General features: G+C 36.3%; 4 protein-coding genes and 3 long non-coding RNA genes across 10 annotated transcripts in view; 2 read left to right on the forward strand and 5 right to left on the reverse strand.

Moving 5' to 3' along the window:
* Positions 1–671, forward strand: part of LOC142547680 (glycolipid transfer protein 1-like) — a 2,076-nt gene extending 1,405 nt beyond the window's left edge. The window contains exon 5 of the mRNA XM_075656072.1: positions 1–671. This exon is cut by the window's left edge and continues 101 nt beyond it. The gene's annotated coding sequence lies outside the window, so the exon portion shown is untranslated.
* Positions 558–3,039, reverse strand: LOC142547679 (plastid-lipid-associated protein 6, chloroplastic). Its single transcript, XM_075656071.1, has 4 exons — positions 2,743–3,039; positions 1,707–1,949; positions 1,003–1,129; positions 558–913 (listed from the first exon to the last, which is right to left on the reverse strand). The coding sequence occupies exons 1-4, from the start codon at positions 2,977–2,979 to the stop codon at positions 699–701; spliced, it is 822 nt and encodes a 273-aa protein (XP_075512186.1). The 5' UTR covers positions 2,980–3,039; the 3' UTR covers positions 558–698.
* A 7,229-nt stretch (positions 3,040–10,268) lies between these two features.
* LOC142547682 (uncharacterized) lies at positions 10,269–14,079 on the reverse strand. 4 transcript variants are annotated; one of them, XR_012820718.1, is made up of 5 exons: positions 13,345–14,079; positions 11,576–11,664; positions 11,090–11,250; positions 10,916–10,976; positions 10,269–10,480 (listed from the first exon to the last, which is right to left on the reverse strand). It is a non-coding gene; the product is annotated as an uncharacterized LOC142547682 (long non-coding RNA). The 4 variants fall into 4 exon arrangements; XR_012820717.1 differs by having other exon boundaries at positions 10,916–10,979; XR_012820716.1 differs by having other exon boundaries at positions 10,916–11,250; positions 11,611–11,664.
* Positions 14,080–23,971: 9,892 nt separating this feature from the next.
* LOC142545020 (uncharacterized) lies at positions 23,972–25,752 on the reverse strand. Its single transcript, XR_012820197.1, has 3 exons — positions 25,564–25,752; positions 24,868–24,916; positions 23,972–24,158 (listed from the first exon to the last, which is right to left on the reverse strand). It is a non-coding gene; the product is annotated as an uncharacterized LOC142545020 (long non-coding RNA).
* A 9,129-nt stretch (positions 25,753–34,881) lies between these two features.
* On the reverse strand, positions 34,882–35,319 carry LOC142544472 (uncharacterized). The gene has a single exon (XM_075651518.1). It carries the CDS (start codon positions 35,317–35,319, stop codon positions 34,882–34,884), a length of 438 nt encoding a protein of 145 aa, XP_075507633.1.
* Positions 35,320–36,374: 1,055 nt separating this feature from the next.
* On the reverse strand, positions 36,375–38,804 carry LOC142545021 (uncharacterized). Its single transcript, XR_012820198.1, has 3 exons — positions 37,923–38,804; positions 37,103–37,210; positions 36,375–36,533 (listed from the first exon to the last, which is right to left on the reverse strand). It is a non-coding gene; the product is annotated as an uncharacterized LOC142545021 (long non-coding RNA).
* A 2,815-nt stretch (positions 38,805–41,619) lies between these two features.
* LOC142547681 (putative inactive disease susceptibility protein LOV1) lies at positions 41,620–45,445 on the forward strand. Its single transcript, XM_075656073.1, has 4 exons — positions 41,620–42,732; positions 42,813–42,956; positions 43,139–44,941; positions 45,133–45,445. The coding sequence occupies exons 1-4, from the start codon at positions 41,754–41,756 to the stop codon at positions 45,198–45,200; spliced, it is 2,994 nt and encodes a 997-aa protein (XP_075512188.1). The 5' UTR covers positions 41,620–41,753; the 3' UTR covers positions 45,201–45,445.
* Positions 45,446–62,757: the final 17,312 nt, after the last annotated feature.

Here is a 62,757-nt window from a genome sequence, read left to right on the forward strand (position 1 = left end):
TTTGTCTCTTCACCTTTTTACTGGTAATTTAAATGTTTACATGACTCTGGACACGATGTCAAATGATAAATCTAATCTTACATTTTGAATAGTTAGATACGTTTAAGGTCTACTTCTCCAACATATTGCCCATGCATACATGTGGAGCTTCATGTGCCTGTACAGCTCAAGTCTCAAGCGAAGTTACAGCAAAAAGAGCTTCATTATCAGCTCACCTTTTGAAATGAATCTTGTTTCACAATCACCCCCTTTTTAAACCATTTTATAATCAAGAAACACAGGGGAAATAAAGATAGTCGAGGCTTACCCCAATACCGAAAGTATCTGTAAGGGGTGAATCCCTGGGATTTTCATGCTTATTGCAAATCTGGAGTCTTCATGCCCTGCAAGAGACTTTCTTTACGCATTTCTACCTCCTGTAGCTGTTCAAACACACTTTGTTTCATTTTTCTAATGTGGGATAAGGTTTATGAATATATGATAATGTCAAAAAAAAATCCCTGTAGATGCTAATTTGTATACTACTTAAATAAAATTTTGATATCCAAAAGCAATGCTTTACAAGAAAATTAAATGGCTTTGGTATCATTTCTCAATATATTTTTGTCCCTCTATACAAATCTCGCACATGAAAGGAGATGAAAAGAAAGGGAATCAGTCAGAGACTACAATACACATGATTTCCATCCTTCCAAAACTTATGAGATAACAAAAACCCTGAGCTCTTCTCTATCTCCTCGAGTGATACGTGTATCAGAGTCGAGGTAGGTAACATCAAATTCACCGGTTCCAGTATTGGATCGAGGCCGTAATGCATCTGGCAAACGGGGAATATCCACTGGTGGTAGCTGTGATAAGTTTCCAGTTGCTTTCACGGTTGTTTTCTCGAAAGTTATCTTGATCCTATTAGTTCCTGTTCAATGAAAGAACAGTAGTTTTAATAAATACATGAGAAAAGTTAATGAAAGTAATTGAGCCAAAATAACAATGTGAAGTACTAACCTATGAGCACAAACTTGTGGGCTAAACTTGCAGTCAATTCGAAGGGTGGTAAAGGCCATGGAGCTCCCAATTCAAGCTCAACTATGTTGTCAAAATCTCTGCTTAAGATGTCGATTCTTTGGAACACCTTTTCAAGAAGAAAGAATGGTATTATGTAACCAGCATAACCGAAGGGCAAGTACTAGACATGATTTCCTTAATGCATATAGAGACTGAACCAGGATTTCAATTTTGCTTTTCGGGAAAACAATTTCATGTATAATTTTCAAATAAAATATAAAAATATAGGATGGGTGAAATTCACGTATCTAAAGAAGTTAAATATGAAACATGATACTCATTGCTGTCAAAGAAAGAACCTTTCTGTCTCTTGATATGAATGTTTCTACTCTAACCCCTCTTCATCTTGATCTTAATCTTAATCTTGTTTCTTTATTCAATTTTACTATTGAAAAATAAATGTCAGATACACAGTAAATAGAGAACACAACACAACACAACACAAAATCATGTGGTTCGACCGGAAAGGCCTACATTCATTCATGAAAAATATCCTGAGTGATAAAACTCTATTAATTTATTGTTCTTACAAGTAAATGATAATCTACTAGAATCAGACCATGTGTCTCAACTCCAATACCTTAAAATTAAATTCTTTCTGAAAAATAAGCTAAGCATAAATTGTATTGCACGAGCAAGTATACCTGACCAAGATTTATAGGAAGAAGCCTTCTGGTGGGTGGTCCAGGACGGCTACCTCCAAGAGTCCGAGATGAGAATGCACTGCTGTAAACTAATTTCCACCGTCCTTGAAGCTTATCAAGACCATCAATAGTTGACAGATCTACAGAACCTCCAGCACATTCAAGCGCCTTTGCAGAAGCTTCAGCTTTCCGCAAGTCATCTTCATTTGCTGCAAGGCCTCTATTTAAACCAGAAACAGTACTCTGCAATTAAGACCAAAATACAGTTTTTTTTTTTTTACTTCCAATCGAGAAAACAAATTATCCTTCACAAGATCCTACTTATCAAATATGTGATACAATATTTATTCATACAAAAACTTATTTTCTTGTTTGGCTGCTAGAGTACACTCGTTTCTTGTGTGTTGATATATCACAAATTTAATGATTTTTCAATTCTGTTCTTCTTTTAGTCAAATGTTCGTTTTGGTAACATAATGTTGAGTAGATGCTCAACAAGCAACCGTAGTCTCTAAGATTTGATGCTTGCAACATATATATTTCAATATATTTTATTTTGGCAAAACTTTAGCTCAGTACCCATGTGTGTTCATAGTCAAATATATGATACAATATTTGTTCATACAAAAACTTAAAATTGTAAGATGTCTCATATGGATTGAGTTATTACTTTTTTTATTTTTAAGCACTTTTTCCAAATAGCAACATGGATAGAAAAGAGTACACAATATTTTTCAACCAACAAAGCATTCTCAACAAATTAAGTTCAGTAAGAAACATTCATATTATATCCTTGTTTTTATTTACCCATAAAATCTTACTCTCGCCTTAAAATTACATAAACCTCTCATCCAACTAGATTTCTTGGATCCCACAACAAAATAAATCTAGCAAGAACAAACCAAAAACAAAATCAACCTAAAAAACAATTCAGTATTAGCCTCAGGATCAAACAACATCAGAACACAAGAAATAATAATAATATATTAATAAATAATAAATAACTAAAAAAGCCGAGCAAAGGCATAATATTTACCAACAAATTGAGCTTAAGTGACCCAATAAACTCATCTTTGGACTCAAGAAGTGAAGTATCACTAAAAGATGACAGACAAATGACGCCATTCTTGATATTACAGTTTCTTCTGCCATGAAACCTCTCAGTTCTTGAGAAATTTAAGGTTATAAAAGAAGAATCGGATGCATTACTAAATGGGTTATGTGGGGATTGAATGTGGGAGAATGGAAGTGATAAATGAAGCACAGAAGCCATGGGCAACGAAAAGGCCGATTCTTTCCCTCCCTGCTTCGATTGGTTGGTTATTATCAAATCAAGTATAATTATTGCTTTATTTAATTTGGATTTTTTGAATGAAAATGGTGAGGCCACCTACTGCCCACTTGGACCAGTGATGGCCAGAGGAGTGCCAACGATTGGATACCTGCTTAAATTTGTGTTCATGGTTGTACGTTTAAAAAATTAGAATTGCACAGTAATTATTATTATTATTTTTGATAAAACGCGATAAAAAAAGGTAATAACGAAACATACAAGTGGTTGCCGAGGGATCAAATTATTTACTCATTAATTAGTTAGTTCGTGTTGTTTTACCAATCATCCATAATTCCGTGTTCAACTTCAAGAATCAAGAAAATTATATTATCATATTACATATAATTTGTATATTTTGTCTACTTTCCAATTCAATATGTGGTTTTCGATTGTAATGGATTGTTGGTTTTGGGTGTGACAAAAACTTGTGTGAGACGGTCTCACGGATCATATATATTCTCTTAAACTTCTAATACATTATATAAAAAAAATAATGATTTTCTGTCTAATCTAGCTGATCAAGCTTTTTCAATACAATAATTTATAACAATTGAATATCTTTAAAAAAATATTATTGTAAGCGTACATGTCAAGTTTTATTAACAAGAACAGATATCGTCCGACAAAAGTTGGTATATTAAAAATATATCTCAAAAACAATTATTTAGTTAATTTTAACAAAAAGTTGAATAAATTACTAAAATAAAAGGATGATACAAACACAATATAAATAATTTAAATTAAAATAATAAATAAATAAATGTTAGAATCCCGGTTAATACACATACCCTTCAATCTTCTATGATGATTGAATTTCAATTATTTAGCAATATTTTTGAAGAAATTCATTATTTTATCTATAAACTATGTTGAGTGACACTGAATTAATTCAACAACAAGCAATAACCAAATGTCTATGTTATTTAATAATTGTAATCGCAGCAATGAACGGTGGAATTTTTCTAGATTTCGTTTTTCAGTCTATTGAATATCAACATGTACTGAATCTCATATTTTGTTAGAATTGGCTAGGTGTTTAGAAGAGGTGAATGAAGACCTAGTAAAATTTTGGCATGATTGGTTTGCGCTAACAAAACACAATCACTTTGAGATAAAAGTCAGCAAGGTAAAATATATGTGTTGAAAAGATTTGTGTTCAAAGTTGAACCAAATAAATACTAACACGAGAATCAGTAGAGTCAGCTATCTCAATGACAAAAATATTCACGATGTTCAATAGCTTTTCGATGATGAAAATACTGTTAGACAACAAATTCAAGATGAGTTTGATGGAGCAAATGGAGAAAAAATGCATCATCCTTTCGAGAATACACAATATGCAGAGAACAAGCAACAATCAATAAACACATTTCAGTCAGTGAGACAGAAAATGAACAAATAACTCAACGAGTTAGAAGAAGACCGACGTGGATGACAGATTATGAGGTAATTGGTATTAACCAAATTGAAGATCCATTTGTTCATTTTGCTCTATTGTCATATTGAGACCGAGTAGCTTTCGAAGATCCCGTCAAAGAAAAAAATAGCGAAAGACAGTGGATGCTGAAATCATATCCATTGAGAAAAATAAAAGTTGGGAACTGGCCGAGCTTCCAAAAGGTCAAAAACAATAAGTGTGAAGTGGATTTACAAGAGTAAAATTGTAAAATCCAAGATTTTCATTCAATCGTGATAATATTTAATGATACTGAGATTTTGTGCAATCTTGGAGATTTATCTCATTATAAGATATAAGATTTGCAAGATTATCTAAGTTGAGTGGATAATTTTATCGTTCACAATATTTTGAGCTCAATATTTAAGATATTATCGTGTATATATTTTCGAACTATTGAACAGATAAAGATCTAATATTTGAGATGATATTGAGATAACAAGATAAAGATCTAAGATTTGAGATGATATGGAGATAACAAGATAAAGTTCTAAGAATTGAGATGATATTTTTCTCCCCGCTGGATAAAGATCAAGTAAATGATAATGTGATCCCCTAGATTTCGAATTCAGGGGTATTTTTTTAGTGTATAATTTTGAAATAATCAATAGATGAGGATGAAGATTTCGAATATCACCCAAGATCATGGATAAAAGATTTATAGTTATCCTAGATTTAACTTTGATTCAAAATTCAAGTGCGAGGATGATATACGATCAGGATAGCAGCCAACCCCTACAAATAGGAGGGCCCAGTAACTCGAAATTCACACCTCTCAACTCATCAATTTTCGAGTTTCTCCCTCTCTAGTCTCCCTAGGATTTTTGAGAGCTTGCTCTCTTAGTGTGCCGAGTAGCGAAGCACTGCCGCAGTCCTGTAGCCGAAGAAGGAATTCAAAATTCCAGTGCAAGAAAACCCCTCTCTTTCACGTTTTCTTAAGAATTTAAGGTAAGTGGGCTTGTTTTAAATATTAAAATTCGTTATGCATGTATCTTCGTTTTTATGAAAATACGGTCGAGTACACATTCTTCTTCTACTCCGTTCTTGTGTTGGTTGTCATGTGATTTTGGGCACTGTGAGGATTCGACTATATATGGGTGGGAATCCCAACCATGATATGACCCTTACACGGTGGGGATGTAACCGATTTGGCCTCGCCCCCTTAGAGAAGTAAAAATTAGGGACTGATATCAGTAAACCATAGAAAGTTGAGGAATCTCAGTGTCTGGTAAATATTATGCATGGTATATGAATTTATTCAAGTCATGTGATTTCGAAATTTTAAGCATGTTGTTATTTTGTGCTCGAACGACCTCCACTTGCTGAGTATTTTCAAAATACTCACCCCTTACTCTCTCCTCCCCAGATAAATCTGAAGAACAGGTTGAGGAAGAGGAATCAGAACAATTCTGAGGATGGTGATTTTCGAGATTAGTAGTGAAAAGAAGTTCGAATTTTCGTAAATTGTTATTTGTAGACGTTTCCACATTTTTTTTAGTTGTAAAAACAATGTTTTAATTTAGGAATTTATGAAATAAACTGGTTTCGATTTATACTGTGCTACGAGACTGGTTGTTTTCGATTGTGTGATTGATGAACAATGCCGGTATCAACCATGAGTCTCGGGGCATGACATTTAAGTGGTTTCAGAGCCACCAGGTTCATAATCCGGGTGGGAAAAATCGAAAAAAAAATTCTGTGGAATTTTTCCTCGAGGCCGACGACGCTATCTCCTCCGAAACGGCCCAACGAGCGATTTTCATCACTTCGTCAGTGAGATAGGGGACGAAATCACCAAATTCCTTCATTTAGGCCTCCGAAACCGCGTTTTTGCCGTTTTAGGAAAGTTTCGTTAGCCCTATAACTTTTCGTAGGAAACTCCAAATTCGATTTCGTCAATTGTTCTGGAATCCTCTCAACATATGCTTCAAATCCATATGTCTATCTCAAAACTTCCCATTTTTGGAAAATTTTCGGAAAAAAAAATTTATATTTCCATATACTTGACTCTATATGATTCTGATACTTGTCATTTCTACCTTATATATGATATTCTGAGCATTTCCTTTTTATTTTGTTTTCAGGAAATGGCTCCATCAAATCCCCTGAAATTCCGCACTCGTGCCCAAGATGCCATCCATACGAAACAGCTTGCCCTCGATAATCAGCCGCGTCAGATAAAGCGACTTAGAGCCAGACTAGGCGAGATGAGACAAGAAATTAAGACCCTAGCCACAGAAAAAGATGAGATACGAGTCCATCTAAACAAGGCGATCTATCAGGGAAAGCTGATGAGAGGAGACAACATGGACCTAAGGGAGGTCATAGAGCAGAGCTTGTATCGAGAGGGAAGGCTGCTAGAAGATATAGAGCAGTACTATAAGGAATTGGAGGAAGAGAGGCAGCAAAATGTCAGGGGCAAGAAGAGACTGGAGAATTCATGTGAGGCTATGAACAGCCTTGCAAATGTGAGCCACCGTCTGACCCAGCAGGTTGAAACTCTGAAGAACCAGGTCAAGCAAAAGAAGACGGAGCATGAGTAGCACCAACAGCATGCCAGTGATCTGTTGGACGAGGCGGAGGCAGAGATACAAGGGCTGAAGGCGCAGGTGATGCAGCTCACGGAAGAGAACGCCCAGCTCACACAGGCGATAGAACTGCTGCAAGAGGAAGAGCCAGAAGAGGAACCAGAAGAGGAGGAGCCCGTAGAGATAGAGGCAAAGCCCATAGATGCCGTCGATGGTGGAGAGATAGTAGACTAGGGTGTCTCAGTGACCTTTCTTTTAGGAGTTTATTTTTTCATTGTTGCTATGTTATTTCATTTAGTACGATTTGTTTTGCATTCAGTTGTTCATTCAGAAATCAATAAAGTTATGTTTACTTATTCATTGATTCTACTTGTTTCCAGCATAACTTATTCATTCAATCATATCGTTATGTACAACAAATTCTTAGAGCCGTTTAATTGTAGGAAATGGCCGGCAGACCTCCGAGACAAAACCGCAACCCGCGTTACGCTAATACTGACCAGTGAAGGCAGAGAGGAGAATGGACCCTCGCCTGCCGTCAACCTCAGCCGAGCTGATCTCATGGCCATAGCCACCATAGTGGCGACAACACTGCAAAGGGTTGGGAAACTCGAACGCCAATCAGCTACCACCACCTCCACCACCAAATGGAATCAAGTTCCACTATGAATAACTTCGCAAGAACAGTGTCCAACCTTCAGTGGAGCTGCCGACCCTGAAGTTAGCCAGAGATGGCTGAAAAGTGTAGAGACTCAGCTGCGACTATTGTAAGTTCCCGAGGCACTGAAAGTGGACGTGACTATGCCTTTCCTGGAGGAAAAAGCAGGTAAGTGGTGGGAAGCAATCTCGCCAGCCATGACAGCTGCAGGACCAATCACATGGCATCATTTTCGAGAAGCCTTCCTGAGACAGTATTATCCAGCCGAGGTCAGACTGCAGAAACCTGAGTGAATTTGAAAATTTTACTCAAACTCTGGATATGTCAGTTGTGGAATACACCTCCCAGTTCAATGCCCTTAGATCTTATGCTCCGGCAATCATGGCGGACGAAGTTTTGAAATTGCACTGCTTCAAAAAGGGATTGAACAGCAGGATCCAATCAGCCCTAGCAGTCTACCAACCCGTCAATTTTTCAGACCTGATGGGCACGGCTATCTTAGCCAAAGCTGATATTCGTCGAAGAGAAGGGGATCATTGTTTGGTTATATGTTGACGATCTTATATTCACGGGTAATGATAGAGTCTAGTTTGACAATTTTAAAGAGTCCATGATGGTTGAATTTGATATGTCGGATCTTCGCAAGATGCTTTATTTTCTTGGTATTTGAGTAGTTCAATCTACTTATGGGATTTTTATTTCCCAAAAGAAATATGTTCAAAAAGTTTTGTGCAGATTTAAGACTGAAGAAATGCAATTCTTCAAGTACTTCCGTAGAATGTGGTTTGTAACTAAACAAATATTGTGAAGAAAAGAAAATTGACAACACAATTTACAAGCAAATTATTGGAAGCTTAATGTATTTGGCAGCAACAAGGACGGATATTATTTATGTATTCTTTTAGTATCATAAATAGATACATGAATAATCTTATAGAAATGCATCTTTTAGCTGTCAAGAGGATTTTATGATAATTGCAACGAACACGTGAACTTGGTCTCTACCATAAAAAGGGAGAATAATAAGATTTGATGACTTTTTGTGATAGTGATTATGTATGAGATCGAGATGATAGGAAAAAAATTTCAGAATATGCTTTTCTCTTAGATTCAACGGCTGTTTCATGGATTTTGAAGAAGCAATTAACTGTTACATTATCAACCATTGAAACTGAATTTGTTGCAGCAACTTCATGTGCATGTCAAGCTACTTAGTTGAAAAAATATTCTTGAAGAACTTAAATTCAAGAATCATGATCATATTGCAATTTATTGTGATAATAGTTCAACCATAAAACTATCAAAGAATCCAATCTTACATGGAAGAAGCAAGCATGTTGATGTGAAATATCATTTTTAAGATACCTCATAAATAATGAAACAATTGATCTCATCTATTACAGAAGTGAAAACCAAGTAGCTGACATGTTTACCAAGTCCCTCAAACTACCTGCATTTCAGAAAATAAGAGAGCTTGTAGGAATGAGTGCTTACCGCTTTACCAAAATCTATAGCTAGTAGTAATGGTGCAACTCAAATCTTTTAAACTGCACATCAGCTCAAGCACTACGGTTCGATCGCTCTACCAAGCAGGGACAATTATTGCACCCAACAATCTCCCTCCCAATAATTGCATTCTTTGCAATCAATGGGAATCGAACTCATGACCTTGGCTCTGATATCAATTGTAGGACCGAGTGCTTACCGTTTTACCAAAAGCTATAGCTAGTAGTAATGGTGCAACTCAAATCTTTTAAACCGCACAGCAGCTCAAGCACCACGATTTGATCGCTCTACCAAGCAGGGACAATTATTGCACCCAACAGAGCTATTTAGTATTAACACATTACATAACAAGTTTGAGGGGTGCTATTATTAAACCTATGTTGACCTCATCGGTTTAAGGGATTGATTATTGAATTGTTAAAGATTTGTCCAAGTCTTTAGTTATCTGTCTTGTCAAATGAAGTATGTTAGTAATGGTTTATTAGTAACAAAATATTTACAAGAAATAATTATATTTGCATATTTGTTATTTAATAGTTTTAATGGTCAAATATTGTTGTTATTTGTATGGTTCTTTCCATTGGTGTATTTGCTCATAAAAGGTTCATTTCTCAATAAACAAGATATATAACATAAAAAAAATTCTTCTCTTTGTTTGATTTATATTTTATTCTCTCACTTTCTTAATATTTTTTTCAATGCAAAGTCTGAACCACTAACCACAAATTTATATGTTCATTTAATTAGGAGTTTATAAAATAAAGTTTGAACCATTTTTGGTTATAAAATGTATATATTTATTTAGCTTGAAGTTTAAAAAATTAAGTTCGAACTATATTTTTATAAAACGTAGAAAAGATATTTTAGGTTTAAAAAATTATTAATAGTAGTCCACTTTTTCATGTGAAAGAATGCACAGTAAAAAAATATGTAAAAACTATTAATAGTATTCGACTTTTTTTTCAAAGAATGCATAGTTATGTATTAATTATGTCACGCCCCGGGACGGGGGTTGGTTGACACCGGCGTTGCTCTCAAATTTACATTCGAAAACAACTAGCCTCAGAGTACAGAATTCAGAAACCAGTCTTTTATTCATAATACGAAATAAATCAATTGTTTGTTACAACTCGAATACTGATGTTTTACAGCAGAAATGTAAAACCAGACATAACAGTGTCTTAACAGATATAGCGGAATTAACATAAATATAAAATGAGAACAATAATCTTCTTCATCAGCCCCAGAACTGGATCTGCGCTTCTCCTTCTAATATTTCTTCCTCGTTCTTATCTGAGATGAGTTTGGTGGGTGAGTGATATGATTGTTACTCAGTAAGCAGGGGCGGGAATAACTCCCAGTTTTCAAAAACCATTTTTACAGAAACAGTAATACAATAATGTACAGAAAATTCTTATTTTCAGAACAGTAATCAGAATTCAGAGACCACAGGTTTCAGAACAGAAATCACAATTAGTAAGCACTGAGAACGTTAGTGAATTTCATGGCTAAACTGATATCAGTCCCCTATATGTTCTCTCCTCTAAGGGATGAGACCAGAATCAGAATCAGAATTCAGAAATGTTCAGAATATATATTCCTACCATTAGTTCACTATGGAGTTTCAGTGCTTCAAAATCATATATCAGAAATCAAACATACAGAACTGAACTTTAAAACAGAATTATCAAACAGGATTTCAAGATATTTATATATAAGCCCACTTACTGTAATTTGCTGGAGAGTTTCGGTTGACGTCTGGAAATAGGCTTGCTCTCGCTACTGGTTTCTACTGCCCGAAAATAAGCACTCTCTTATCTCAAATATTTCAAGTGATAACTCAAGATTTGTGTAACACCAATTCAGAGGTTTGAGGGTGTTATATATAGGCAAAATTCTTACTGTTAGCCTCCCAATTAATGGTCATAATCTGCCATTAACAATCTTTATTCCGTGTTAAATGCTTCAGTTACAAGTCATGGGATGAATTAGTAACTGTCTGCTGGAATTTCGTGCTGCTGCTGCTGGATTTTATCTGTGGTTTGCTGCTGGATTCTAATCTGCTGGAAAAATACCAACTTCTGAAATATTAGCTTCTGCTGGAAATTTGCATTGCTGCTGGAATGCTGGAAATTCGGGTTCTCACAAATTAAATAAATAAATAAAATAAAATTTAAATTTTTAAAAAATGCGGAAATATTTTTATTTTAAACCTCACATTTTCGAAATAATATTTAAAATAATCGTAATTATCTTACCGTAAAAATATTGCAGTTTAAAATAACTCAACTCATCCAAAATCATACGTAAACATAAAGGTATGAAAATCTTAAAATCATCAACGTATGAAAATATTCATATGCTCTCAAAATTCGTAAATCATAATACGTAAAACATGCGGTCCTCGGGTCGTGTCATCGCACCAGATCTGCCTACTCAGAGTTCGGCACCTCTAGTCTCCTCATCATGAAGCTCACCTGTATCACACACGCCTAGTGAGTCTAAAGACTCAACACACCTGCACCGTTAATAACAAGTACATATACATAGCACACAGCAGTGAAAAATATCATACTCAACATATCTTTCATGAACTTAAAAGCATAATGTAAACATGTTGTGTAAAATCTTATCGTCTCAAAGCATGTAATCTCATGTCATCATATACGTAAACATGTCGTATCCTTTCAAAACATGATAATAATCATAGCATGTATCATCGTATCAGCATATACGTGTTAAAGCATGTCATTTCATGTCATCATATACGTAAACATTTTCTTTTTTAATTGAATTCAGTTCATTAGTTGTGACTTTCGTATCAGCTCTATCGTATCAGCTCTATCGATGGATCCATCTACATGTAACCGTGGTACCCGGCGGCGGGGGACATCAGCGACAGCATTACCCGTCCACTGAGCCCGGGCCTCAGCTCATCATATCTCATATCATCGTATACATATACATCATCAGTCACAACCAAATCCCATCCTTCAAAAATAGCATCATAATCATCACTTAATAAAAACATGCATATACGTAACTTTTCCTTTAAACCAAGCATGCAACATATTTATCATAATTGCTTAAAAATCGTAAACATGATGCATAAACATTTAAAATATCATGAATTTGTGCTCAGGGCGCTGCCAGGACCAAAATTTCACCCCGGGTGCAAAATGACCATTTTGCCCCTGAAAACCCAAAAATTATCGTTTCACCCCTGGACCTCTAAAATTGACCCGAAACTTACCAAACTCCTTAAAATATTCCAAAACATATTTGTAAGCGTTCGACGTAAACTCGAGCCCATATTACAACTTAACTGATTAGTTTTAAAACTTAGACCAAAGTCCCATTTTTAACCCGAATCGACTCGAAACTTTACCCAAATTTTCCCCAACTTTTACCACATCTTAAAAACGCTTAATGGGTCTTAAATAAATGTCATTAAGCTGCTAATCCACGGCTGGAATATTCAGAACATGACAACATCTCTCGGTCCTATCACATTACACCAACACATGTTCACTCATCTCCCAAAACTCTCCAACATCTCGACCCTCCCTTCAACCACCACCTGTCCTACCTTTAAATCTCATCCTCAAGACCAAAGGGACCTCCTAAACTAATCCAAAACAAGGTGAAATGTTGCTGTAAAAAAAAACATACGTAAAACCTGAGCAACTATCGCATCTTCTTCCTACCAAGCTATATCTCCAAGAACCGATCTTCTCCCACGTCCAAGTGCCTATGATCCACTCCTAACATTATACCAGACATTTCAAAGGCTGAGACACGGCTGAGTTCGAGTCCATGTACGGCCGAACCCTTCCTAACACCTATCGACCCCACTTCTTCACCACAACACACTAATTCTGATCGGCCCTCAAGCAATCCCACTTAGATCGGTCAAGCTTCGACTCCAGCTACTAATCCTCATCCCTCTCGACAACAACAGCTCCCTGATGACTCCATACAGCAGCCCCCTTACACGAAAATTCAGAAAAATCATGAGCAATAAGCGAGAATGCAAGGAAAACACATGTAACCGAAAATCTTTCATGGGCATGGTAAGATCGAAAGTTTTCAAACACAAATACAATCACCAGCATATAAAACGTGTAGGATGCAGAAAAAAACGATACAAAGCGTGCCTTGGTGATTTGAAGTGCAAGAACGAGACAAGGAAACCCGGATGAATTTCTCTTTGCAAAACAATTGACTACCGAAGCTTCTCCATGGTTGGCTGCTGTAAAATTGAGGAAGAAATGTCTGAATGATGGGGTGTCGGCTGGTTCTATTATTGGTGTAGGGTAGGATTAGTTTAAATGATGTTTAGTAATTTAATTAAATAGTAAACAAATACCTATTGGGCCCTAAATTGATAATTAAGAGTTTAAAAAGAATTTTAAGTTCAATAAGCTTAAAAGTAGGTCCCATTAAATCCAAACACACTCTCGAAAAATATATCGTGTTGGAAAGTTTTTGAAAATATTAGCCGAACCCTCAAAAAGTCCCCCGATTTGATTAAATTTGCTCACCGTTAAAAAAATTAAAATCTTGCGAGTAAAAATACCCAATAAATCTCAATTCTTGAAAAATACCTTTAAAACATCTTATATTAATTAATAAAAATTAATCGTGTAATAAAAACAATTTTCTTGAAAATTATCCGGTCTTCGTTCATCGTTCGAGCGCGAAATGAAATTTAAAAATCTATAATGCATGAACCTTTAAAATTTCATGAAATAAATCCTATTATGCAATAATAATGTATAAAAATAATTTGACACAATTTAATAAAATAAACATGCATTTTATGCTTTAAAATAATTTAATAAAATACCAAAGAACTTTAATAATTTGCATGCATGTGGTTCACGTGGACTTTTCGATTTTTGGGACGTTACAGAGGTATTCTTCTTCTGCAGTAGACGTAGCTATGGAAGTCTGCTTTTTACTAAACCAGGAGATCAGCCTATCATAAAGGAATTGACAAAAACCACTTGTGCTTTTCCTGTCTAGCTTGCAACCTGCATAATCAGCATCTGAATATCCAATAAGGTTAAAAGATGAATCATTGGGATACCATAAGCCGACATTTTGAGTTCACTTTAAGTACTTCAAATATGTTTAGCAGCAATGTAATGTGACTGCTTAGGGTTAGATTGAAATCTTGCACAAATGCAAACAACAAATATAATATCAGGTCTACTGGCAGTAAGATATAACAGAGAACCAATAAGACCACGATACTGAGTTACCTCTACTGGAGTTCCACTATCATCCTTATCAAGTTTAGTAAATGAGCTCATTGGAGTGGAAGCCGCAGAGCATGCTTCCATGCCAAACTTTTTCAGTAGCTCCTTGGTGTACTTAGCTTGATTTATGAAAATTTCAGTATCAAGTTGCTTGATCAGCAGTCCTAGGAAGAACGTTAATTCTCCCATCATGTTCATTTCAAACTGATCCTGCATTAACTTAGCAAACTTTGCACATAATTTGGGGTTAGTTGACCCAAAAATTATGTCATCAACATAAATATGTACTAACAAAATGTGCTTATTCTTAACTAGGGTAAATAGAGTCTAATCTACTGTGTCAATTGTAAAATCATGATTGACAAGGAATTGTGAGAGTGTGTCATACCATGCTCTAGGTGCCTGTTTTAAACCGTACAGGGCTTTGTGTAATTTAAATACATGATGAGGTGAGAAATGATCGATAAAACCTGGAGGTTGTTCAACGTAGACCTCTTCTTACAGTAGACCATTTAGGAATGCTACTTGTCTAAAACCTTGAGCTATCAATCTTGCTTGATTTCTGACCACAGTGCCTTCTTCATTTATTTTGTTTCTGAATACCCACCGAGTTCCAATAAAGGCTTGATGAGATGGTCTAGGTACAAGAAATCACACTTCATTTATCTTAAATTGATTCAGCTCTTCTTGCATAGCGTCTATCCAACTGGGATCCAGAAGAGATTCTTCAATTTTCTTTGGTTCATCCTGAGAGATAAAGGTAGCATTCATATATTCATTAATCATTTGCCTTCTAGTTCTTAACGGAGCTGCAGGATTACAAATAACCAGGGATGGAGGATGTGATTTCCTCCAAACAAAAAGGTTTAAAGAGATTTCTTCCTGGTTTGATATATTCGAAATAGGCTCAGCTGGAGCAGTAGCAGGGTCTGGAATGTTCACTTCTGGTTCTGATAAATCTTGTGTCTGAACAAATGATTCTACCAGAGGAATGTTTGGTTCTGGATTTTGAGCATCTTTAACTCTAGGTTCTGTATCATCTTCACTATCCAGTTCCAGATGAATCCTATCTAACCTGTTACTTGGATTTGATACGTTAGAGATTCCAGGAGCACTGCTATCCTCATCATAGATAACATGAATAGATTCTTCAACATTAAGAGTTCTATTGTTGAAAATTCTAAAAGCTTTGCTTACTGTTGAATAACCAAGAAATAGTCTAGCATCTGATTTTGAATCAAATGCAGACAAATAATTTTTACCGTTGTTCTGAACAAAGCATCTGCAACCAAATACATGAAAATAAGATACGTTAGGCTTACTCCCTTTTCATATTTCATATGGAGTCTGATTGTGCCTTTTGTTGATCATGGTTCTGTTTTGTGTGTAGCATGCTGTGTTGATTGCTTCTGCCCAGAAGCGTTGAGAGATGTCTGCATCTGTTAGCATTGTTCTAGAAGCTTCCTTAAGAGTTCTGTTTCTCCTCTCAGCCACTCCATTCTGTTGAGGTATTCTGGCAGATGAATATTCATGATGAATGCCCTGTTCATCTAAGTACAACTCAAGAATCTTGTTAGTAAACTTAGTACCCCGATCACTTCTGATTTTAATGACATAAACTGATTTTTCATTTTGAATCTTTTTCAGAAGCTTGATCAGGAGACTACTGGTTTGATCTTTTCCAGTAAGAAATATTACCCATGTAAATATAGAAAATTCATCAATAACAACAAATGAATACTTCATTCCCCCTAAGCTCATGATAGGGATTGGACCAAACAGATCCATATGCAATAATTCCAAACACCTTGAAGTTGATTTACTACCTTTATTCTTGAAGCTAGATCTCACCTGCTTTCCAAGTTGACATGCAGAACATACATGATTCTTAACAAAGTTAATATCGGGCAGTCCATCAACTAAGTTTTGCTTCTTGAGATTATTGATTGACTTGAAATTCAGGTGATTCAATCTCTTGTGCTAGAGCCAATGCTTATCAGCAAGAGAGGCAACTAAACATGTAGAAACAGTAGCATGATCTAAGTTCCATGAAACTTTGTAGGTGTTGCCTTCTCTCTTTCCAGTTAATACAGTAGACTTCGCAGAATCTTTAACTATGCATGTGTGCTTCTGAAAAGCTACAGAATAACCATTATCACACAGTTGATTGATGCTAATCAAATTATAATAGAGATTCTCAACCAGTAGTACATCATTGATAGTTAAGTTACCATGGATAATCTTACCCTTATCCACTGTTTTACTTTTGAGTTGTCCCCAAAAGTTATCTTTGGTCCAGTACAACTCATTACTTCTTATAGCAGATTTTTCTGTCCAGTCATATGTCTGGAGCATCCACTATCCAGATACCATGTGGAGCTGCTGATTTTGATTTTCTTCTGTTGTTCCTGCAAACACAGATTTTAGTATCTGGTACCCAAATCTATTTGGCTCCAAGTCTTATCAATCCTTTAGGAACCCACATTTATACAATTCTTGGTGATCTTGTACTTCGGGTATCCAAACAGGTGTGTGCAACAGAAGGTCTGTTATTTCTAACAGTATGCATATTGGAATGTTGTTCTTCCCTTCTGTTTGTGTTGTCTGGTCTGTATCTCTTCTGAACAGGTCTAGAATTATAGTACTGGTAGTTTTTAACCTTTATAGAGGGTTGTTTTCCTGAGTTGAATCCTCTACTGGATCCAGCACTCTAGTGAACTCTCCCCTTAGGTTCAACATAACCCAGACCGTAATGCTTTCTTCTGTTCAACTGATTTACATTCCTTTCAACTCGAACAGTTGGTACTTCAAGTTCATATACCACACTGGATTTGACAAAGTGAATGAATTTTCCTTTGCCTTTATCCAGTTCTGGCTTGGTACTAGTTTCAGAAGTGCTTTCATTGTTGCTGAATCCGAGACCACTTCTGTCACCGGATTGCTTCTGCAACTCTTGCATCTTCTCTAAAGAAACAGAAGACTTGTTCCATGCATTTACCAGAATAGATAGCTTCTGATTCTCAGATTTCATCGTCTGGTAATTTGCATTAACCCTATCATTCTCAGTTCTTAACTTACTTATCTCAACTTTTAAATTATTGCAGTTATTCTCTTGCAAACAAGTGAACTTACTGACTTGAATTTTTAAGTTTTGATTTTCAGTCTTAACTTCCTCGAATACTGAGAAAGTCTTGAGTACTATTCCACCATGTCATGCAGTGCTTTAATCAAATCAGTCCACGTAAATGCGTTAGAGTCAAAGTCAAGTACCTCTTCAGATGTCGAGGTTGGCTCAATATCCGCCATAAGACACTTGATCTCTTCTGCATCACTTTTGCTAGAATGACTTTTTGAGTCAGAGGACTCAGAACTAGAATCCGCGTATTTAGACTTGCTTTCCTCAGCAATCATCGCTTTGCGGTCTCTTTATGAATTTCTTGTCATTCTTTTTGTATTCCTTCTTCTTCTGGTCATCCTTCTTGGGCTTTGGACAATCAACAATAAAGTGACCGACATTTCCACAGTTAAAGCACGCCATATCACCAGGTGGTGAATCCTTCTTGAAGTTCTGATTAGGACTTTGGTAAGCTCGGTGATTCTTTTTCATAAATCTGGAATATTTCTTCACAAAGAGAGACATAGCATCATTGCTGATCTTTTCAGCAGTCTTTTCAGAAGTGCTCTCAATGATGGTAGCAGGTACTGTTTGTGGAATAACTACAACAGCAGCAGCAGCAGAAGTAGTAGCAGCAGCAGCCACTAGAGCCTTGATTGGTAGATTTGTTGAGGGCTTTTCTCCACTTCTTATTTCCAATTCGAACTCATAGGCCTTCAAGTGCTCTCAATGTGTTCTTATCAAGAGTTTTATAAAGAATGTCCTTCGCGACGTTGTTGAGATTTGATTTCTTTTTATCTTCACCAGTCCATTCGCTTCTTGGTTTTTCAACCATTTGCGGCGCACCATCAGTAACAGCAATAGCTGTATTATGCTTTAAAATCTTTAATGGACCATCTGTGATGACATACCACATGTCATCATCTTGAGCTGCAAGGTGGGCTTGCATCCGGATCTTCCAATCATCAAAGTCTTCTTTTGAGAACATGAGAACCTTGCTAAAATGTGCCATAACTGTTGTAAATTATTCAGAACAAGAAAAATATGCTTTGATACCACTTTTTGGGGATCGATGTAGAGTTTAGAGGGGGGTGAATAAACTCTTTCCTTTACCGATAGATTTTGCAAAAGGGTGCTAGAATCCTGTTAGAGATTGTAGCTGTTCTTGTTCAAAATTACGTCCAGCAGATCACAATAATAAGTGCGGAAACAATACAATGGAGTAGGGTGAAAAACAGTAATAACAGTAGGCAGTACAACAGTAGTTGTTTCTGGAAGTTCGAAGATAAAATCTTCTACGTCTCCCCTTCTTCTGTTTCCAGAATGTATCACTAAAAGACTTTAGATTTTACAGTACAACACTCATACACACCCACTTCAGCAGGACTTATCCTTTGCCTACTGAAACTCTTAGTAACTCAACAAAATATGATTCAGTATGACAAGGTTCTGGAAAAGACTTTTTTCCAGTTTACAAACTCTTATTCAAAAGAATATCGTAAGGCGTTTTACTAGAAGAGGTGAAGAAACAACAGTACAAAATGATCTCCAAAGATCAGATGTAAGATATTAAGCGTGTAGTGCTTTTCTACAAATTAAGCTTGAAGATAACGATTGGTTCGCGATTGCTCAAAGTAACGTTGGATAGATAATATGTTTGTTGATAAAAGAATCAGCGTTGTGTTCATCAGATGGGTTTGATCCATATATATAGATAACTTGAATCCAACGTCTATAATCAAAACGGCTTCTTTGACTTCTGATAGAAACAGCTTTATTGCTAAAAGTAGTTCCTGCAAAAAGGCTTTAGAACAATCAGTCTTGTTACATACTAAAATAGATAATGCGTATTAAATGACTCTGTTCAGCATTAATGAAGCATTTAATACTCGTACTTGGTAAAGTAACGATAACATTTAATATATCAAGGATAGGTTCTGTTTCTAGCAGTGAGTCAAGTTCTGCTTCTGTTTTTCTAAACTTTCGAGTACTGCTTAGTTAAGACGTCAAGAGAACTTCTGTTTTTATAGTCTTCTGGTTTCACTTAACGAGATCTACTGGTTTTGACTATCATCACCGCATTAAATTAAGTCTATCAAATGTGATAAAGACATGATTATGCTTCTTTCATGATTTTTTAATTACAATATGCTTGTAAAAATATTTATGATTTTGAATAGATAAAATAGTGACTAAGATAAACATGGATAATATTTTTTTTATTAAATTCAAAATTATTTGAGAAATTTCGTTTTATTATCTGCATATTATTGCTGAGATAAGTTTTCCTTATTTTTTTTATTATTTTCGACGTTTTTGTTATATCTTTTATTATATTGATATCTATTTACTTATGAATTTACATGTTGGGTGCAATAATTGTTTTTGTTTGATAGAGCGATCGAATCTTGGTGCTTGAGCTGCTGTGCGGTTTAAAAGATTTGAATTGCATCATTACCACTAGCTATAACTTTTGGTAAAGCGGTAAGCGCTCGGTCCTACAATTGGTATCAGAGCAAAGGTCACGGGTCGATTCCCATTGATTGCAAGGAGTGCAATTATTGGGAGAGAGATTGTTGGGTGCAATAATTGTCCCTGCTTGGTAGAGCGATCGAACCGTGGTGCGTGAGCTGCTGTGCGGTTTAAAAGATTCGAGTTGTATCATTACCACCGGCTATAACTTTTGGTAAAACGAGAAGCGCTCAGTCATACATTACATATTTTAAAAAATCACCCATTTTTCACATATATCACCACATGTAATATAGATGGAGCAAATTACATTTATCACCCCTGTGCATTATTAAAATTAAAAAAAGCATAAAACTTTGTATGTCAAATTTAAGATATTTTAAAACTTCTTGTTTTAAAAAAATCAGATACATTTGCGTCATTTACATGGATTTTTATGCCTCAACTTAAAAAATTAAGGTTATAAAATATCATTAATTTTGTATAGAGGTTTATGTTTTTTTTTTTAAAATTGTTATAGGGGTTCTTAATGTTATTTGTCCAATATATATTTGACCAATTTTTTATTCTATGTTATTTTATTTCGATTACGATGTGGAGTTTTGATATCACCGTTGTTGCAGTTGCAGTTGCAGTTGCAGTTGCAGTTTGAGGATTTAATTCTTTCTCCATTGTGAAAGAAACATGTTATTAAGTACTAGTATTTTACTCATGCGATACACAGATTATATCTCGTGTATGTAATCTGAAAATTTTGTCTACACATAGGAAACGTAACACAAACTAATTTGATGGTGACTAATACAATTAACGACCACAGATAATATTGTCTACACGTAACTAATTGGCACTACTTGTAAATCAGTCATAAATTTCTATAGGTATTTGAAAAGAGCAGAAAAATTTTGTAAGACGAATCTCCAATTCGAGTCACTTATGAAAATAAATTTATTATTATGTCAAAAATATTACTTATTATTGTAAATATGAGCAGAGTTTACCCGTCTCACGGATAAAAATCTGTATCTCATAATAGACTAATTTTTGAAGAAATATTGCATTCATGTATATTGAGTGTTACATGGTTCAACCAATTAAAACAAAATACTATGATTATTGTTCACACATGCATTACATGTTTGTACAATTGATTTTTTATGGGTAAGTGTTTGTGGAATTTATAATTTTTTTTATAAAATTACGAACAATTATATTGAAAATATTTATGATTATTTATTGCAGTTTGTAATAATCGTTTGGGTGATGATCAATGATTTTCAAAGAAAGATAATGATGTAATTATATTAAGCATATTTTTAATTTGTATAGAAAATTATTGAATTTTGCACTTTTGAGAAGTAAATTAGATATAATTTATTAAATGAAAAATATTATTACTTTTCTAAAAGGACATGAACAATTTCGTGAAATTTAATTAGAATCACAAAGTATGATATCATATTTTTATATATTACAAATAATAAACGTATGTTAATTTTGATAAAGAAATAAACAAATTTAATATTGTTAGGTAACATGTCTCGGTTGATTCAAATTACATATGCATTGAATCATCGATTAAAAATTGTTATTGTAGATTAATACTAGTAAATTATCGTGAAATGGAAAACCCTAATATAATCTCACATAAATTTTATTTTAATAACTCCAAATAAATAATACAATATACATTGTATATGCACACAAATCACATTTCACGTTGACCATGTTAACAAATTAAATACCATTTTTCTTTGATTTCTAGATTCGGTTTTCTTCATCGAAGTTTCATTATTAAGGACATAAAAAGCGATAATATTAATCTGACACGATCTCACGTATATTTATTCATGACATGAGTCAATTATACATATACTTAAAATAAAAAATAATACATTTTGGCAAAACAAATAATAATTTTTTATGGATAATCCAAATAGAAGATATGTCCAATAATACAGTATAACAAGATTTTTTGTGTATTAATTATCGTTGAAAATGTAAATATTTTGGTCCATTTAGGCGTATGTAGCCGAAAGTTGCATTTATTTGACTCGGACATATATATTCTCGGAAATTCAAATTTCTTGTAAAAATACAAATTAAAGTGTAATATAAATTTTTTACGAAACGCTGAGATATAAATGATCGGATTGGTACAAACATAAATTTTCATAAACATACCTCATTAAATTAAACATTTTCTAAGATTTTTTATAATAATTAAAATAATTATTTTGGCAAATTTTTGTTATTTTTAAAATTTATTTTTGTTTATATCATTTTTTAAATATTTTTTTATATTAAATACATCTAATATTGTAATGTTATGATCGCGCTTTGATTAATATGATGGAGTTCAAAAGAATTAAATCGAGCCAAATACAAAAAAAATTAAGATTAGAATTCGAGTTCAAATTTTTTTTCGAATAATTAAATATTTTTGGCTCGAATGTTGCTAATGTTTGAGCTCAACTTGAAATATTCTAAGTTGTTTGTGAGCTATTTGAAATATAAATTGAAAATAAAAATTATTTCCGAATTTTATAAGATTAATTCAATTTTATATAAACATCGATACTATCATCATAAAATTGCCAATGGTAAAATGGTAGTTATTAAATGAAACGGAGTAATTTGGCAAATAATAAAAAATTCATATATTATTCATATATCACAATGTCAATTACCAAAATGGACATGGTGATATTGATAAGTACAAAAAAATCATCACTTACCACTAATATGCCCACAATATAGTTATAGATTATATTGAGTTGAGAAACAAAAGAAATTTTGATTTTGATAATAATAAAATTTGTTATTGTATTTCTAACATATTTAATCAAGTATGTAATTACTATATCAAGTTGGAAGCCGAAACTCGAATTTAGCCAAAATGAAAATCTGACGATTATCAGTGTTTTGATGATATCTAACATCTCAATCATACAAATGACAAACGTCGAAACCAACTAATAGAAAACTCAATTTGGGACAAGGTGTATTTCAAGTTATTTGGGCTACATAGGATATTATCTAGACAAACAAATGGTTGCAAGATCAAACGGATTGCACGAAAACAATAATCAGTTGGACATCATAGTTGTGGTATTTTGGTCAGCTTGATTAGCTCGATTATCCAAATGAAACGATTCAAAATGTGTTACGAAACTAAGACGATGACAAATCATATTCACAAGTCAAAATCTGAATCAGAGTGTAAGATGCTGATAAATGACGATGACGATACAAGTTCTACGCACGCAAAATAAGCAATAACGAGAAAAACTGAATGATTAGTTTAGCAGATGAACAAAACTGAATGACCAGTTTAGTAGGTTGAGTTTAGAAAATGAGCAGAACTGAATGACTAGTTGAGTATTTAGCGGGTTTAGTTTAACAAATGTGCAAAACTGAATGACCAGTTGAGTATACTAGCCAAATTGAATGACCATACTAGCATACGAGCCAAATTGAATGATCAGTCTAGCTGAAGAGCCCAACTGAACAAAAACTTCAAAATAAGTTAGGCTCGGAAAAAGTGACCAGTAAGGCGGAAATGACCGTTTCAATATCAGAAACAATACAGAAACTTTCTAAAAGGTCATATTTGTGAGGCTCATTTACTCTAATGACAATTAATGATTAAACAATAATGGTTTGACTTAAAGCTGCAGCGGAAAAAGGGTTAAAATACTTTAAAACGGATCTGAGGGCCTAAAAAAATTCGGCATGACCTCCCTGTAAGTAGGACTTCCCGAAAATCAAACAGCAGTTTATATCAAAATATACTCCAACTAGAGTCATTAAATTAAAAACCCAAGTTAAACAACCTATAGCCGCACTAGCCAGGACTAAGCATAAATTAAAACTTACCAATTACTCACCAGATCAAAAGAATCTCAGAGACGACTCAAAACATCACAAAACCACCAAATACCACTACAGATACACGGGGCATCTCCCCGGCAAATAAAATAAAATACAAGACTGAATAAACTCAAGACATACATAGACTAACTGGGAGACTCCACTGAACAGAACCAAGCAATCCAACCTCAATCCCGAGCTCCACTGGCGGAACCTCGGCCTGATACTGCAAAACGACTCGGGAAATCTACCATGATGCCCAATATCAACCACAACAGCCTCCCCTAGAAAAAAACTGAGGTTAGGATTCTGGTATGAAACAGTCCAACAATAACAACAATAACATAAATCATGCATAATCATATAATGAAATGTGATATGCAATGCATGAAAGGCTCAACGAATAATCGGGATAACTTGAGCCAACAAACGGTACGATAACTCGAGCAACAACACAGGGGAGCTACATCGTCATGCAGCTAAACCGCCCTGCCAAGTATGCGAGGTATGCCAAGCTGTGCTGAATAACAACCCCTGACTCGGCCTACATACAGCTGATACGATATAACAGGATGGCACAACAGAACAAACTAGATGACACAATCTCAACGCTCACCTCAAAAGGCTGCACTAACCATGGGATTTTTCAATCATATCTACTGTCTCATGTGTATAGGCCTATCAGCCACACAATGATCCCGAGATAAACAACAGTGCCAGATAACAACGGATATCAACAATAGGCTAACAAGAACGATATGGCTCAACATGAATGTCATAACTGTATGCCCGATGCTAAATGCCAATAATATGTCATAATAATAAACATAGATCACAACGAAGGGATTTAACAATTTACAACAGTCAACAAGTCATAAACACGATCCATGTAACACAGAATGATAATTAAACATAATTTATGTTTTACCGTCGTATGTAACCGAGCTGTAACATACCTATACCAACTTGAAACTCCAATATCAACTTCTCTTCAAGACCCTCGGCCTAAACAAAACCACAATAAGCTGATCATGAAAACTACAATCCATACCAATGTTCGATTTGGCACAAAAGAGCATAAAATTCGTATCTCGCTCAATATTAACTCAAATCAATATCCGCCAATTGGAAATGAAAGATAACTCAATTATCTAAGTTTCTTTAGTTGAAACCATCTTCAGAATCTCAGTAGATTATTCTCAGAATTTTCAAGAACTCGCTGCTACTTCCGAATTTGCGGACAGAATCTCATACACTGAGCAGTTCCAGAAAAACAAGCATAACTTGCTCAATTCTTAATGGAATTTAACGAATCTTATATCATTACGAGGACAACACATAGCTCTACAACTCTTATTTGAATCACAAGTCCAGAATCCTGAGCGCATAATTGACAAAAACTCGAATTACAGTAGGTGTCCTGCACAGCACAATTGCAGAATTCGATTTTGGCACATTTGGTAGAAAAATAATAACAAATCCGTTTCTTATCGAAATTTGATTATTCTAGCGCCTAAAGAAAGCTAACAAACAGAGCTACAAGTTCTATTTGAACCACAAGTCGAGATTCTTAACGCACAATACACAAAACTTCGAATTTCAGAAGCATAAGAACTGAACTCACCAAAATACTGCACAGAAACAGGGCTCACGAAATGGAGCTTCGATCTGCTCGCTTCCTCGCTCAAAATTCGTGATTTTTGACTTGAATCGAAGCCTAGGATGTTAGGAAGACACCCCTTCAGATCGATCGAGATTTCGACGCCGGACGGAGGAGATATCGCGATTTTGCCACGGTTGCTCCAAGGGTGACGGGAATGGGGTTGAGGGAAATGGGTTTTCTTCTTTCTTATCTCGTTTTCTCTCTTCTTGAATGAGGTAGGTGTGTATTGCATGTATTTAATAATAATGGATCACCAAAATAGTAACCCAAGCTCATTTATCCCGGTCTGAATTTATTTTCTCTCGTGTGTTATTTAAACTCTATATGTATTTTATATCGTTAAATTCTCCGATATTCTAAAATACATATTTTTTTAACACACTTCTTGAATTTATTTGGCATAAATAATTATTTTAATTTACAACTCAATAATTATTCTAATTATGCCAAATTACCGGATAATTAATTACATGGCCTTACACTTCTCCACCCCTTAAAAACAAATTTCGTCCTCGAAATTTCTGTTGATACACATACATCTTACACACAATACGAAACCAACAATACATTATTAGGAATCAAACAGATATGGATAAGATGCTCTCATCTTCTCTTCTGTTTCCACGTTGATTCTTCTACACCATGCCTCGACCACAGAACACGTACAAGTGGAATAACTTTATTGCGTAAAACATTATCTTTACGATCCAAGATACAAACAGGATACTCAGTATACGATAGAGACGGATCAAGTTCAACCTCATCAGGCTGAATCACATGAGACGGATCGGGCTCATACTTACGCAACATAGAAACATGGAAAACATCGTGGATGCCAGACAATGACTGGGGCAAATCCAAACGATAAGCGCAAGTCCCAATACGCTCAACAATCTTGTAGGGGCCAACAAAACGAGGTGACAACTTACCTCTCATACCAAAACGAACAACACCTCTAAACGGAGAGATTCTCTGAAACACAAAATCTCCAACTTGAAATTCTAGAGGTCGACGACGTCTGTTCGTATAACTAGCTTGACGATCTTGAGCAGCTTTCATTCTCTGACGAATCAACTGGACTTTATCATGCATTTCCTGGACAATCTCAGGTCCAGTCAACTGCTTCTCACAAAATTCATCCCAACAAAGAGGTGATCGACACCGTTTGCCGTACAAAGCTTCAAAAGGAGCCTTACCAATAGTCACCTAGAAACTGTTGTTATATGAAAATTCTACTAGTGGTAAAGCTTCCTGCCAACTGTCTTTAAAATCCATGACCGCTGCTCGAAGCAGATCCTCGAGTGTCTGGATCGTACGCTCTGTCTGACCATCGATCTGAGGATGGTACGCAGTACTCATCGCAAGTCGTGTACCCACTTCTTTTTGAAAACTAGTCCAAAACTTTGATGTGAATCTAGGGTCACGATCTGAGACTATTGCAACTGGAACTCCATGAAGTTTCACAACATTTTCAATATACAGACGAGCCATTTTCTTGTACGAATACGTCCTCTCATATGGAATAAAGTGTGCCGACTTAGATAATCTGTCGACAATCACCCAAATGACATCGAAATGACGAGAAGTACCTGGCAAATGCGTGACAAAATCCATAGCCACGTGCTCCCAGTTCAACCGAGGAACCTCAAGACTATGCAGTAATCCTCCAGGTCTCATTCGTTCTGCTTTGACTTGTTGACAGATCATACAACGAGACACAAACTCAGCCACATCCTTTTTCATATTCTTCCACCAAAACTGAGGCCGTAGAATATGATACATTTTCCTTCCTCCTGGGTGGATACTATATCGAGTACAATGAGCTTCTTCAAGGATGGCTGTACGCACTTCAGGAATATCTGGGACAACCAATCTACCATTCAGACCGAAGAGAATCATCTGAGTGAATTGAGAAACCAGATTGGTGTCCTTGAGATACTAACTCATAAGATTTCAGAACTCGATCATCAGTTTTCTGAGCTGACTTTACAATCTGAATCAACTCTAGCTCAATAAAAATCTGAGACACACAAACAGAATTACCTTGGACTTGAAAATTCAACCCAGAGGTGCAAATATCCTCTCGTAACTTAAAAACACGAATCGAGGATAAATTAACATCAACAACCTTACGACTCAAAGCATCGGCAATGACATTCACTTTTTCTAGATGATACTAGATCTCACAATCATAATCTTTCAAAAGATCCATCCAACAGTCTCTGTCTCATATTCAGATCTGACTGAGAGAACAGATACTTCAAACTCTTGTGATCAGAATAGATTACAAATTGCTCCCCATGCCTCCAAATCTTGAGAGCAAAAACAATAGCAGCCAATTCCAAGTCATGAACAGGATACTTAGACTCATGCGGTTTCAACTGACGAGAACCATAGGCCACAACTCTGCCATGCTGCATCAGTACACAACCTAATCCTCTATTTGATGCGTCAGTACAAACAACGAATCCTCCAGAACCACTTGGAATGGTAAGAACTGGTGCAGAAGTCAATCTCTTCTTCAACTCAACAAAACTTGACTCACATTCATCAGACCAAATGAATCTCTGATTTTTCTGAGTCAGTTGAGTGATAGGTCTAGCAATCTTTGAGAAAGTTTCGATAAATCTCCGGTAATAACCAGCTAAACCCATGAAACTACGAATCTCTGGCACATTGGTCGGTCGTGCCCAGTTCAGAACTGCTTCCACTTTACTTGGATCGACAGAAATACCATGTTGAGATATGACATGGCCCAGAAACACAACTCTATCTAACCAAAACTCACACTTGGATAGCTTGGCGTACAACTGCTTCTTTTGAAGAATTTGAAGAACTAATCTCAAGTGTTTGGCATGCTTGACCGACGATTTCGGTTGGGAATAAATCTAGCAAGCTGACTAGGTCAGGTTTTAGTAAATGGATGATGAGTCCAAGTATCGATCCCATAGAGACTAATATTTAATCACTAGAATTTATATCACTTAACTTAAGCTAGACAAAATAAATAAAAAGATGATATGTGGATTATTAATCTAAACTTTAAATAAAATAATTCCAATTAAAAACGAGGGATTCAAATATCAAGGAGGGATTCAAATTCAAATAAATAACTAAGACACACAACGGTACCAAACTCTACTATGTTGACACGTGTTTAAATTCAACTAATTATTTAATTCTTGACAATCACGGTGAAATCCCCAAATTTATTTATTAAACGATTCCTCGAGTTAATAAATCTATTTAAATCTAACAGTCCAATTATTTCTAATTGAATTTATTTAGATCTAAATGCATTAAATATTCGTGAAATTTTAGTTTTCACCTAAAACCGCACACTGAAACCGAATACTATTTCTAGTCAGTTTAACCATGTGTTGATGACGTTTTGTTGCTATATTTAACCAATCATCTTTCGATTTTTAATTAATCAACAGACATGTAAATAGGTGATCAGGTTATTAACAAGAAATATTAAACCAACATCAATCAATAATTAAAATCAAGAAAAATAATATATTGAAAATAAACCAAATATCAGAAAAAATATTGTTTGGCCCTATTGTGGTCTTAGCCTAAAGAAAATTATTCCATGAATTCAAAATAGAAGTGAAAAGTCATATTTAAGTTCATAGAAGAAAACAAAATTAAGGATGAGTGAAAGGAATTCTCAATAATTTGTGGCGTGTGTTGAGGAATTTATCCAGCTTTTGCCTCTGTCTTCCTCCCTGTTTTTTTTCTCTTCTTCCTTCCTGGTTTTGTCTTTCGTTAGTCTTCTGTTCTGCACTTCCGTCTTCTCTCTTCTGCCTCTCTCCTCTGCTGTTATGGATCTCCTCCCTACTGTTCACTTCCGTTCTCTTTCCTTTCTTCTCTCTCCTCTACCTCTCTTCTTTTCTCTCTCTGTTCACGTCTCTGTACGCTTTCTCTCTCTCTTCCTCCTTGCTTCTCTTCCTCTCTCTTCCGCGCTGATTTTTTTCTCTTTTTGCGCCCTCTTCTCCTGTTACGCTTCTGCCCCTTTTTATTCTTCTCAATGAGCCTCCTCTTTCAAATATTTTAAGCTCATGTCAAGTATAAAAAATATAGATAAGATATTTATCAATATTTATATAGATTTTTCTAAATTTTCAATATTATCAAGGAATGAGAATATTTTATTTCCTTTCTTTTGATATCTCGTTTCCTTTGAAATTTTATAAAATCATCTTCTCTCTCAATTAGGCATTTTTTCCTCTTCTATTCAAATCTACAATCAGTATAAAATTAATTAAGATAAGCACAAAATTAGGGATAATAATTCTAGATAAGCACAAATATTATAAAATAAAATCCCTAAAATCTCTATAAGATTTGGGCTTATCAATCCCCCTACACTTAGCTTTTGTTCGTCCTCGAACAAATAAAAGAATAAAAATATAACCGAGGAATATTCAATGATTCACCACAAAATTGATACAATCAACACTTTTCAACCTTCCAAATTCCGTCACACTCAATCAAAAGATCACAATTCAAAAATCATAAAATTCACTTTCGTTGCAACTTTTAAAAAAACTCAAGCATTCACTAGAAAAGATCAAGATAATGAGACGTGTGTAGTGTGGAAGTCAAAACTCATATTCCTCAAAGGTGTTTTAGTACAAGGAGTGCTCATATTTTCTGAATTTTTTTCTAAGAAACTTTCCATAAGCTTGTCTTTCATACCTTTTTCCACTAAATGTTGGAGGAATATGACCCGGTCAATAGGTTTTTTTAAGCTTATAACGTTAGGCCACGGCTCACGGCTACAATAAAGGTAGGGATATTCAAAATGAGAGAAAATAAATAATTATTTCTTCAACGCATTCCTTCATCTCTTATCTTCCTCCTTATTGAGTTTCATCATCCTCCATCTAATTTTTTCATATTCCTTGTACTTTCGTTTATATTCCCTTTTTTTTTCTTCCTCCAGCTTTTTTACAATCTTCAACAACATTCCCTTTTAGTTTTTTTTTTCAATCACCACATCATACAACATTCATTCCTCCTCCTCTTTTCATTATGTATATATATATTTTTTCATCAACTACTTTCTCATTCTTCATGATTTTTTTCAAACTCCTCCAATTTTTCTTATCAATTATCAACACATGAGAGTAATTGCAAATTTTAAAGCGCTAAAGAGGTTTATTTCTCTCAAAATTAAGGTAGGTGAATAGTGTATGAGTTAAAATTGGGTAGTTGATGTGGGATTTTGAAGGAATACGAATGGGGGCTAATTGTATGTCTTTGACACACTCCATTCGATTTATTAGGCTCAAAAGGGGATACTAAGGATATAAATGATGCATTGGGTAGGCTCGAAAGGCTCAAACAGTCCAAAACTCGCCTAAATCATCCCTAAGTCATTCTCCTCCGTATTTTCGCCTCGAAAGATAATCAGACTAAGTTCTAGATTATTTCTTCTTCTTCTTTTTTCTATTTTTTCCAATTTTTTTATTTTTTATGAGCTCACCTCTTGTCAATTCACGATTAATTCATGTAAGTATGACCTAAAGTGCATAGATTATGTCTCAAAATATGATACAAAACTAGTTTGTGCTCAAATCCTTTGGCTTCAACTACAGCTCATCTCAATCAGTTCTAGGTGTGATTCAATCTCTTGAGTGATCAAAAATCTAGAAAATCAATTAGTATGTCATGTAATCACAAGTGCAGTTTCTCAAAGAATAACCAGAAAAATTTTCATGCTCGAGGATTAAATATTTAAGCATATGCTAAGTGTTGTGACGTGAAACCAAACACAAATTCCTTCCCACACTTTATACTTACACTGTCCTCAGTGTCATGTCATTCAAAAGGAATATAAAATTTAGATGCAGAATAGTAAGAGAACACTTCCCTGGCAATGTTGCTTTAGGTTCCATGGAGTGGTACATGGGGATGGTAGAATTCCTCACTGCTGGAAATATTTTATTTCAACAGTTTAGCTTTTCCAGAATCGAAATCATCTCATTTCATTCCAATATTCCCTACACACACCAAAATCACATAAGATTAAACTAACCAAATAAAAAAGTAAAAATAAAAAAATAAATGAAACAAAATAAAATAAATCATTGGGTTGCCTCCCAACAAGCGCTAAATTGATTGTCTATAGCTAGACAATGGAGAAACAGCCTTCAAATAGCGGCTTCCGCCCATAGTAAATATCATACAATATTACATATGGGTCTTGATTGTGTGTGCCCTCAAGCTTGGCATGATATTGACATTGTAAGCTCGTCGCTCCAACAACACTCGGCAAAAATTGATTATTAGGGGAAGAACAATCCAATCCATGATAAAGCTCGTAAAAGATATAATATTCTTGAGTTTGGGTTGATGGAAATAAAGAATCTGCTGGTGGAATATATGATAAAACCCTATATGAGTTTTAATCATTCGCCTTTTGTTCCTCTACATCCTCCAACTTCTCTTCTGCCTCATTTTCGCATAGAGATTCCTCGAAGAACTCTTCTTCCTCCAGCTATAATACTTGTGGAAGTTCAGATTCATATGAAGTTTCTACATGATTTGAATCACTCTCCAAACCTTTATTGTTTGAGTTGTCATCATTCACCCATACCTGATTGGTCATTAATTGATCGAAAAAAATCGCTTCGTCCTCTTGGTGGATTTCGGACACTGGTTGCATTAAAAGCTCAATCTGTTCATCGATGAAACACAAAGAGTTGACCATCTTCTCCCACTGGGCCATGATTTCATCTAAATGTGCACTACGCTCTTCTTGTTGCTCAAATGGTTGGTTTACAAAATTGGGGCAAAATTGTGGAGGATATTGCTGACTCGAACCCTGCAGTGAAGGATCACAATGTCAGTGGTAGTCGAAATCTGCCATATCATTTAACAAGTGCATCGCACTGTTGTATTTTCTATTAAATAAGTGACTACCAGTTGCCAAAGCCACATAATTTACCCAACTTCTTGTTGCCTCATCCAAACCAAAATAGAAAAATTGAATAAGAGTGTAGTTTGACAAATCATGAAACCGAAAGTTGTTTGCCAGATCATTGAATCTCCCCCAAGCAGCATAGAATGGTTCTGAGTATTGTTGCGCAAAATTCGTGAACACTCCCCGATGATTCATCTCGAAGTACCTCGCAATAAAATAAATATAATTAAATAAATTAGATAAAAATCGATGAATTTTTTTTGAAAATAAAAAAAATAGTCTAGTCTCAAGCAAATATTTTATTCTAATATTAAATAAATTAGTCCCCGGCAACGGCGCCAAAAACTTGACCGACGATTTCGGTTGAGAATAAATCTAGCAAGCGGACTAGGTCAAGTTATAGTAAATGGATGATGAGTCCAAGTATCGATCCCACAGAGACTAATATTTAATCACTATAATTTGTATCACTTAACTTAAGTTAGACAAAATAAATAAAAAGATGATATGTGGATTATTAATCTAAACTTTAAATAAAATAATTCCAATTTAAAACGAGGGATTCAAATATCAAGGAGGATTCAAATTCAAATAAATAACTAAGACACACAACGGTACCAAACTCTACTATGTTGACACGTGTTTAAATTCAATTAATTATTTAATTCTTGACAATCACGGTGAAATCCCCAAATTTATTTATTAAACGATTCCTCGAGTTAATAAACCTATTTAAATCTAACAGTCCAATTATTTCTAATTGAATTTATTTAGATCTAAATGCATTAAATATTCGTGAAATTTTAGTTTTCACCTAAAACCGCACACTGACACCGAATACTATTTCTAGTCAGTTTAACCATGTGTTGATGACGTTTTTGTTGCTATCTTTAACCAATCATCTTTCGATTTTTAATTAATCAACAGACATGTAAATAGTTGATCAGGTTATTAACAAGAAATATTAAACCAACATCAATCAATAATTAAAATTAAGGAAAATAATATATTGAAAATAAACCAAATATCAGACAAAATATTGTTTGGTCCTATTGTGGTCTTAGCCTAAAGAAAATTATACCATGAATTCAAAATAGAAGTGAAAAGTCATATTTAAGTTCATAGAAGAAAACAAAATTAAGGATGAGTGAAAGGAATTCTCAGTGATTTGTGGCGTGTGTTGAGGAATTTCTCCAGCTTTTGCCTCTGTCTTCCTCCCTGTTTTTTTTCTCTTCTTCCTTCCTGGTTTTGTCTTTCGTTAGTCTTCTGTTCTGCACTTCCGTCTTCTCTCTTCTGCCTCTCTCCTCTGCTGTTATGGATCTCTTCCCTACTGTTCACTTCCGTTCTCTTTCCTTTCTTCTCTCTCCTCTACCTCTCTCTTCTTTTCTCTCTATGTTCACGTCTCTGTACGCTTTCTCTCTCTCTTCCTCCTTGCTTCTCTTCCGCGCTAATTTTTTTCTCTTTTTGCGCCCTTTTCTCCTGTTACGCTTCTGCCCCTTTTTATTCTTCTCAATGGGCCTCCTCTTTCAAATATTATAAGCCCATGTCAAGTATAAAAAATGTAGATAAGATATTTATCAAGATTTATATTGATTTTTCTAAATTTTCAATATCATCAAGGAATGAGAATATTTTATTTCCTTTCTTTTGATATCTCGTTTCCTTTGAAATATTATAAAATCATCTTATCTATCAATTTAGGCATTTTGCCTCTTCTATTCAAATCTACAATCAGTATAAAATTAATTAAGATAAGCACAAAATTAGGGATAATAATTCTAGATAAGCACAAATATTATAAAATAAAATCCCTAAAATCTCTATAAGATTTGGGCTTATCAATGCTCTTTCCTCGGACTTGGAATAAACAAGAATATCATCGATGAATACAATCACAAAACGATCGAGATATTTACGAAATACACGATTCATCAAGTCCATAAACACAACAAGAGCGTTGGTCAAACCAAAAGGCATAACCAAAAATTCAAAGTGTTCGTATCTCGTGCGAAAAGCTATTTTCGGCACATCTTCTTGTCTAACTCGCACTTGATGGTAACCAGAACGGAGATCAATCTTAGAATACACCGAAGTACCTTACAACTGATCAAATAAGTCATCAATCCTAGGGAGTGGATATTTATTTTTGACAGTAAACTTATTCAGTTGCCGATAATCAATACACATCCTCATCGTTCCATATTTCTTCTTGACAAATAGAATCGGTGCACCCCACGGTGAAGAACTTGGACGAATATAACCTTTACTCAACAAATCTTGTAATTGTTCTTTCAGCTCAACAGGAGCTAAACGATATGGGGCTCGAGATATGGGTTCATTTCCTGGCATTAATTCGATACTGAACTCAACTTCTCATTCTGGTGGAAAACCAGGAATCTCTTCTGGAAATACATCAGAAAACTCACAGACTACAGGAATATCAGAAATCCGTCGCTCATCTTGCGATAGATCCACAGCATAAACCAAAAAACCTTCATGACCAGAATCTAACAATCGATTCATCTCAATGGCAGAAACTAGAGGAATATTGGCTTGAGAACCACGGCCATAGAAATTCCATTTAGGAGCAAAGCTAGGCCTGAAACGAACTATTCCTCGATAACAGTCAACAGTGGCACGATTTGCAGTCAAAACATCCATACCAACTATACAATCAAAGTCATGCATAGGTAGAACTATGAGATTCAGATATAGAACATTTTCATCGTGAAACAAAACCGCATTGGACACCACATTATCAGTGATAATCATTTTGCCCATCGGAGTAGCAACAGATAGATTGGAATTCATACTAGTTATGCGAAACAACGAATGCATGAGAAACAAAGGAATGTGATGCTCCGGTATCAAATAACAATCATGCTCTAAAACCACATAGAGTGCAGTTACCAGTAATGATAGTACCTGGAGCTGCCTGAGCCTCATCCTCAGTCAAGGCAAATACATGAACAGATGACTGATTCTGTTGACCACCTTGCCCTCTGCTCTGATGCGAAGGGCGACTAGGCTGATGGGAAGACTGGGACGCTACTGGAATTCTATTACTTTGAGCTCCACTACCCGCCTGGGCTAATTTCCCCGTCTTACTAGGACAAACTCTAGAAAAATGACCCGGACGACCACAATTATTACAAACCCCTTGAACTCAAACACACTGATTACTGGAATGCTTGTCTCCACAGTGATCACAGTAAGGTCCACTATAACGATATCCACCACGGTTCCCTAAACTCCCTGAACTCGAAGAACTAGAACCGGGCTTCTTAAATTGCTTCCCACGTGGACGAAGAGATGCAGAACTAGATGAACTGAATTGTTGCCTCCCCGACTGATGATGTTGGGTAGAAACTCGATTTCCACTCCTCTTAAGACTAGCTTAAGCCTTTTTTGCTATTTTCACTGCTTCAAGATAATTCAGTGGCTTACCGGTAGAAACAAAAGGGTGCAGATGATCGTTCAATCCTTCAATGAAACTTTCGACGACAGCAACCTGACTCACAGCAACATGAGGAGCATATCTCAGCATAGCATAAAAAGAATCTACATACTCCAGCAACTTACATATCTTCTTGTTTCAGGTTATGAAACTCAGAAGCCTTAGAACTGTAGAATGATGGAAGACAATAACTCTCCTTAAACTTCAGCTTGAATATATCCCACGATGGAACAATCCTCTGAGCATCTAAAGTCATCAATGTAGTAGACCACCACATTTTAGCACGATCTTTCAACTGATGCACAACTAATCTCAATCGACACTCTGGAGGATACTCGATCAAATCAAACAATTCCTCAATCTCAGAAATCCATAATTCAGCTTTCTCGGCTCCCTCCGAACCACTAATTCATCCATCCTAAGCTGCTCTAGCTGATCAGCAGCTTGCTCAACAAAAGTATCATCAACAACACGGACACGAGGTCTACCACGTCCACGACCTCGACCACGACCTCGACCTCGAGCTAAAGGAATCTCAACAACATGAATTTCTCCACCTCCCTCCATTCTATACGATAAAACACCAAAACAATTAGAATGGAAGCAAACAAAACATATAACCACATAAGTATGTTGTCAAGTAGCATACACAGGCGCAACAACCATTTATTGCCAAGACTCAAGTGTCCTAGACTCTAGTTCGAGCGTATCCCAGTTTACGCTCTGATACAAAGATGTGAGGCCCATTTACTCTAATGACAATTAATGATTAAACAATAATGGTTTGACTTAAAGTTTCAGCGGAAAAAGGTTTAAAATACTTTAAAACGGACCTCAGGGCCTAAAAAAATTCGGCAGTGACCTCCCCGTAAGTAGGACTTCCCGAAAATCAAACAGCAGTTTATATCAAAATATACTCCAACTAGAGTCATTAAATCAAAAACCCAAGTTAAACAACCTATAGCCGCACTGGACAGGACTAAGCAGAAATTAAAACTTACCAATTACTCACCAGATCAAAAGAATCTCAGAGACGACTCAAAACATCACAAAACCACCAAATACCACCTACAGATACACAGGGCATCTCCCCGGCAGATAAAATACAATACAAGACTGAACAAACTCAAGACATACATATAGACTAACTGGGAGACTCCACTGAACAGAACCAAGCAATCCAACCTCAATCCCGAGCTCCACTGGCGGAACCTCGGTCTGATACTGCAAAACGACTCGGGAGATCTACCATGGTGCCCCATAGCAACCACAGCAGCCCCACCAGAAAACAACTGAGGTTAGGATTCTGGTATGAAATAGTCCAACAATAACATAAATCATGCATAATCATATAATGAAATGTGATATGCAATGCATGAATGGCTCAACGAATAATCGGGATAACAGGAGCCAACAAACGGTACGATAACAACTGGAATAATGCTCGAGCAACAACACAGGGGAGCTACATCGTCATGCAGCTAAACCGCCCTGCCAAGTATGCGAGGTATGCCAAGCTGTGCTGAATAACACCCCTGACTCGGCCTCCATACAGCTGATACGATATAACATGATGGCACAACAGAACAAACTAGATGACACAATCCCAGCGCTCACCTCAAAAGGCTGCACTAACCACGGGATTGTTCAATCACATCTACGGTCTCATGTGTATAGGCCTATCAGCCACACAATGATCCCGAGATAAACAACAGTGCCAGATAACAACGGGTATCAACAATAGGCTAACAAGAACGATAGGGCTCAACATGAATGTCATAACTGTATGCCCGATGCTAAATGCCAATAATATGTCATAATAATAAACATAGATCACAACGAAGGCATTTAACAATTTACAATAGTCAACAAGTCATAAACACGATCCATGTAACACAGAATGACAATTAAACATAATTTATGTTTTATCGTCGTATGTAACCGAGCTGTAACATACCTATACAACCTTGAAACTCCAATATCAACTTCTCTTCAAGACTCTCGGCCTAAACAAAACCACAATAAGCCGATCATGAAAACTACAATCCATACCAATGTCCGATTTGGCACAAAAGAGCATAAAATTCGTATCTCGCTCAATATTAACTCAAATCAATATTCGCCAATTGGAAATGAAAGATAATCAATTATCTAAGTTTATTTAGTTGAAACCATCTTCAGAATCTCAGTAGATTATTCTCAGAATTTTCAAGAACTCGCTGCTACTTCCGAATTTGCGGACAGAATCTCATACACTGAGCAGTTCCAGAAAAACAAGCATAACTTGCTCAATTCTTAATGGAATTAACGAATCTTATATCATTACGAAGACAACACATAGCTCTACAACTGTTATTTGAATCACAAGTCCAGAATCCGAGCGCATAATTGACAAAAACTCGAATTACAGTAGGTGTCCTGCACAGCACAATTGCAGAATTCGATTTTGGCACATTTGGTAGAAAAATCATAACAAATCCGTTTCTTATCGAAATTTGATTATTCTAGCGCCTAAAGAAAGCTAACAAACAGAGCTACAAGTTCTATTTGAACCACAAGTCGAGATTCTTAACGCACAATACACAAAACTTCGAATTTCAGAAGCATAAGAACTGAACTCACCAAAATACTGCACAGAAACAGGGCTCACGAAATGGAGCTTCGATCTGCTCGCTTCCTCGCTCAAAATTGGTGATTTTTGACTTGAATCGAAGCCTAGGATGTTAGGAAGACACCCCTTCAGATCGATCGAGATTTCGACGCCGGACGGAGGAGATATCGCGATTTTGCCACGGTTGCTCCAAGGGTGACGGGAATGGGGTTGAGGGAAATGGGTTTTCTTCTTTCTTATCTCGTTTTCTCTCTTCTTGAATGAGGTAGGTGTGTATTGCATGTATTTAATAATAATGTATCACCAAAATAGTAACCCAAGCCCATTTATACCGGTCTGAATTTATTTTCTCTCGTGTGTTATTTAAACTCTATATGTATTTTATATCGTTAAATTCTCCGATATTCTAAAATACATATTTTTTAACACACTTCTTGAATTTATTTGGCATAAATAATTATTTTAATTTACAACTCAATAATTATTCTAATTATGCCAAATTACAGGATAATTAATTACAGGGCCTTACAATATTCTTGTGTCTAACCTACATATCATTCTTGGAGCCTACAAATACAATATCTTGAAGAACAAATACAAGCCTTGGAAGAGGATTCAAAGCATGAGCAGCCTACACGAAAAAACTAGGTAGAATGAAAATAAGTCCAATGTGAGGATATATTTGAGAGATAAATATACTGTAAAAGATTAAATCCTCACACACAATCACTCGCATATATACATGAAAATTGTGCTTCAAAGTTTATTTGAGTGAGTCTTTACACAAAGACACTAAAGATTGTGCTTGTAGTCTTGGCGTAAGAAACATTAAATATTATGCGGAATGTGATGTTGCAGCCTACAATCGAGAATGTACTAAGAGTTTCAATTATGTAAGAGATAAGTTCTAATTTTAAACGACTTTGTACAAGGAGTCGTACGTACAAATCAAATTTTTCTAATGGATCATTCCCTAGGGGAAAAATGGGTGACACAAAAGTTTTAAATCTCCGAACATCCATAAACAAATTCGTGTCTATTTATTTATTATAGTTATTTATTTGTTACTATTTTTAAGATGTATTACTGAAATATTTTATGTGTATTTCAAATATCAAAATATTCATACCAACGTTTGATAAAATGCTTTAACCAAAATGTTTTACTCATCCAACTTGCATATCTTTTAAATGCTTTACTTAATGCTTAATTAGTTTTTACGAATGATTATTTTGAGTATCTTCCGCTTGGTTTGAAAACTAAACTCGATTTAATTCATCAGTGTTTAATATTTCAAAACTGAACTATTGTAGTTCAACGATTATCCCACAGTCGATCATATCAGATTATATTACATTAACAAAATATTAAACACTAAAATAATTTGAGATCGAATTCCACCGAAAAATATTGAATATATTTAAGATTAACTCGAATGTGATAGGTTAAAATGTAGGAATCGAAAATATTTTAAATATGGTAAAAAAGATTATAAACCAACTTGATTCATTTAGAACTCTTTACCATACTTCCTTCTTTTATTATACTTACAATAGATTATAAGTAATTTTATTTGATTATTTATTATGCAAAAAAGGAAAAAACTAGATTTAAACATGAAAATAAACTTATATCATTACCGATAAAATAATTAAAATCTGGGAAAGAGTTATGAGATTTAAGTAAACTCGCTCCACCATTATATATATCTATATATATTATATATATTATTGATAATACATTTATATTTTTAATTATATTGAATAATAAATACCTTAATTCATAATGTTAGGATCAAGAGAATGGTTTAGAGGAGGTGGATAAACAATATCAAAAATTCCAAAACTAATTTGGTTGGGTTAGCATGTAGTTGTAACTCTCTTTCAGTTGAGTGTACAATAAACCAATAGTAGAATACTTTGCAGAAAGGCTTACTGAAACTATTTGAACACATAAGATAGCTAGGACAAAAATAGTTTGATTATCAAAATGGTATGACAGATAAATTTTTATGCATGTTCGGAGATTTGAATAACTCATGTCATTCATTCTTCCACTTAGGTAAGATTTCATTGGAAACTTTGGTAATTATAAGTAATTTGCAACAACTCAATTCAACATTATTTATCTCTTCATACTGAAACTCTTAAACATTTCTCAATCTTAAACAAATGATCAGTAGGAGACTTAATGTCAATTACAAGTATTTCAAAATAAAATATACTAGTATGAATTGATCATCATGAATGATCAGATATAAATATTTTGAATGTGTACTAAATAAATAGTTCGAACAGTTTGACTCTAAAGAGCTTGAAATTCAAAATAATGCTTCGCAAATAGGATTGTTCGACCTTTGAAATTTAATTTGATCGATCTATTTATTATAGTCTTCGATCTCAACGGTAATGAATTTCAATCTGATTCATTTTCAAATAGAACGGTTGTTGTGTCATGTCATTGTCGTTTCTGATAGATCATATATCTTGGATAGTGCAATGAACTCTGACATTCTAATGGACTGATAAAGCTATTATGAAATATCTAATCAGATATTTAGTAAGGCTCCGAAAATTAACGAAGAACAACCTCATATAATGTTCGTCAAACCCTAACTGATTCAGTTAGATAGGGTCATCAATTGTCCTATAATAAGTGACCCTTGAATCATTTAGCTTCAAATTGATCAGTTGGATTGACGATCAATTTGGCTCATGAAACATTAACACATAAATTATCAGTTTCTCTTATGAATTCAGTTCGATTAGGCTGTATTAATTCTTCATAAATTTCATATCCTTTGTTAATCATCCAAAACTTAATTGATGCAACACATAATTTTAGTTCATAAAATGTTACAATTGAAATAATTTTATTGTATTATGATATTTTTATATTTAAAAATATATTATTATGATTTTTATATATGAATTGGATATAAATTTATATAATTTTTTTTTAATTGTGGGTTCATGTGGAATTGAACACGTCTAAAGTGAGGAAGGGCAGACCTAAACCCGGCCCTCAGACATGAGCAGATTCCATTCCAGCACACGTTAACGACGACTTGTGGAAAAAAATATTATATCAAAGTCAACTTTTCTCGAGTAAAAATTTTCACATTTATTTCGAAAAATTTGTTTTAGCAAAAAAATTGCTTCTGGTTTTACACCAGCAATGGATGTATACATAGCAATTTATGCTATACAAAGCCTTCTTAATGAGCTGCTAGAGGAAGATTTAAAAAGCTTGACAAAATTACAAGGTCGAATGGAGCTTATTCAGACGAATCTGTCCAAGTTAATGTCCATTTTGGAGATTGCGGAATTCGGTCAAGAATCAGACGAAGGAACCCGAAAATGGGTTGAAGAGACAAGACAAGCTGTGTATGAAATAAAATTCTTACTTGATTCATCAAGAAAAGAAGGAAGCGTTTTCAAAAGAAGCCACAGTTTCAAGGATGTTGAGTCGAGAATCAAGGTTGTTGAGGATAAGATCACTGCCCTTGAATCAGATTCACGAGTTCGACATATAGAACCGAGGCAGCTGCGAATCCAGAAGCAGAGGAGAACACAGTTGCATCAGGCAGTGCCGGATTTTGTCGGCCTTGAGGAGGATTTGGAGGCGTTAGTGGAGCGTCTGGTGGGAGATGATAGAGTTCAGGATTCGCAAGTCGTGTGCCTTATTGGGGAGACTGGTGTTGGTAAGACGACCCTGGCGAAAAGGATTTACTATCATGAAGAAATCAAGAATCATTTCCAAGCTTTTGCTTGGATCTATGTATCTCAGCAATGGAAGCTGGAGGATGTCCTGCAATGGATTTTATTCAATCTCGAGCCGGAGAAGGGGAAGAAACCCGATAGAGTATTTAAAGTTCACGAGCTGGTTAACGAGCTTTTCGGCGTTCAACAAAGGAAACGATGCCTTATCGTGCTTGATGGTTTATGGTATAATGGATTCTGGGATTTACTCAGACCGGCCTTTCCGACCAAACAAAACCGAAGCAAAGTTCTGATCACAACACGTAGCGTAGAAATCGCTGATCACATCGATCAAACTCACGTGGGATGTTATCTCTACGAGCAAAGGCGTTTAAACGAAAAAGAGAGTTGGGAGCTACTTAAGAAGAAAATCGGCCACAGACTTAACATTGCGGGTATCTTTTTGGGACCAAATTTTTCATCAAGTTCAGGGAGTTTTCCAATTTATAAGTTTTCCCGATGCATTGTTTTACAGGAGAATACGGTGAGTATGACGATGAGGATGAGAATGACGATGGAGCCTCAAGTATACAAAGCTTTGAGACATGCGCGTCTGTTGAGGAAGAGGACGACTCCACTGATTTTCTTGATATATCTACTCCAGAAGACGGTATTCAAGGTATGGTGATTAATTCGATACCGCATATATTCAACATACGAAGTCTATCCAATAAAATACTTGATTGGGGGAGAAATGTTTGAAACAATATGGCTTAGAAAGCTTATAAGTTCTTAGAAACGGTGAGCCCGGAGTTCCATTCTTAAATGAGTCCTAATCATGATCGTTAATATACCTTACAGACCCCAAAAATCAGCTAGAGGTGGAGACAGTAGGAAAGGAGATTGTTGATCGGTGTGCAGGGCTGCCACAAGCTATCGTGCTGCTCGGGGGAATCCTAACGACTAAGTCTACAATAACGGAATGGAAAATGGTGCATCAAAACTTGGATTCATATTCCAGAAGAGGAAGGAGCTCTCAAGAAAAAGCAGGAATACGTGATGTTTTATCACTGAGTTATCATGACCTACCATATCAGCTCAAGCCATGCTTCTTGTATATGGGAAACTTTCCCGATGATTATAAAATTTCCACTCGGAAACTCTACTTTTTGTGGGCTGCTGAAGGCTTTTTACCATCAGAATCAACAGGTGGCAAGAATCAAGAATCGATCGCGGACACAGGGGAGAGTTACTTAGGTGAACTAGCTCAAAGGTGCATGGTTAAGGTGGTGGTGGACGAGTTGACTGGACGATTCAAGACTTGTCAGCTTCACGACTTCACGAGGGAGTTATGCCTTTTAAAGGGCAAGGATGAAAATTTCTTGAATAGGGTTCCTTTTAGCCATGAAACAAATTCGATAAGTTCCCCATCTTCGTCACCTACTGTTGCATCGATCCGTAATGCGCACAGACTTTCCATTGCAGTAGAATATGATTTCAACAATTGTTTTCCTACTGCAAAGCTCGAGAACATCAGGTCAGCATTGTTCTTTTCCAGGCTTAGTGACAGAAGAAATCTTCAGCCTACACTTGATTTGCTATGCAATGAATCTAAACTTCTAAAAGTGTTGAGCCTCGAAAGGTTCGATTTTGGCAGAAAACTATCCAAGGCTATTGGGGATTTGGTCCACCTAAGGTACCTGAGTTTAAGAGGTTCAAAGTTTCATGAACTGCCACATTCCATAGGAAATCTGAAATACTTGCAAACGCTTGATTTACGGTTACCATTTTCCATATGTTTAACAATTCCCAATGTCATACGGAACCTGAATCAGTTGAGACACCTGTATCTCCCTCCATCACACACAAGTACAGAGAAGTTGCAGCTATGTCATTTATGCAACCTGAAAATCCTTAAAAACTTCGATACACGTGTCTCGGACTATAGGGATATCTTCAAACTAACCGCACTTCAGAAACTGTCTGCAGTAATAGAACTGGAAACCGAGAAACTTCAGGCAGTGTGTATATACCTAAGTTTGAATTCTACTCGTCTAAGAGACTCCTCTTTACGTGTCCGCCACTTCTTCCAGTCCGAAAGAGAGTTGAATCTCCTGAAGCAACTTGTGGGGTGCGGTACTCTTCGTAAACTAGATTTGATTGGTACTATGAATAAGCTACCCGAACATGGCTTATTCACTCGAAGCCTTGTCAAATTAACCCTGAGAAACAGCATGCTCAAAGAAAATCCAATGGCTACACTGGAGAAGCTGCCTAATCTGCATTCCCTTTCGCTACGTAAGAATGCAGTCGAGACGAATGAGCTTCATTGTACTTCTCAGGGATTCCCACAACTAAGAATACTTGAAATTCAAGGGCAGAGAAGCGTAGAAAATTGGACAGTAGAGGAAGGAGCAATGCCTAAACTTCGAAGTCTGAAAATTGATGAATGTGTCAAGTTGGAAATGGTTCCTGAAGGAATTAGATATATTGCAACATTGAGGGAATTGGTGATTGCTAACATGCCTGATTCCTTCAAGAACAGGGTTCGGGTGGTCCAGGAAGAAGTAGGCGAGTCTTCTGCAAGAACTGAACGTAACTTGTCAGTCAAAATGTTTGAGACCAGCCCAGATTACACGACACAACTGGAACATCGGTCACCAGGTACAAACCGACACATACTAATCATTGTCATCATCATCAAATCCATAGATGTAACTCTGGAATTTTGTCAGGAAGTTGAGCGCGCTACTCATCCATCCTAAAAGACCTTCTGTTGCTTCAGTTTTTTTGCATTTTGCATACACCTATATGAGTCGTCCATTGACATGCGTCGTCGTTTTTTCCCCAAACAGGAAGCACTTCTGCTGTTCTAAGAAGTTTTTCTCCAAAAATATTGCCCAAGGAATGGGAGAATGCATAAAAATATGTGCAACAGACAAAATGCAGGAGCGACGTCAAACGATCAACACACTCCAGGAGTCATATTAAGCTTGAGATCCGACTCCCAACAACAAGAACTGCATATGGCAATTTAGTTCTTGTTTGAAGCATATATATATATAAACTATATATATATATATATATTCGCACTATGTTTGTGGAGTAGCTAACTTTGTATATGGTATAGGTCAAGACCTCATAAACACATGGCTTCATTTATCCAATTGAGATTATATTTATTTCTGAAAGTGTAGTTGCTCATAAATGTACAAAAAATAATTGTAAACTAGTATATCAGAATTCAGTGTTGTGAAATAATTGTAAACTAGTATATCAGAATTTAGTGTTGTGCTCGGTGTTGTCAACACCAGTACACAACACCGAGCGGAAATTAATATTTAACACACACGTAAACTTTTAATAAATAAACACCAGTTATTTAAATCATGCACAAGTAAGAATACTTGTGCGATGTCTCATGACAAAAATTCACTAGAAAATTATGTAACTCGTTTTAACAAACCAATACTAGTGAAGCTAACCAACCTAAATTGCTTGACACTCAAGAAAACCAAAATACATCAAAATAAATCAATACTAAAACTAGATGCATAAAAGCAGTGACAGCTTGTGGTCGTGTCACCACAGGTTGTCTTGGACAAGGGAATCCAGTTGCGAATGGCCGTCTTGTGAAGGATAGAGTAAATTGATGTCAAATTGGCCGCTGCAAGGTGCTTGGGGTGGCTTGGAAATTTAGTGATGAGTTCCCCGGTTAGAATCGAAGTAATGGCATCAATGCGCGGGAGTTCATCCTCATCATCTTCAGCTGGAGTGTTGTAGAACTCATTTATGGTGTAGGATGAGAAATCATAGACAATGTCTGACATACACCCAACCAAACTTGGCTCATCTCCCATCCCCAACATTTGAGACCCGATTACAGTAGAATTCAAGGATATGTTTTCGTGCATAGGGAAGAACTTAATTAACAGTTGAACTCAGCCTTCGGGATTGTAGAAAGGTGGTCAAGTTGTATTTGTCGTACGCTTCATAGTCAATATTGCGTTCCTCAATGAATTCTCTGTGTGCATACATGTACCATTCACTCACAGCAAACTCAGAGTAAAATTTTAAGGAGAAGGAAGTAGTAAGATCATAGTCCTCAGTGTCAGTGTTGCCAACACTTGGCTCAACATCGTTCGCAGTTCCTTCAGCATCTTCCCCAGACGCAGCAGCTTGTTCAGAGTCAAAATCAGATCGTTTTGCTTCAGGTATAGACTCAGATTCTGATGGGATCTTCTCGGATGACTCAGATTTGACTTTACCCGATTCTGGCACCGATTCCTGACCCCTTTTTGTGTCTCGCAAACTGTTCAGAAAATCAGCTAGCGATTGTTCGTCCTCATATGATAAACATACCTCTTGAGAGGGATCAAGAGATTGCTCAGGTAGAGCGATAGAGGTGGTGAGGAGGCGGATGTCTTTTTAGTGAGAGCAGGCCGCTTCTGAGCAACCAACTCGTAGTTATCATCAGTGGAGTCATCTCCCGAAGAAAAGTCCGGATCAAGGGTGAAGTAGGTGGCAATGCGCGGTTTCTTCGAATGTGGTAAAATCAGGGATATACCCTGCCTGTCGCTTTGATCGCCTACAAAAAATTGGAGCTTGTGGGGGAAAGGCTCACAGATAAGTCTCGCGATCAGGAGGGTTCTCGATATCGATGGGATTCCCTGGTTCACCCGGAGCAATTTCCTCCATGTGGAATGGGCTGTGGAGCGGCAACCACCATCTGTAATGAATTTTCAACAGGAGACTCTGCAGGTGGTGTTGCCTCAGACGGTGGAACACCACGACTGGCCGCCATTTCACTGCAGATATCCAACGGGTCAAATCGAATCGTCAGCCATCTGTAATGAGTGAGAGTTCAAGAATTACACAGTGAAAGAGAGAGAGAGAGAGAGAACGAAGATGAGAAGCAATTTTGAATAATCAGAGAGAATACGTAAGATTAGTAAACAAGGGTTCAAGTTGATGAGGATAATTATAAGCCCTTGCTTCAACGGTTAGATTTTTTTCTGAAACGTCGCACATTACTGGTAAAAAAACCGTAATCTAAGCAATTTCAGAACAACCCTTCCTAATCCCAACAGTAAATTTTTCAGAAATTTTCCCGCAACTCTAATCACATTTTTACCCCTAAATCAAACAGTAACTAGAATTTAAGCATGTGTTGCAACATTTCGAAAAGGTACTCCAAATCAAACCCACGTCGTTTACACCCTATGAACGTAAGAAGTCACTTCTCTTCATAAATTGGTAATTAAGATTTCATCAACTGTTATATGTTAGATACAGATAACCTGAAGTTCACGATAGATTCACGAACAAATATGCATGTCTTAGTTATGCCTCAATTAAAATGAAAGATCAAAATGTCAGACAATGTGTAGAGTATACTGTGTTGGCACTAAGTGTTGGCAGCACTAGCTGGTTGTAAGGCAAGCCTTTCATGAAAATGATTTTTCTAAGTCACAGTAGCTCCCACACTAGAAGAACGGTCTTCAAAGGACTCCTCTAGGTAGCTTTTTTCCATCTCTTTTCTAAACTTAGAAGTGGTAGCTCCCACACTAGAAGAACGTTCTTTAAAAGACTCATCTAGGTAGCTTTTTCCATTTTCTTCTAAACTTAAGAATACTCTTTGTTCATCTTTTCTGTTTTTCACCAAAAAAAAGATTTAAAGAACTCACATCATTTCTTTCGTACTAGACATATTCAAGAGGTTCTTGAAATTCCACACTTGTTTGATGATTAAGAATGAGAATAAAACACTTACACAGCTCGATAGGAGGATTTTATACAGTCAGGGTGCACACTTAGGAGATTGCCATCATAGTACACAGAACGCAATACAATAGGATGATTATGATTATGCAGAAATGCCTAGTATCCTAAAAATGGTCATGCACAAACCGGTGTTTTCACCGGTGTTGCCAACACCAATGAAAACAGTTAAATATGATTAATGTACGCACATGCTGAGAGACTTCCAAAGATTGGAGAATCTCTCAAAGTCAAAATGCTTTCGTGAAAATATCTGCCAGCTCGTTTTCAGTCCTAATAAATTCCAGTCGAATTATGCCTTTTTCAACCAAATCTCGAATAAAGTGATGCCTTATGTTTATGTGTTTTGTTCGAGAGTGTTGAACATGATTTTTGGAAATGTCTATAGTGCTCGAATTGTCACAATCACAATCATTGTATCACTATGAAAACCATAATCCTCAATCATTTGGTTTATCCAGATGAGTTGTGAGCAACAACTAGCAGCTACTACATATTAAGACTCAGCAGTGGCTAGGGACACATAGTTTTGTTTCTTACTGTACCAAGACAAAAGGTTATTCTCCAGGTAAAAACACCCACCTGATGCGCTCTTCCTATCATTTAGGTCTCCGACCCAGTAAGCATCATAAAAACCTACCAAATTTGTGTTTTTCTCTTGTGTATACCACAATCCTAATTCTAGTGTACCTGCAATGTATCTAAGTATACGTTTCACAGCTTTTAGGTGTGATATTTTTGGATTTGCTTGGTACCTAGCACACAACCAGACACTGAACATAATATCGAGGCGTGTGGCAGTTAAGTACAGAAGACTACCGATGATGCTGCGGTACATGTTGTTGTCAACACCGTCGGAAACATCATCTTTAGACAGTTTTTCGCTTGACCCCATAGGAGTTTTCATATGCTTAGAATTATCATTTGATAACTTTTTAATCAAATTATTAGCATACTTAGATTGACACATAAATATACCATCATGTAATTGTTTAACTTGTAATCCAAGAAAGAAATGCAACTCTCTAACCATGCTCATTTTAAATTGTGAAGACATACACTCAACAATGTTATCAACAAGTTTTTGTGATGATGAACCAAAGATAATATCATCTACATAAACTTGACAAATCAGAATATCATACTTCAATTTTTGAATAAAGAGAGTTTTATAAACCTTACCTCGTTTAAAGCCCAAGTTGATTAAATAATTAGCCAACCTACCATACCATGATCTTGGAGCCTGTTTCAGTCCATAAAAAGCCTTCTTCAGCCTGTAGACATGGTCCATGTGATGTGGATCTTCAAATCTTTTTGGTTGACTTACATATGCTTCCTCATTCAAAATTTCATTTATAAGGACACTTTTAACATCCATTTGATACAATTTGATGTGCATATGGCATGATATGGCAAACAACAGTCGGAGTGACTCAATTCAAGCTACATGAGCGAAGGTTTTATCAAAATCCATCCTCTCTACCTGCGTATACCCTTGAGCTACCAACCGAGCCTTGTTCCAAACAATGCTACCAGATTCATCTGTTTTATTCTTGAAAATCCTTTTTGTTCCAATAACATTGGTATCTACGGGAGTTCTTCATGCATTGCATTAACTCAAAATTCATCTTTTAATGCATCATTAATATTCTTGGGTTCAATATGAGACACAAAACAAAAATGACTTACTTGTGAAAAAGTGGAGCTCATACAGACCAGTCCAATCATTTTGCGATAATCCACTTTGTCTTTCTTCCTTGTTTGAACTTCATCATTCACCTTGCCAATGATCTGTAAGGATGGATGGTTCTTCTGAATCTTACTTGGAATATCCTTCCCTTCACAGTTAAAACCATCATCACTGTCCTCATTCTGTAAATTTTTTGTTGGTGTTGTGCTAGGTGTTGCCTCACTGGACTCAACATCAGTCTCAACACCGTTTCTAGTCAGTGGCTCACTTGAATCTAACCGTCCTTCAGTATCATCCTCTTTTGTCTTTCTTGTTAGATCAGCAAAATCATCAAAAACAACATTAATGGATTCAATAGTAGCCCTAGTTCTCAAGTTGAACACACGATAAGCCCTACCATTCATTGAATATCCAAGAAATAGACACTTATCACTTTTGGAATCAAATTTTGCAAGATAGTCTAGATTTAAGACGTAGCACACACAGCCAAAGATATGAAAGTATTTGAGGTTTGATTTCCTTCCTATGATGATTTCATAAGAGGTCATGGTGGATCCATTCCTCAGAAATACACGGTTGGAAATGTGACAAGATGTATTCAAAGCTTCTGCCCAAAAATGTGTTGACACACTTTTTGAACTTAGAATGACCCTAGCCATTTCTTGAAGGGATCAATTCTTTATTTTGGCTATTCAATTTTGTTGAGGAGTTTTAGGAACTGAAAATTCATGAGTGATTTCCTTTCTTTTCGCACAATGAAGTAAAATGTGAATTTTCAAACTCCTTACCATAATCATTTCTTATTTTAGTCACCCTCACATCATGCAAATTTGTTATTCTAGCATGCAACTTTTTAAAGACATCAAAAGTTTCGTATTTTTCTCTAATAAAACTTACCCAGGTAAAACATGAGAAATCATCAACACATACAAATGAGTATTTCTTACCACCCAAGCTCTCTACATCCATTGGACCCATTAGATCCATGTGCAAGAGTTCAAGGTACCGTGTTTTCCCAAAGTGTTGCCACACCAGGTGCGCAACACATGTTTGTTTACCTTTCTGACACGGTCCACAGACATAAGCATTACCAGAACTCAAAATTCGGCATACCTCTCACAACATCAAACTTACACAGATTCTTCAAAGTCTTGAAGCTCACATGTCCTAGTTTTTGATGCCATAGGTCTTAGTCACTCACCTTGGCACTTCGGCAACCATCACCTTCCCCCAATTGATAGCAATTGTCAGCAGAACGAGCACCTGACATTACAAAAACATTTGCATCATTAAAAACTTCACAATTATTTTTATTGAACTTAACATGTAAATCATCGTCACATAGTTGACTTATGCTTATTAGATTTGAGTTAAGTCCTTCATCATGTAAAATGTCATGCCCCAGGGAAGGGGTTGGTTGACACCGGCGTTGCTCTCAAATTTACATTTGAAAACAACAAGCCTCAGAAGTACAAAATTCAGAAACCAGTCTTTTATTCATAATACTGAATATTTGTTGTCTGATACAAAGTCAAATAACAATTTTTTACAGCGGAAATGTAAAACCTATCATAATAACATCTTAACAGATGCAGCAGAAAACATAAACTAGAACTGCAAATAACAGTCTTCTTCACCAGCCCAGAATTGAGTCTGCTCTTACTCTTCTAACAATTCTTCCTCGTTCTTATTTGAGATGAGTTTGGTGGGTGAGTGATATGATTGTCACTCAGTAAGTGGGGGCAGGAATAACTCCTAGTTTTCGAAACCATTTTCAAACAGAAACAATAATACGAATAAAATACAAAAACTCTTACTTTCAGAGCAGGAATCAGTATTCAGTAATAACACAAATCAGTAATCAGTATTCAGAACAGAAATCAGAACTTTATCAAATAAGCACTGAGCACGCTTGTGAATATCATGGTTAAACTGATATCAGTCCCCTATATGTTCTCTCCTCTAAGGGGTGAGGCCAGTAATCAGAATTCAGTAATGTTCAGAATATATGTTCCTACCATTAGTTCACTAGGTTTCAGTGCTTCAAAAATCTGAGATCAGAAATACATTAAGCAGGAATTATTAAACTGATTTCAAGATATTTATACATAAGCCCACTTACAGTAATTTGCTATAAAGTTTCGGTTGAAGTCTGGAATCTGCTTGTTCTTGCTACTGGTTTCTACTGCTCGAAAATAAGCACTCTCTTAGCTCGAAAATTCACGTGATTATCTCAAGATTTGTGTAACACCAATTCAAAGGTTTGAGGGTGTTATTTATAGGAAAAATTCTGACTAGTTAGCCTCCCAATTAATGACCATAATCTGACATTAACAACCTTTATTCCATGTTAAATGCTTCAGTTACCAGTCATAAGGTGAATCAGTAACTGTCTGCTGGAATCTCGCTCTTCTGCTGCTGGATTCTAATCTACTGAAAAAAAATACCAGCTTCGGCTGGAAATTTTGCATTGCTGCTAAAATGCTGGAAATTTGGGTTCTCACATCCGTCCCTCCTTATGAAAAATTTCAACTTCGAAACTTGGCTATACATGATCCTCAAAGATATAAGGGTATTGTTCTTGCATCTTTTCTTCCAACTCCCAAGTAGCTTCTCTTTCGGTGTGATTGGGCCATTGTACTTTGACATATGGAATAGTTCGCCGCCTTAGTACTTGGTCTTTGTTATCCACAATTCGAATCGGAATTTCTTCATACTTTAGTTCTTCATTTAAATTACTCTCAACCAATAGTGGTCCCGTTTCAAGAACATGGCTTGGATCGGAAATATATCTTCTTAACTGTGAAACATGGAACACATTATGGATCCTTGACATCTCAGGGAAAAGTGCTAATCTGTAAGCAAGTGTTCCCACTTTCTCTAGAATGTCAAAAGGTCCAATATATCTGGGATTCAGTTTTCCAACCTTACTGAATCGGATTACACCCTTCATGGGTGACACTTTCACATATGCCTTTTCGCCCACTACCAATTCCACGGGTCTTCTTTTCAGGTAAGCCCAGCTTTTCTGTCAATCTTGTACAGCTTTTAGTCGCTATTTAATCATAGCAATTTATTCACTGTTTCTTGGATTAGTTCGGGTCCAACAATGGCTTTTTCCCCTACTTCATTCCAATACAGTGGTGATCGACATTTTCGTCCATACAGAGATTCGTATGGTGCCATTCCAATACTGCTGTGATAACTATTATTGTATGTGAACTCGATTAAGGGAAGGTGCTCACTCCAATTGCCACTGAAATCTAGAGCACATGCTCTCAGCCTATCTTTTAGAGTTTGAATTGTCCTCTCTGTTTGGCCATCGGTCTGAGGATGATAAGCTGTGCTAAGAGTAATTTTGGTCTCCATAGCTTGTTGAAAGCTCTTCCAAAAACGAGATGTAAATCTCGGATCTCTGTCTGATAGTACGCTAGCTGGAACTCCATGTAGCCGTACGATCTCATTCATGTACAATGTGGCTAACTTGTCCAAATTATAGTTCATGCGGACAGGTAAGAAATGCGCATATTTCGTGAGTTTATCTACGATTACCCAGATACCATCATAACCTTGTCTCGACTTGGGTAAACCAACTACAAAATCCATGAAAATATGTTCCCATTTCCATTCCGGGATTTCTAATAGGTTGAAGAAGTCCACCAGGTCTCTAGTGTTCTGCTTTGACTTGTTGGCACACGTAAGACTTAGAAACAAACATTGCCACGTCCTTCTTCATTCCACTCCACCAGAAATTTCTCTTCAAATTCTTGGTACTGCCAGGACGGACTGAAAATTTCGACTTATGTGCCTCAGACATTACTTCTTGTCGAAGGTTATTGATGTCTGGTACGCACAATCGTCCTTTCATCCACAAGATTCCTTCGTTATCCGTCTCGAAATCTGGTGATTTCCCTTCTTTAGCTTGCTCTTTCAGTTTCACCAAAGCGGAATCTCTATCCTGACTTATCTTGATTGTCTCTCGAAGACATGGTTGTGCTGAAAGTGATGTCAAGATCACCTTACTCATATTCTTTTAACTTAAAGCATCTGCTACCTTGTTGGCTTTGCCTAGGTGGTAGTTTATCGTCAAGTCGTAATCCTTCATGAGTTCGATCCATCTTCTGTCTCATACTTAGTTCCTTTTGAGTGAACAAATATTTGAGACTTTGGTGATCAGTGAAAATCTCACACTTGGCTCTATAAAGATAATGTCTCCAAATTTTTAGTGCGAACACCACTGTAGCTAGTTTGAGATCATGCGTGGGTAATTCTGTTCATCCGGCTTCAATTGTCTCGACGCGTATGCTATCACCCTTCCCTATTGCATGAGTACACATCCTAAACCTTCTTTAGATGCATCACTGTAGATGGTGAAGTCTTTGCCTTCAGTTGGCAATACCAACACTGGCGTGGAGGTAAGCTTTTTCTTCAAAGTATCGAAACTTTTCTCACAATCTTCACTCCATTGAAACTTGGAGTTCTTTTGTGTGAGTTTGGTTAGAGGTATTGCTATTGAAGAGAATCCTTCAACAAATTTTCGATAATATCCTGCTAATCCCAAGAAGCTTCGAATTTCTGTTACAGTATTTGGTCTAGGCCAATCGGAGATTGCTTCTACTTTCTTAGGATCCATAGATACTCCTGCTGCTGATATTATGTGTCCCAAGAATGTGACGCTCTCTAGCCAAAATTCGCATTTCTTGAATTTGGCGTAAAGTTCTTTTTCTCTCAGCGTCTGGAGGGTGAGACAATGATGTTCTTTGTGGTCTTCCTCACTTGACGAATATACCAGAATATCATCGATGAATACCACAACAAACTTGTCGAGAAATGGTTTGAACACCCTGTTCATGAGATCCATGAATACTTCCTGGAGCGTTTGTTAACCCGAACGGCATCACCATGAACTCATAGTGTCCATATCTTGTTCTGAAGGCTGTCTTCTGAATATCGTCTGTCTTGACCTTGAATTGGTGGTAGCCTGACCTTAAGTCGAGTTTGGAAAAGACTGAAGCTTCTTTGATTTGGTCAAACAAATCATCTATCATTGGAAGTGGGTATTTATTCTTGATTGTAATCTTATTCAGTTCTCTGTAATCGAAACACAATCTCATGCTTCCATCATTCTTCTTCACAAATAGGACAGGAGCTCCCCACGGAGATGCGCTTGGTCAGATTTGCTTCTTATCCAACAATTCTTGAAGTTGCTCTTTGAGTTCTTTCAACTCTGCTAGAGCCATTCGGTATGGTGCTTTTGAGATTGGTGTAGAATTTGGTACTAAATTAATCTCAAATTTCACTTCGCGGTCGGGAAATTCGCCAGGGAGTTCTTCAGGAAAGACATCCGGGAACTCTTGTACCAACAAAATCTCTTCTAATGCAAGTGTGGTTTCTTCCTTTACCTCGCTTAACATAGCTAGGTAAACTTCTTCTCTACTTTTCATGGCTTTCCAAGTTTGAGACGCAGAAAGAAGAGTCTTTCGTTCTTTTGTCTTACCAGAAAATAAAAGTTTCTCTTGGTGTGGAGGTTGGATGGTTGCCGTCTTTCCATGACAGTCTACTAAAGCATGATTCTTGGCTAACCAATCCATTCCAAGAATTACATCGAATTCCACCTTGTTCAGTTGGATTAGGTTTGCTTTGAAACTCTGATTTTCTATGAGTACATTAATATCCCGATATAGAGTGCGAGTTTCTAAAATTCGATTTGCAGGAGTTGCTACTCTATATGGTTCTTCTAAGTTATCATGCTTAACTCTTAACTTCTTGGCAAATCTCTTATACATGAATGAATGCGTAGCACCACAATCAAATAACACATAAGCATGTATATTATTGATTAGAGTGGTACCAGCTACGACATCATTTAAGTTGTCCACCTCTTCTTGAGTGATAGCATAGACTCGAGCATTTAGCTTGTTCTCCTTAGGCTTGTTTGGAGTTGTTCCTCCTGCTGGACCATTTCTTGGATCTGGAAAAGGGTATTGAGCAATGCGATGGCCCATCTTTCCACAACGGAAACAAGCTCCAGAATTCTTATGACATTCACCAGTGTGAGTGAATCCACAATTTTGACACTTGACTCCTTCTCCTTCTCTGCTTGATTGGGAAGAAGTGGTTCTTTTGGCTGGAGTACTGGTGAATTGATTGCTTGAGAACCTAGGCTTCTTGAATTGTTGGCCCGGTTGGTACTGGCTTGATTGAGGACATTTGATTTTGTTCTCACCTTCACGCCTCTTGATATCATTCTCAGCCCTGATGGCGGCTCCCATCAATTCATCAAAACTATTGGGCTCGATAACGGCAAGGGCAGATTGAGTGCGGCTGTTCAACCATTTCTTGAAGCGATGTATCTTCAAAGCCTCGTCTCCCATGATAGTTGGGGAGTAAGTTCCCAATGAGTGGAACTTGGAGGAATATTCCACCTACTAACATGTTTGGTTCTTGAACCAAGCTTTCAAATTCTGATAGCTTCTGCACTTGAACTGCTGTCGGAAAGTACTGCCTCAGGAATGCCTCTCGGAAACCTTTGCCAGGTGATAGGTCTAGGTCCCTAACATAGCTGGTGAGACTCCTTCCCACCATTTAGCAGCTTTATCTACAAGAAATGGTGTAATCACATCTACTCTGATCCCTTGTGTAACCTCAAGTAGTCGAAGATGATTCTCCACCTCTTTTATCCAATTTTGTCCGATCCTCAGGATCGGAGCTTCCATCGAAGTTTGGGACTCTTGCTCTTCGTAGAGACTCGTAATGTTGCTTAGTCCCATTTTGAGCTGGAGGTGGTGGCGGTGGCTGATTAGCATTAGGGTTCACTAACCCTTGTAGCGTAGTTGCCACAATTGTGGCTATAGCCATCAAGTCCACATGACTGAGGCCAGCTGCTGGTGGTGGTTGTTGTGCATCTTCATCATTGCGGTTATTATTGCGGTTATTGTAACGAGGGTTACGGTTGTTTCTCATAGGTCTCCCGTCCATTTCCTAAAAATATGAAAGGTCTAAGGTTGATGGCAGAAAAATGAACTAAACAAAGGAATCACAATGATCGAGTAATTGCTCCAAAAATTAAATATGAAACCAATGGATAGAAATAAATTTTTATTGATTTCTCAAGAAAGTGCAATTACAAATAACCTTTGAAAATTCTAACAAAATGCAAATAGAACAAGTGCTGTTACAAAAATCTACTACTGGATGTCTAATCTATCACTTCTCCTAATCCCAAGTCCATAGGATTCTCTTCGACTTCTTCATCTTCTTCAGGATCCTCCTCAGGTTCGTCTTGATGGTTGGCTATCACTATTTCCAGATGTTCAATATGTCCATGCAGAACTGCATTCTGGTCGCTAAGAACTTCAACAGTGTCCTGCAGCTCTTGAATCTGAGCATCAGTATGTTCACTATACTGATTATGCTAGTGTACGAGTTGGTGATTTTGATCCTTAAGTATTTGGATCTTCTCAACTAATGTATCACGTAACTCGATGAATTCTGCAACAATCTCTTGGGAGGTTTCAAAATCTTCTTGAGCCTTCCTATTCCTCTTTTCTGCTTCATGCAGATAGTGAGCATAACGTTGAACATCACTTCTTAAGTGTTCTGTTCTACGCTGTAGATCATCTTTGTCTAACTCCAAGCAGTAGTTATGTTCCTTGAGTTTCTCTAGCTTCCTCTCTAAGCTCTTAATGTAATTACTCTGGTCAGTCATATCCTACATCCAAAACATGGAAGTGAATGTTCAGAAATGATCTCAAAAAATACAGGTCAAGTTATAGACGAATACTGAAATGAATAAAATCAGTACTGCCTATACATTTAATAGAAGAAATAGCTCAAAATTTATCGGTCTTAGAATTGCGTGAAAATTTACTAAAAATCCTTCACATCAAGATCATGAAGTGTACCAAGTTTGGTGCAAAACTACTAAGCCGTTTGGAAATGAAAATTCCTCAAAGTTTCGAAAAATTGGAAAATTTCACGGAAATGATGATATCACTATCTAAACGAAGGATTTTGGGGTTCGTCGACAGTGCTAGAACGGAAGTTTGGTTGTAGTTAGGTTTTCCTCGTTGAGAGCTTTCCAACCGTATCTTTTAATAGTCAAAATTCCTTCTGGATCAAAAGTTATGGCCGTTTGAAGTTTGCGCGAAAAACACCTCAACTTCCATGCCATTTGCAAGGTCTACTGCATGCGCTTGCTGGAATTCACTGTATACTGCAATTCTGATGCTACTGCAATCAGTCTGCTGCTTTTCCAGCACTGTCTGCTGCTTTCCAGCACTGTTAGAACCAGTCTGCTGCTTTCCAGGTCTAATGACCAGGTCTTATGCATTCAGATCTACTGATTTCTATCTGCTGGTTCTGGTTTCAGCCTATTGGTTTTCGGTCTACTGAATTTTTTTTTTTGTTTTACTTATTTAAGACATGATGCTGAAACACTCAGAGCTCTACTGCATTCTGATTTGTTTCCCTTACTAATTTTTTTCCTAACTGTACGTAGTTAGTCTATCGTCTCAGTAGTCTATTACAGTAGTTTATTTTCTGTAGTCTACTACAGTATTTAATCAGAACTTATTTTTCAGAAGTCTATTCAGAACATATTTTTTTTAGTTCCTCCTCCCCAGATTATGAAACCTAGTTTGCTCTGATACCACTTCAATGTCACGCCCCGGAGAAGGGGTTAGGTCGACACCGGCGTTGCTCTCAAATTTACATTCGAAAACAACAAGCCTCAGAAGTACAAAATTCAGAAACCAGTCTTTTATTCATAATACTGAATATTCGTTTTCTGATACAAAGTCAAATAACAATGTTTTACAGCGGAAATGTAAAACCTATCATAATAACATCTTAACAGATGCAGCGGAAAACATAAACTAGAACTGCAAATAACAGTCTTCTTCACCAGCCCAGAATTGAGTCTGCTCTTCCTCTTCTAACAGTTCTTCCTCGTTCTTATCTGCGATTAGTTTGGTGGGTGAGTGATATGATTGTCACTCAGTAAGCGAGGCCGGGAATAACTCTCAGTTTTCGAAACCATTTTCAAACAGAAACAGTAATACGAATAATATACAGAAACTCTTACTTTCAGAGCAGGAATAAGTATTCAGTAATAACAGGAATCAGTATTCAGTAATCAGTATTCAGAACAGAAATAAGAACTTTATCAAATAAGCACTGAGCACGCTTGTGAATATCATGGTTAAACTGATATCAGTCCCCTATATGTTCTCTCCTCTAAGGGATGAGGCCAGTAATCAGAATTGAGTAATGTTCAGAATATATGTTCCTACCATTAGTTCACTAGGTTTCAGTGCTTCAAAAATCTGAGATCAGAAATACATTAAGCAGGAATTATTAAACTGATTTCAAAATATTTATACATAAGCCCACTTACAGTAATTTGCTATAAAGTTTCGGTTAAGTCTGGAATCTGCTTGTTCTAGCTACTGGTTTCTACTGCTAAAAAATAAGCACTCTCTTAGCTCGAAAATTCAAGTGATAATCTCAAGATTTGTGTAACACCAATTCAGAGGTTTGAGGGTGTTATTTATAGGCAAAATTCTGACTGTTAGCCTCCCAATTAATGGTCATAATATGACATTAACAGCCTTTATTCCATGTTAAATTCTTCAGTTACCAGTCATAAGTTCAATCAGTAACTATCTGCTGGAATCTCGCTCTTCTGCTGCTGGATTTTACCTGTTGTCTGCTGCTGGATTCTAATCTACTGAAAAAAATACCAGCTTCTGCTGGAAATTTTGCATTGCTGCTGAAATGCTGGAATTGCTGCTGAAATGCTGGAAATTTGGGTTCTCACATAAAACATTGTGAAGTTCAGGAAGCTCATCAACATTCAGGGTTCCTTTGCCTACAATTCTTCCTTTGGCACCACCACCATAGGTTACACGCCCACTTTTTACTTCGACATAATCCGTGAGGTGTTCTTTAGTTCGGTCAAGTGACATGAGCACCCACTGTCAAAGTACCATGCACCTGCAATGTTAGTTTTTAAAGAAATATAAATGACATTGCATCGGTTTCCAGTTTTTGGTACCCAAATTTTCTTAGCGGAAGAATTCTTGACTGAGATGTTGGACGTGATGTTGGGCAACACCTTACGCAACACCTGATTTTAATGCCAATATAGGTAGTCATTTCTTAGTTTGTAACAGAAGGGTTTGATGTGCCCATGCTTATAACAGTAGTGACAGATCGATGAAATGACGTTTTTTTTGCTTGGGTTTTGAGGTTAATACTGGTTTCTTGACTTGTGGCATCTTTGCTGAGGGATGAACTTTTGAAGGACAGGAAGCTGAACTGGGTGTTTTCAGCTTCTGTTCAGAGGCCAGCTTTGAGATTGGCACATTCTTCACAAGAGGATTTATCGTTGAGGGGACAACGTAGTCTTTAACACCATTCACAAATACTGTGGCCTTTGAAGCACAGTTGGACGATTCACCATGTTCATACACACTTTCGACATATCCAAGACCAGTTCTACCGTCCTTTCCCATAGTTAGCATAGAGTCAAGCTTTGATGAGCTTGAGTTGAATTTAGCAAGTGTCTTTGATGTCTTCTCAAGATCATCCTTGACTTTACATAGTTCGAGGTCCTTCCTACTCAGCAAGACTTCAAGACGAGACAAGCTGCTCTTTAAATCAGTGTTTTCTTTTGAAAGTATGGTGTTTGTCTCATTCCTTTTGAGCCATTCATCATAAAGTTCTTCGTATATCATCTGGAAAATCTCCACTGTAAGCTCTTCTTGTTCCGATCTCTACATTTCATCATGATCTGAATTCTCCAGAGATTTAGCATTAAGACATAGTGACTTTGACACGGTGTTGCGGCCTGGTGTTGCAACACCAGTGGCAACACCAAAGGGATTGACCTGCAGTTTGTATATCTCTTTCTGAATGACAGATAGAGAGATACAATCATCTCCTTCCTTGGAGTCACGTTCTTCATCGGTATCTTCATCACTTAAGGAAGCTACCATGTTCTAATTTCTAAGAAGTCGGTTGGCACATCATTTGCATAATGACCAAATCCGGAACATTCTCTACGTTGTACTGAATCAAGTTTCTTTATCTCTGGTCGACCCAATACATCATTCCTTGATCTAAAATTCTCTTGAGTAGGTGCAGACATTTTATTCCTTTCAAAAGGAATAAAATTCTTACTAATCAAGGAGATTGACTCCTCACCAAGATCAGATTCATCTGCCTCTTGAATTAGGCTGTTCATGGAGTCATCAGTAGTTTGTAATGCAATGACCTTCCCTTTATTTATTTTCTGTATGTCCAGATTCATCTCAAATGTCCTGAATGAGCTGATCAAATCTTCCAGGTTAAGTGTAGAAGTGTCCTTAGACTCGTCAATAGAACATATTTTGATGTTGAAGCGTTCTGGGAGGGATCTCAGGACCTTGCTAACCAATATTTCATTCGACATAGGATCACGAAGACTAAAAGTCTCATTTGCAATGTCACGCAATCTTCGGTCATATTCAACAATAGTCTCGTTCTCCTCCATTCTCAAGCTTTCAAATTTGAAGGTTAACATCCTGAGTTTGGTTCTGCAAACACTTTTAGACCCTTCGCAGTGCTTCTGAAGAATATCCCACGCTTCTTTGGCAGAGATGCAGTTGGTGATAAGGCTGAACATGTTGACGTCAACAAAGGTAAATACAGCATTGAGCTCCTTTGAGTTAAAATTTGAGGTTTGGACTTCATCATTAGACCATGAACTCTCAGGTTTAACTCTACTATCCCCATCATCATCAACTGTTCTTGGTGGAGACCAACCATCTAAGACACATTGTCATGCCCTTTCTTCGATAGATTTAATGTACATCCTCATCTTGACTTTCCAGAGGGCATAGTTTGATCCATCCAAGACTGGTGGCCTAAAAGCAGTGCTAGAAGCCAATGGATCCATCAAGTTATTTAGAATAATTCCTGTAAAACAACATAAGGACATAATCAATCACTTAGTGTATCAAGTGTTGGCTCTGATTCCACTTGAAAGGGTAGTTGCTCGCAAATGAACATGAAATAATTGTAAACTACTATATATCAGAATTCAGTGTTGTGAAATAATTGTAAAGTAGTATATCAGAACTTGGTGTTGTGCTCGATGTTTTCAAAACAAGTACACAACACTGCAGCGGAAATTAATATCTAACACACACGTAAACTTTTAATAAATAAACACCAGTTATTTAAATCATGCACAAATAAGAATACTTGTGCGATGTCTCATGGCAAAATTTCACTAGAAAATTATGTAACTCGTTTTAAAAAATCAATACTAATGAAGCTATCAAACCTAAATTCCTTGACACTCAAGGAAACCAAAATACATCAAAATAAATCAATACTAAAAATAGATGCATAAAAGCAAAACATATTGCTTAAAGCGAAACACAATCACTATTCGATCAACACTCTGCGTCAGTGTTGTTCTTCGAGTGTTGTCAACACTAGACAGTCACACGATCACAATGTGAGTCAATCCCCCCAAACTCTTTACGTGAAACTTCAAATACTAAATTACATCAGGTTTAGCAAAAATCTAGTGGTCGTAAGCAGTTCTTCTCGCGTCATCCTCCGTACACCTTTTTCTCTATTCAATCATCATATATATTTCTTCTTGACCTAGATCTCCATAGATACTCTCGCCTATAAACAATGAAATCAGTGTTTAATAGAAATAATCCTCAATTCAAAGCTAGTACATTATATCTTATAGATAAGTTCCCAAATTATATTGAATAATTCCCAAGAATAAGATTATCTATATCTAGGGAAACAAATATTTCAAATTAGTCTAAAAATACAAAATAAAATTAAAATCTTAATTGATTATGAATAAAATATTCCTTTCAATTTCAAAATTTTAGAAATGGAATAGTTAAATTTGTACATAAATACATTACTCCAATTTTATTTTTTTAATCTTCATGACCCCTAAATTTCTTTTGTATTTGTCTTGATGATCTCCACA

This window comes from Primulina tabacum, chromosome 5, assembly GCF_025594145.1.
Source record: "Primulina tabacum isolate GXHZ01 chromosome 5, ASM2559414v2, whole genome shotgun sequence".
NCBI lineage: Eukaryota > Viridiplantae > Streptophyta > Magnoliopsida > Lamiales > Gesneriaceae > Primulina > Primulina tabacum.

Bases quoted from the DNA above. Each gene is read 5' to 3' on its own strand.
- LOC142547681 (XM_075656073.1), top strand. From the start codon at position 41,754: ATGGATGTATACATAGCAATTTATGCTATACAAAGCCTTCTTAATGAG. The intron at 42,733-42,812 runs GTATCTTTTTGG...ATTGTTTTACAG, and splicing joins CCACAGACTTAACATTGCGG to GAGAATACGGTGAGTATGAC. The intron at 42,957-43,138 runs GTATGGTGATTA...TATACCTTACAG, and splicing joins TCCAGAAGACGGTATTCAAG to ACCCCAAAAATCAGCTAGAG.
- LOC142544472 (XM_075651518.1), bottom strand. From the start codon at position 35,319: ATGAATTCCAATCTATCTGTTGCTACTCCGATGGGCAAAATGATTATC.
- LOC142547679 (XM_075656071.1), bottom strand. From the start codon at position 2,979: ATGGCTTCTGTGCTTCATTTATCACTTCCATTCTCCCACATTCAATCC. The intron at 1,950-2,742 runs GTAAATATTATG...TCTTAATTGCAG, and splicing joins CACTTAAGCTCAATTTGTTG to AGTACTGTTTCTGGTTTAAA. The intron at 914-1,002 runs GTTAGTACTTCA...TTCATTGAACAG, and splicing joins CCACAAGTTTGTGCTCATAG to GAACTAATAGGATCAAGATA.